Below are 72089 nucleotides of genomic sequence, written 5' to 3'. Positions count from 1 at the left end.
AGTTATAGCTATTAATTATATTTTAATCATATCACTTCTTAATCTTCTTAAATGACCTAAAAATTCAATCAAAATTCTACCATCTACTCTTAATTATACTAATCAATTACTCTAAAAATTTATACATTGATAAATCTTTTTATTTAATTAATATTTTTATTAAATTATTTTTTATATTATATTATTATTATATTTTATTTATATTATGTTATATTATATTTTATTTAAATAAAATTTATCCATCAATAATATTCTTTTTTGAATAAATTTTTATTTAAATATAAGATTTCATCTACATATTTTTATTCACTTTAAATTATTCATCTAAACAAACATAATTCAATCCTAAGCCTAATTCATCCAATTCAAACTTAACTTCATTCAAATTGACTTATATTTATTTAAGAATATTTCAATTATAAAAATCAATATCTTTACAAAAATATTTCTTACAATGGATCTTTATTTGAAATGGATAGATCTTTAGTCAATTTATTTTTATATTAACAAATCCTCTTCAATGCAATTTTTTTCTAACTAAATTAAATATTAAAGCCATGTAGATAATTTGTCACTCATTGAAGATTAAAATTACATTTGGATTGTTGATTGATGAGGATTCTAATAGTAAGAGTTTAATCTTCAATTTCAATAATTCTCTTAACTACACTCTTGGCTTTCAAGAGGGCCTTCTTTTATCATAAATGAACCGCAAGACATATTCTAATTATAAGTATCTCCTATGGAAACTATAGCTACTCCAGCAATTCAAAAATTGATCCAATGGCTAGCCCTTAAGTCAAGGTTGTCTATTCTAACTTCTCTTAGGCTTTAAGCAAAAGGTCAATTATGCTCAAAGTGAGTATTAGCTTACTAATATTGCTTCAAATCCTAATATTTCTAATCCTTGTCAGCATTCTCAATTGTAGATTGTTGTTAATTGTATGATGAGTCATGTATCTCATATAGCAGATAGTTTAAGTGGTATAGGGCTATACCAAGTAAACAAAAAAATTAAATAATTTATAAAATTTTAGAGGAAAATTAAAAATAGATTTAAGAAAAAAATACTTCAAATTATCAAAAATTGATACTTAAAGAGGATCAATTGTTAACTTGGATTAAAATCAAATCCCAAGGTACAAAACCATACACCTATGGAAATTTCAAGATTATTTTATCAATTAGAGAGTGGAATTTTATAGTAGATTTAAAGAGAGATTTTAGAAATTTTATTTTATATTATTTGGATTAATATTGGGATTTTAAGGAATTTTCAAAGTTAATAATATACTTAGTGAATTTGAATATTATAAAATAAAAATCAGTTTATGAATTTTAGGATTTTGTGAATTTTTCAGTGTGTTTATAGGTAAAAATTGAGAAAGTTTTTTTTGTGCTTATTGTGAGTATATGAGAAATTTGAGGTCAATTGAGAGATTAGATTGAAGTATATCAGGGTTTTTGTAGGTTGTGGACTTAGAAATTAGGATTTAAAGGACTAGTAAAGATTTCTAAGATATTTGTTAATTTTCCAATTGGATTGGAATATAATTTTGTTCAAAGGTAGTTAGCTTCATTTCTAACAATTGTAAAAAATTTGGAATGAATTGAATGGTGAAATTAAAAGATTGTGGCTCATAAATATCAACATCAAGATTTTTGGAATTAGTGTCTATTTGGTATGTACAATCTTCTTCAAATTTGTTATACTTCTTGTTAAATAAGTTGTTGCAAGGTATAAAAATTTTGAGCCAAAATCAATGGTTCCAACATTAATTATTAAATTTTTAATCTGCTATAGGATTTATCAAGAATTTGATTAAGATTTAGGATTTGATTAAAAATTAATTAAAATTGATTTAGGATCTAGGATTTGATTATGATTAAATATTTTTTTAGGATTTGGTTACAATTTAGAATTTTATCCATGTTTGATTAAGATTTATTTAGGATTTGATTAGGATTTTACAAGAATTTGATTAGGATTGATTTAGAATTTAGGATTTTATTAATATTTTACTAGAATTTGACTAATATTTAATTAGAATTTTATTAGGATTTAATTATAATTATCTAATATTTAATTAAGATTTTATTAGGATTTTATTAGAATTGATCTAGAATTTAGGATTTTATTATGATTCATTAAGGTTTCAATTAAGATTATAATTAGGATTTGAATTAGGATTTGATTTAAAATTTGATTAAGATTGATTTAGGATTTGATTAGGATTTATTAGCATTTTCAAACAAACTTTATTTAACACAATATTGTCAAATACCTAAATCTTATGTAACCACAATCTTGCAATAAATCCATTAGGCTTGCTTTGATTCAATTGGATCTATCTTCAAAACACTATATCTTGATGTAATTGCCACAAAACCAGCAACCACTCTCTTGAATCATCAACAATCAATTCTAAAATAAGGACTTCAGCTCTAATTGACCATTATAATTGCAAAATTTTAGTCGAGCACTTGAACACAACTAAACCAATTCATAGAAGTAAAACCAAAAAAAAAGAATGGCACATGTAATTTCTACCAACACTATTGCACCAATCAAAAAGAAATAACAATAGCTAAGTCACAATGCAAGCGAATATAAGAGTAACCTTAAGCCGCTTTAATTGCAACCACCGCCAATCAATTTTATCAACAAGCTCATCAATAAGAAAAAAAGATTAAAGAGGAAATAAACATGAATGCTGATAGCATGTCAATACAACAATACTACAGAATTGTTGTTCATGTAGTAACCTCCAAATAAATGATGAGCACCATCTATTTTTTCATATCCAAAAGGAAGGAAACCAAAGTAACTACTGATTTATGACAACCCTTGGTCCAATTGCAACATAAAATAAGTTCTTCAATTTTAGAAAATATGTAATAGTAAAAAATATAGTACAACTAAAAGCTATTATTATAGCTTTTTTACAAAATATGCTTCTATTTACTTTGTTGGACCATTAAGAAAGCAAAATAAAATAGATTGGAAAATAAAATAATATAGGCATGTGTAGAGGGGAGTTAGAGTAGATTTTAGCAAAAATTACCTCAAGGAGCTAAGAATTGATACCAAAGAGGATCAATTGTCAACCTGGATTGAAATCAAATTTTAAGGCACAAAACCATGTACCTACAATGACGCTAGGATTTTTTGGAAGATAGAAGAATGAAGTTTGAGAGAAAATTTGATAAGGTTTTTATAAGCATTGGTTTTATATGATTTGGACTTGTAATGACTTTGTACGAGCTTTATAAAATCAACATTGTTTTGGATGACTTAGATTTTTGTGAAATAAAATAGGGTTGATATTTTGGATAATTTAAGGAGATTTGTAGTAGATCTATATGTGAAATTTTGTAGATTGGTGGATATAGTTGTGCTTGATGTGCATTATAAATTTAAAGTCAATCAAATTGTTAGATCAAAGTGTGTGAAAGTTTTTGTAAGTTAAGATCTTAGAAATTGGAGTTTGAGTGTTAGTGAATATTTTTGAGATCTTTACCAATGTGTTGATTGGATTGAAGTGAAAGTTTTTTGTATAGAGTCTAGACTTGATTTTCAACAGTTTGAGTGTATTTTTGAAAGAAATCAATAGTTCAAATAAAAGATATTGGTGCTGAAAGTTTAATATTTAGATTAGAATAGAAGGCTAGTTAAGATTCATGTGGATTATAGGATTTTTCTTCTATTTGGTAGATAAAATTATCTTCGAATTTATTGTACTAATTTTAAACTAAGAAGTTAAAAGATGTATAAATTTTTAAGCAAGATCAATGATTTAATCAATAAATATTGAGATTCTAATCTGCCTTAGGATTTATCTATGGTTTGATTTTGGATTTAGAATTTGTCTAGGATTTAATTTAAGACTTATGATTTGTTTAGGATTTGATTTAGGATTTGAGATTTATCTAGAATTTAATTTAGGACTTAGAATTTGTCTAAGATTTGATTTGGAGTTAAAATATGTCTTAGAATTTAGTTAAAGACCATTAAGATTTCAACTAGGATTAAAATAGGATTTTATTTATGATTTTTTTAATATTTCTTTAGGATTTCTTTAAATTTTTTTTATAATTTCTTTAAGATTTCTTTTGGATTTGATTAAAACTTGATTAACATTATTAAGATTTAATTGGAGTTTATTTAAGATTCTATTAGAATTGATAGGATCTTGTTGTTGCAAATTTCTTTCTTTCTTCCACAACAAGGTGTCTAGTATATTCTCAAGCAAGACTTCACATTATTTGACATTGGCATCATTATATATTTAAATTCTATCATACTCACATATAATATTAAAAAGAAGAAAAAATATCTTTACACTACAAATAAAACTACATTATATATGCTATCCACACTTTTTAATAATTGCACAGCCAATAAAGAAGATAAATCAACAACCACCAAATCACTTCCGCCAAAACCTCAATTCAATTACAAATGCAACTAAGTAAAATAAAATAAAATAAAATAATAGAAAGTTTTACTATACAACAATCTATTGCAATAAATTGCTCCAAAATTGCTCTAGCCATACAACCACAATATCAAGAATAGGACTATATTTTAGTACTTCAATAAGTAAAAAAACATCAACATCTGGTGCACACTTTGTTGGACCCTCAAAAAAAAATTTAAAACTTTTTGAATCTCACCTTTATTTTAAAAATTTTGAATAAGTAAAGTATTTTTTCTTTCTTTCTTTTTTTTTTTTTATTTTTTTAATTGGCCAAATCAAGTTTAAATTTAGTTCCTAATCCAATTATTTTTTTAATAAAAAAACTACTATAAAAAAATCATAACTCCATATTAGCTAATTAAAGAATATATATTTATTTTTTAAAAAAAATCTCAAAGAAATTCTAATTAGAAGTCTTTTTTTACATTGACATCATATTTAACTCAAAACTACTACACTAATTTACTAAATTAATTACTTTAAGCACCATAAGTAAATTTTTTGTACCAAAATTCATAAGTGAATCAATTCTATTTTCATATTATATATTATCTTATTTGAGAATGTACTAAGCACATTGCCATAGAAGGTGAAGTTGTATTTTATAAATATCCAAAAAACCCTAATAGATTTCATCCATATAAGAAGAATGCAATTTAAATTTCAATTCAAAATTACTTAAAGCCAATACAAAGTGATCAAAAATATTCTTTTTAGTAACTTCAACTATATAAAAATTCCAATTGCCTTATTACTTTCATAATTAGGTAATTTTTCAACAATTAATTTTAACTCAAAATTGGTAGAAAGCTTAATCTTTAAGTCTTCTTAGACCAAGCCAAATTTCATCTTGTTCCAACTAGTAGATCTTTAGATATCATAGAAATCCTACACAACTTCAAATTGCCAACTTCTGATACTCTCTTGTATCAAAACCTAGATATCTTTCAACTATACTATTAGATTAATATAAAATTTTATGTACATTTAGCACATGCAATCGACCAAGTATTGCCAAATTTTGAACCATAGATGTCACACCAATTGCACTATGTCATTTCAAATCTTATGAAAATAAGCTTTATGCTTTTCAAATGGACTTAAAACTAGCTATTTAATTTTAGTTGGCAATTTCCAAAATATTTTGCCCTAAGTAGATGTTTTAGTGGCTAGAGTTCTGATTTTGATCCTATTCTACAAATAATTTACTCTTAGGTATCAATCCAACCTATCTTAGAAATTTTTTAGCTCAATCTTATCGTCAACTTAATATTAGTATTAACCATATTAATTATTTATTTATTTTATCCTATTTTTATCAATTTATGGCTTTTTTAAGCCATTAAAAAAATTTCTACAATCTAATAGATAAAATTACTAAACAATCTTTAATCTATTAGCTATTAAGATAAGAAAATAAATTAAGAGACTTTTATAAAAACCATGTTTAAATATCTTAAATTATTATGGAACCAAGATAATTAAATATTAATTAAAAATTTATTTTTAATTATATTTTCATCATATAGTTGTATTACAATACAATACCATGATTCATAAGTGATATAGGTTTGTGTTGATTTTTGGACCTCTCTCTTTTCTTTTTTTTGCTTAAATTTTCTTCTTTAAGATATAATTAACCATTGTTTGGGAGTTTTTTTAGAATGAATATAATTCTTTGAAGTATAATTTGATATAAATATGTATGAACTTAGTAACTCTCTAAAGAATCATCACATGCTCAAATCTAATGAAGTATGGAGCTATGATCCCAAGTTGAGTGAAGAAGGGATGATAACCTCGAAAATATTATCAAGAATATGAAATAGTAGAGTTCATTCAAATGAAAGGTATTATTTGACTCTATCTAATTGTAGCTATAAATCTTGTGTTTTTCTAAAGCAATCACTCTTATATCAACAATGTGATACCAATGGCTTGTATTTTGAGGATGTTTTTGAAAACATAATTAAAAAGAATTTAGCTTGTATCGATAGCATATAAGATTATTAGTACAGTCATTTAAAGTACAGCAAGGATCATTTATAGATACAAAAGATTTATGGTGTCTTTTGAGTTGATTGGCAAGCTACGTATCACAATATTCTTACTTTTGAGAATTGAAATTGCACAAGAGAAAAGCCTCAACTTCCCAATTGATGCAGTTGCTACAAATAAGAGGTTGTTTTTTAAATAACAATGTTATTTTCTTGCCTATATTTTGCATGAATCTTATTCATTTTTTTGCAACTAAGTTTAGTTGGATATTTTGGTATAAGTATTGCTTTTGATTTGTTGTGAGATATTTTCTAAAAAATCAAACATCTTTTGATATAAAAAAAATAATAATTTAAAATTTTGAAGTATTAATTTTTTTTAGATTGAATTAAATATAGACATTATTTTTATAATTGAATTAAATATAGACATCAAAGTAGATAAATATGATAATATCTTGTGGAGAGCTTTCTAAAAGCTTCATAGATATTACTTTGCCTTTATACATGTCTATAGGTGATTGGGAGGTTGATTGGAAGCAATGATTTTGTATCTACTATCACTCTTTTGGACATAACGTGCACGTACATAAAGTAACAAAGGATCAGTAATTAGAATTGGAGAGAGCATTTTTTTAGCTACACTTTTGGCATATCGTTTGATGGATTCTAAGTTGGAATGAAGGAGATATTGGAAGTTGAAGTCAACACCTCAAATCTAAGGGTAGTAAGTGATCCGATTTACTAGTGGTTGTGTTTTGAGCTATATCTTAAGCAATTTGACAAGATTTTGGCTAAAAAAATTTTAGATTGTGTGTAATTATATTAATAAATGTTATGCACAAATTTTGTAGTATTTGGGTTTTGGGTTTTTGAGATATGAAGAAAATTGTTTTTGAGTGCTTGTAGATTAGGGTTTTGAGTACTTGCTAGGATTTTTAAGATGCTAGAAGATCGATAATAGATTTATGGTTTATTTTTTTTGTAGTAAAGCTTAAGGATAGAATCTATCTTACATAGAAATTTGAGAAAAATTAAATGGTTGAATCAAAATTCTACATTCTATATTCTTCTACTAAATTTTTTTGATGATGGTATTATCAATTGTAATATTATGTAGCAAGAGTATTATCACTTAATTTGAATATGAATAAGACCTCAAAAGCTCTATTACCACTATTTATATCAAAAACTTTTAATGACAACATCAAATGTACAAAATAAGCATGGCACAACAATACTTGGCTAAGAAAGTGATTTGTAGAAATATATAAACTTACACCAACAACATCCAAGAAGAACAATTTCATTGACAACCTCACTATACCAGCCTTACTACTAGCTTCAACACTATAATATAGGCCTAGAATTGGGATTCGAGTTGAGCATTTAAAATGTGCAATGAAGTACATCAAAATATTCTACAATTCAAAGCAAACTTTGCATATTAAAATTGCACAATTTTGGCTCTAAGTTGCACACCAATAGATTAGATTATATATCAAAGAATTCCAAAATTAATGATATCTTGACCACCACAATAAGTATGAGCTAAAATAAATCTCTACTAATTAAAAGTTTATTCTTGTTCATAATGATTCAATTATCTATGTAATTTTATGAATTGTATCTATTACTTAAATCTTGATTAAATCACTCTTTAATCTCTTTAAATTAATCTAATTAATCAATAAAATCCTTCACTATAAGTTTCAATTAAAACACAAAGTCATACAAAGAATTTCATGCGTAGATTTTATATATATATATATATATATATATATATATATTACAATTCATTAATTAATAAAGATTCATCCGGATATAAGTTATCATATGCAAATGGATTCTCATTCATATATGATTTTCCATCCAAGAATAAGTTCTCATTCAAATCTATTATTCATCTAAAATAATTAATCCAAAAAAAACCTAATCCATTAAAATCCTAAGTTAACTTCATCCAACTTGAATAGTCATCAATATAATAGTTCATTTATTTTAGAAGTCTCACCATTGTTGTATAGAAATACAACCATGAGATAAAAAAAGAAAGAAATTTTTTTATTATAGAAGAGCCTAATTAAAAGGTATAATGAAAAAATATGGATAAAAGATATGAAGGTAGTAGAATCTTAGTGTTAGAATTATCTTTTATAAAAATGGGTTCAATTTACTTTGTATGGACATTAATAAGGCATAATAAGGCATATTAGAAAAATAAAGAACATAAGCATATATAGAAGGGAGTTAAAATTTGATTTTAATAAAAGTTATGTCAAGAAAATAAGAATTAATATGTAGAAAGGATTGATTGCCAACTAGGGTTGAAATCAGACCTTGAGGCACAAAACCGAGCATCTATATTATTTATAGGATTATTTTACAAATCAAAGAATAAAATTCAATAAAATATTAGAAAAATAAAAAATAAAAGTTGGTTTCATATCATTTGGATTTATATTAAAGATTTGAAGGATTTTCAAAGTTAGTAATGTACATGGTGAGTTTAGATTTTGAGAAATATAAATACATTTATAAATTTGAGAGTTTTCTTAAGTTTTGCAGTATGTGTATGAGTAAAAATTTGGTATTTGTTTTTTTTTTTACTTGTTATAAATGTATGTAAGAAATTTAAAGTCAATCAAGTTGTTAGATTAAAGAATAAAATAATTTTTATGGATTATGATCTTAAAAAATTGAAATTTGGAATTAGTGAGGAAGTTTGGAATCTAAAAGTATCTATCAATTAAATTGAAGAAAAAATTGGTAAAAGAAATTTAAATTTGAATATTTAGATATAATCTAAAGTTTAGAGAAATTGAATAATTCATCAAAGAGAAATCTTTATTGAAAGATCAACATTCAAATTGGAGAAGGAAGGTGGCTAATAATTGAGAAGTTTTGGAAGCTTTTCTTGTAATTGATATATGCAATCTTCTTTAAATTTTTTGTCCTTCTTGCTAACTTAGTTATTGCAAAGTTTACAAATTTTGAATCAAAATTAATGGTTCAAGCATTAATTATTGAATTTTTAATCTACTATAGGATTTATTAAGAATTTATTTAAGATTTAGGATTAGATTAAAGATTAATTAAGATTGATTAAGATTGATTTAGGATTTAGGATTTGATTAGGATTTTATTTAGGATTTGGTTAAAATTTAAGATTTTGTTAGGATTTGGTCAAGATTTAAAATTTTGATAGGATTTGATTAGGATTGGTCTAGAATTTAGAATTTGGTTGGAATTTAGAATTTATTTAGGATTTGGTTTAGAATTTGATTAGGATTTAGATAGGATTTTATTAAGATTGCATTAGTATTTTGTATAAAGTTTGATTATGATTGATATAAAATTTTATTAAGATTTTTTGAAAATTACATTAAAATTTGATTAAGATCCAATTAAAATTTTTATTTTTTATATTTCTTTACGATTTTTACATTATGTATATTTTATCAAAATTAATTTATTATTTCTTTATATTTTTTTTATAAATTCTTGACACTTCTTTGGATTTAATTAAAGATTAATTACCATTTTTATAATTTGATTAGAATATTTTTAAGATTCTACTATACTTGATAGGATTATCTTATTGTTATTTCTATTTTTCCTTCTATAGCCAAGTTTTTAATGCATTTTCAAGTAGAGTTTATATAATATGAAACTACAATGTAGAAGATATCAAAAATAAGTTTGAAATGTATGCAAGAGTAATTATTCTAAAAGAAGTAGAATTATTCATCAATATAGTAGTAGCTTAAATCATTCAATCTTCAAAACTATTTACAAAAATGTAAGTAGACAAACAAGGGTGCTTTCAAGATTACTTGTAATGTAAAATTGAAAAATAGAGAAGAAACAAATGGATGATAATGATATCATTATTTTTATTAGAACAAGTGTATTATAGGAAACTATTGTAACTCCAAATACTAGCTAATTATATGAGATTCTTTACTAAAGCCAACAATTTTATCTACAATTGAGCTACCTATATAAAAAAATTTATTATCCTCTAGACTTTGTTATGTGTTTCATAAGAGATTTCTAAAGCTAATATATTGAGAGTATTGAGTGAAGGCAATAAAAACAATGATGATGATTAGAGCCTAACAATAGTCGAAGAAGAATAGAATCTTACAATAGTCAAAAAAGAATAGAGACCAACAGTAGTTAAAGAAAAATAAGCACAGCAATAATCAAATAAGAATGGGCACATAAACAAGAAAAGAACAGATAATGAGAATTAAATTAAGTTGATCTTAACCAAGTTGAAAATCATGCATTGCAAGAGTAAATTTTCTAACATGAAGGTAATAATATGTAGAGTGACAATTCAACTGTGCTACTTCTTTAGTAACTAGTGATTTATTAATTAAAAGTATAACTTTTCTTTGAGATATGAATGTAAATTATGAAAATAAAATAATTCATGTCACATTAATATATGCATGTTGAATAATAAGTTTTATGTACTAAAACAAAAGGTTATGGACTCTTTTCTTTTAATCTGTATACTAATAAATGTCTTGTTGATTGCATAGTTGTATATTGAAACAATACTTGATTGTCTTTTTGATTATGTAATTACATTATTGGAGAAGACTAGTTTACTTTTTCAACTTTTTAATCTCAATACATTTTCTTGAATTCCTTGAATTTCTTGAAGTTCTTGATTTTTTATTTTCTTTTGATTTCAATTTTAGTTTATTTTAAGATTTTTTTTCTTTAGATTTTTTTTTCATCATCTTTTTATTTGTTCTTTCATAATTTGATCACAATATCAATTAAAAAGACTTACTTAGCATTCAATGTTTTCATGGTTTTTAATTTCATTTCTAAAAATAGAAAATTTAAAATTTCTTTTGTGCTAAAGATCTCATATAATATAACAATGGTTTGGATAAAAATAAATCACATCATGAAGAATAGAAAGAAAAATATTACATTACTTACACTCTTTTTACTTCATCAATTAAGAAAAAATCTCTTATTCCTTTGACCACTTGATTAATTATATTGAATGTCTAAGATTATCTTTTTGAAGAGCATAAATATAAAAATAGTAAAATATTTATTTTCTTTAATATAAATTCTTTGGTTTAAAATTAACACAAGGTCAATCTATGTCTAGTTTCATTGCAAAGCTTGAATTTACAATGAGTGAACTTTGAGAGCTATGTGATATAACTTTTTCTGATGCTTTCATGATATCAAAGCTTATATTCAATTTATTTGTTGGATTTGACGTTTTTGTCACAACATGGAAGAGTACTTTCAAAGAAGATTATAATCTTACTAATCTCAAACTCAAGTTGTGGAAAAAAGAAAAAGAAGATTTTGTTTTACGTACAATAAGATGCTACTTCTAATTCTAGAGTTTTATATGCTAATTGTCAACATTATTCTACTGCTAGAAATTATAAAACATCACCAAATAGCTAGAGCTTCTATTTGCATGGTTATTCTACTTCTATGCATATAAATTCTTCTTATAAAAAAAATCTTTTTTTCCTCATGTTATGTAAAATTTTAATTGATTTTATTTTGATTTCATAGAATTCTTCCTAGGTGGCTATGAGTGTAAATTTTTACTCCTCAACCCAAGTTATAAGATGGCTTCAATTAAGAATTGCTTATAATTGGTGGTGTAAAGTGAAGTAGGCAATTAAGAAAAACAAAAGAAGAACAACCACAAAGCAATTGAAATAAATGACATGAAGCAATTACAACACCCAAAACTAAGTCATAGTCTGTTCTTTGTGTTTTTATCTAATAAAATATAAAAATAAAATATAAAAAATATATTTTTAGATAGATAATTTTATTATCTTTCCGATGACATAAGAAACATGTAAATCCAAATTACTATGAGTAAGTTATGAGGTTTTAAAGATATGAAGTAAATAATTGAAAAGTGAAGTGAAAATATTTTACCTCAAAAATAACTTGCTTATAGATCAAGGATTCGAGCCTCACCAAGGCTCACATGTAGTGTATAAAGGTATATAAGAGAGGCCACGAAGCCTTAGTCTTATCCTCCTAACTACCTTCAAGGTGCTACAACCCATATGGGACTTGTGCACTCCCCTTCCTACAAGGATTATACTAGCTTTTGGTCCTCCTATTTTCTACTAAAAGGACCAATATTTTTACAATTTTGATCTCACCATGGTGTTCAAAAACACCCAATTAGCCTAGGAACCTTGCGTGACCTTCAATTCTTACTCCATTTCTTCATAAAGGCTCCCAAAGTGGTAAAACTCATTTTTACCAAGATCTTAAAAATTGCTCTAAAAATTCCTAAATAAATCTAAATAAATTTTAAATAAATTCAAAAAAAATTATATAATATTTCTATAATTCTAGTATCCATTTAAGGCTACATTTTTATACCTTAGAAATTTTTGATAATAATATAAATCAATTTAAATCCACTATAAATCCTATTTTTTTATATCAATAACTAAAATGACATGAGGTTCTTTCTCATGCTTCTTCTAACTACTAACATTTATGTTTTTTATAATTATTACATATAGATAGAAGACCAATATAAATATTGGTCTTAACAAATAATCCTTACTATTTAATAATAAATAAAAATACTAAATCAATGAAGATAATTACCTCTAAGACTTACTAAGACTCTATTTCCACCACTAACATTCTAATTTTCTATTTTTCTAAGGATTTCTACACTACTTACTATATCTTGTGATTTAAAGCATTTTAAATGCATATTTTTATCCTAAAACAGCAAATGAGTCAATTTGATGATTCATTGTGGCTTACATCTTCTTTTGATTATAATCAAGTATCTTATTTTCAATTGAATAAGAACATCAAAATTTTAAAAACTAAACAAAGAATCAGATATAATTATTATAGTCTTTTTGGACACTAGTGGCGAAAATGCCTATGCATATTTCAAAAAAATTAATTGGTTTTATTCTTCACAAATTGGATTTTAGATTCAATCTATATTTGCTGAGTCATCAAATACTTTACATCCAAAGTTTTTTCAAAAAACATTCATATTCCAATATAGAACATTATACTATACACTTTAATACTAATAATCATGATGAGCATCATGATTTTATTAATTTTCATGAACATGATCAACCTTCATCAGAGTTTTTATTTTTTGAAATGACTTGTGCTTATAATATCTTAACATATAAAAACCATTTGAAAGGTTAGATTCCTAATAATAATGCTAATAACTACATGATAGGTATGATTTACTAGTTTGTTAATTACAAGCCGTTGCTATTAGATGCAATATGCTCCATCAAAACTCCAATAAGACATTGTTATTATATGGCAAGTATTTGAGATATTCAAATTCTTCTACAACTATCTAATAGCACTAAAGTTCATTTATTCATACAAATTTTATACATTCTTAGATTCAAGAAAAATCTATTCATCTTCATCAAAATTGCTCAAAAATATAAAATATTTATATTCTATAAAGAAAATATTTGCAAGCTTCTTCAAAAAAATAAATTCATCATGACCAAAAAGATACTTCACTATTCCTATCTTCTTGACTTCACCATCTTTCTTCCTTCTATAATAGCCTCTTATATAGCATCTTCTAAAAATTTGCCTTCTTCCAAAGAATTTTTAGACATTCAAACTTGACATCTTTAATTAAGCCACTTATATCATGCTATGATACAAAAAATAGCTATTAGTAGTGCTATAAATGGACTAAGACTAAAGATGACAAAACTTCTTACCTTATGTTCCAATTGTATATTTGATAAAGCACACCACACTTCATTTTCTAAGAATATCAATAAAATCAAAGCAACACATATTAGGATGTTGAATCTCTATAATATCTATGGACCAATGAGCATCTTCTTTCATGGTAGATCACTTTATTATATATATTTTTTAGGATGATTACATATGTTATAGATTTATTTTTTATATTTTCAAAAAAATCAATTTTCTAAAAAAAAATTAATTAGTATGCAAGGCTATTCTTTGAAATATTGATTATTAAGTATTCACTTTATGAAATGACAATACTGGTGAGTTTTGCAATAGAAGCTTTATTGACTTTTTTTATGCATATGAAATCAAGTATGAACTCACCATTTCTTATACTCCAAAATAAAAAGATGTCTCTAAGTGAAACAATAGAACAATTACAAAGGCAATTTGAAATATGATCTATTATATAAAAATTAACTTTTTATTTTGGGTAGAAGTAATGGATAATATAATATATACATTGAATTATACTTGTTTACGATTAAATCTACACATGACACTATTCAAGGATTATTCAAAAACAAAGTCATTACTAGCTCATATAAGGCCATTTGATTGTAAAGTATATACTCATGTTTCTCATTGCTCATACAAGAAATTAAATCCTAAGAACTACACTAGACTCTTCTTCAATTATTTTGATAATTTTAAAGAATATTGGATTTGAAACTTAGAAAGTCATTATAAGTGGAGACATAATCTTTGATGAATATAAATATACAAAAAATACATCATTTTTTTAAAATACATCTTTTAATGATGCTACTATTGAGGTATTATTTTTATTTTTTGATTGTTCATTTAATTGTTGTTATAAAAATCATCCTAACCATCTTGTAAATGCCAACATTACCAACTCAGTTTCTAATTCTTATATGGCTAAATCAATTTCATTGACACAAATCAATTCTCATCTAATATTATTAAAGATCAACCAAGCAATTTCGAAGATATAAGCAATAAGAATACATCACCTCATCCTCATGATATTATCCCACTTATTGTTGATTTTATTTCAAACCCAACTTGTTAAGAATGACCACCAGTATGACAAGACTTTGATTACCAAAAACAATGACTAATATCACTAGTATCATCTTTACGTGCTCACTCAATTAAAGAACCTTGATCTGATTTTTTTTCTCTTTATCCTCTTTCTACACAACAAGAATAACGACCTCCTTCTCAATTTGGTTACTCAACTTGAAACTAACATTACACCTTTGCTAACTTTATCAAGACTTTTTTGCATACACAAATCAATTTTGAAGATTCTATAACTAGTTTAGAAATTCTACAATCTTTTCAAGAAATTCTTTCTTCATTATATTTGGAACATTGACTGAAAGCCATGTAAAATGACTTCAAGTCCTTACTTGTAAACAAAATGTAAGGTCTCATTGATTTACCATTTGGATGAAAAGTAAGGAATTGCAAGTAGATCTTTACTCTTAAAACCAAAATTGATGGCATTATTGATTGTTTTAAGGCTCAATTAATCACTACAAGTTGTTCACATCAATATAGAATCAATTATACATAAACTTACTCTCTAACCATAAAATTTGACTCAATCTATCTTATTGTTGCTATAGCTATTCAAAAAGATATGTAAATCAAGTAGTTTGATATTAAAACTACGTTTCTACATTGCCAACTTTTTGAAGAAATATTTATAAAATAAGCTCTTGAATTTAAAGATCATCAGTTTTCAAAAAAAGTCTATTATGTCAAGCCAATAGGATATGGCATAATAAAATTAATAAGTTTTTGATTATTACAAACTCAAGCAAAATTCTACCAACTCTTGTGTATACCATTCTAAAAAAAAAAAAAAAAAAAAAAAAAAAACTCATCATTCTTATTTTCATTGATGATGACTTATATTGCTATCATGATAGAGGACATATTGATTACATTCTATATACTATGAATTATTTCTTCAAAACTTGAATTAACAATCCAAATATCTATGTTAGCTTATAGATTGAAAAGAATTGTAAATCAAGACTTAGTTTTTTTCATCAATGAGCTTATCTATAAAGAATCCTCCATGAATACAACTTTGAATATTCTTCTTCTATCTCAATTCTATAGGATTCTAACTCAATATTTCATATTGTTCATTCTTTAAATATACATAATGACAATATTTTTTCATTTGTCAATGTAAGTAGCAGCCTCCAATTTGCATCCAGCAGAACTCATCTTGATATCTCTTATTCACTCAATAATGTTGTTCTTTTCAAGTCCAAGTTTATACATGCTCATTGCAACACTATTCAAAGAATTTTTTAATAACTACGTACTACTCTAGATTTCAAGTTAGTTTATAATGGTGCTATCTCTCCAACCCTACTTATTACTTATGCAAATGTTGATTATCCAACAAGTGTTGATGACAAAAAAATCTCACAATGGATATGTTTTTTTTGAATGGATGCCCAATCAGTTAGAGGTCAAAAAAGCAAGCCTGCCTTGTTGATAGTATAACATATTTTGAGTATATTAATTATTATATGACTACAAAAGAAATCATATAGTGTCAAAGACTCCATGTTGATCTAGAATTATTTCAAGATACAACTACAATTTTATACTCTTATTCTTAAAGTGCTATCATGTTTGCTTTTAATCATGAATTCTATTCATGAACTAAGCATATGAATATCAAGTATCATATGATTAGAGAATAAATTTAGAATGGACTTCTACAAATCAACTACATCTCTACTGACTACAACATTGCCGATATATTTATAGAATCATTGACTCCAAAAAATTCAAGAAAATGTCCATTCTTCTCACCCTATATCTAGGCTGATATTCTACTTCTCTATCAAAGTGGGAGAATTATTTCTTGTAATCTTGATTAAAGAAGTTATCAATGACTTTGAAACCTAAAAGAAGAGAAAGCTTGAACCAATGCAAAGAGATTGTTTTACTCAAAGCAAGGATGTCATACTTTACCAATACAATTCATACATGAAGACAACTTACAACACTTCAAATATTCCACTAGTGTCAATGAGAGCTCAACCACAATACAAGTAGAACCTTAACAGAAATTGTGCCATTGCCACTTGACATAAGCTTTCTACCATCAAAAAAAAACCAACTCTTTTTTCCATTACAACATCAGATGAGAAGAAGCATCAACCTATTGCCATAGTAATCATTACAGCACAAGGAATGTCAACCACAATCAATGAAATAAAAGAGAAGAAAATACCACTAATCTACTTGTCACTCTATTACAACTACCAAGAAGAACCAACATCACACTTCACAACAATTAAAAAAAGAACGACACCATTGTAATCTAATATAAGCAACATTGCTAACAATACCAACTTTGAAGAATGCCAACAATCCTTTGACGATGAGCAATTGTTGGAAGGCAACATCAATGCTCGTTCTTTAATAACAAGAATAATTATTACCATCTTTGTATTTTTTTTTTAAAGTTTTATTTTTTTATTTTTTATTTTTTTTACATGCACCATTTTTAATGCATTGAGCATTTAATGTCACAAAAACATAATTCTTTTGATTTCTCATCTCAGTTAAAGATAATATAAAGTTGAGAATGTAAAAAAATAATTCTAAAAATTTCAATAATATTTATATGTACAATATTTTTTCAAGTATTCAATGATTTATGAAGAATTATTTTAATATTATGAATCTTTGCTTGAATACTTGAGTAACCAAATTAGGAAAATATAAAGATGTTTGGCTTTTTCATTCTTCCAAATATTTTTGCCATTGAGGATTGCATATAAAGATAACAAAAAGATTTGACCACCCATATACTTGAATTATGTTCATAGCATATTGGTAGCAATGGTACATATATCTACTACTTCCTACAAAAGAAAAAAGCAAAATATTACATCTTTTTACATAATTTAAAATTACATCATTTTCCAAGTAATTAGCTAATCTTTGGTAAAAATTAGCAAAAAAATTATCTTGATTTAATTGGAGCCAACAAAGGCATCTTTGATCAATTTTAGTATATTAATTAACAATATATTGTTAAAAAAGTCTTCCATACTAGTAGGTATATCCATATTTTGGCTCACAAAAATATAAGCAATATGATGCATAATCCATTGCACTCACTTTTCATTTTTTTTATTTTTTTTTTTATTTTTTAAGATAGAAGCTCTCTATCTAATTCTTACCTTTCTTTATTGTTGTCAAGATTGGCTTCTATGATTTCAATTCCTTTATAGGATATAGTTGGATTCCTCCTATATATATTTTTTTTGTAGAAACATAATAGGATACATTAGAGAATTGTACACACCATCAATTGCACAAAGAATCATATTTCTACCTTTAAATGCAATTTCTCCATTAACAATAATTGTGGCAATTTTATTTGCAATTGAAACACTGTAACTTTGAATATCATTTCTATGATTTCTTACTACTAACAACAGAAGAATTGTTATCTTGGGCTTCCACATGTGCTTACATGAATTGCTGCACAAAAGGATTTATACTATGGACTCCTTCTTGGGTATCATACAAAATATCCTTATCTAAATAGGAAAAAAAAAAAAAAAAAAAAAAAAAAAATGTTATCAAAGACAATTGAGTTTCAAAAGCCGTGTCATAAAAATAAATCTGACCATATTGCTCACAAAGATGCAAAAGCAAAAACTGAATTATATGGTCAAATGTGTTAATGTATGACTCATTGTTGCCAGCTATACAATTGAGCACAGATATATAATGTAAGATCAACATTTTAGATGGTATTTAATGTTTAAGATGACTTAGAATAAATTCATGTCGTGTATTACAATATCGTTTTGAAGCTCATGGTTGGTTTGATTCAATATTCAATCGACACACATTGAAGCAGTTACAGGGCTAGATGTGGAAACATTCAGAAAAGAACTATGTTACAGTAAGCCCTGAATATTAAAAGACTACATCACACACTCGCGAATTTAAGAAATTCTAAATCGACAAATTCCTGAAGCCCCTGCAGAAGAAACAACTTCGTAACGACCAAGGAAAAATGAAATGAAGGGAAAGAACTTGGTGGAAGAAAGTCAAAGCTGAATCCTTTTCTACCTCGGGGTTGATACCTCTAGAGCCCTATCCACCTACCCTGAAACTAATGCCGTTTCGGTCTGCAATGTCTACACTAAATCGATAGTTTGTCCCCTACATCTGTCAGGCTTGTGATGTATTCCAGACTAAGATTAAACGATTTGAGTGCTGAAATGCTAGTTAACTTTGACCACAAGTTTGCACTGTTCCTTGCCAAGGGAAAATCTTCATTCCCTTTTGTTTAACATAAGTTTGATTCTCCACCAGAAAAGCTGAACCACTAACTTCAGGTGGCATCCTCGTGACGAAGCTCTTCCTCTTTCTCCTCATGTGTAACTTCCTCATCCTCAGCTGTTTCTTCCCAATCCTCATCATTCCATGCATCAATCCCAAAGTCGTCAAAATCATCTTCGTCTTCATCTTCAGATTCAACATCCAAGTCACTCAGACCTCGTCTATCTGATGAAAGCTCATCTTCTATTCCTTCCTTGTAAGCTGTCAGGTCTGGTCGTTCCTCGCCAGCAGGCCAGCCACGATAAAATATAAGCTTACTTGGCTCTGTTGAGACTAAAACAGCCCCAGTATGCTCCTGAAAACAAAGAAACGAGCGATTAAAAATCAGAATTTAACTGCTTTTAAGTTAACATGATGAGCTCCGCTAATACACTAATTAGGTGCTGCTGTCCTGAAACTCAAGTAAAAAAATTAATAAATCCCAGAGTACTATACTAGGATCTAGTAGTATCTTACTAGGTCCACTGTACCGGGGTTTGTTCATCAAGGCCATTCAAGAATGTCGAAACTTTACTCTAATTCTGCTGCCTTATGTCACATCATACTCGTAGCTGATCCCCTACGATAAGTCAGCAGAAGAAGAATACTAGGTGCCTGTGAATTGTTGGGTGCTTCTCCCATAGTCTAAAAAGAATTGTGACATAATAATTTGGTATAAGAGTTGCATTACAACAGGCGGACCATGGACAGGCAGAATACCTCAATTTGTTCTACAACTGAAGCCACAGACGAGCCCTTGGGTCTACCCTTCACGCCAACTTTCACGAAAGGATGCTTTTGAAGATAAGCACAAATTGACTTGGCTAAGTCTTCATACAAAGTGGTCTTTCCTGTGAAATTCGCCATCATTCAGATCAATCTAACGTTAATTTTAATTAAAAGGTACTTCTCAGTCACTGTACACCCTAAAATAAAAACCACGGCGATGACCGAAAAAACATGACGTCAAGGACGACTCATAAAAAATTAGGTGTAGCTGGAGCAGTGGACAAATATGTAGAACTTACCAATATTGAAGTTGGCAGTTCTACCCAACATCAAAGGTATTTGTTGTCGCAAATGTTGTCTTTGTTTGCGTGTAAGAGGTTCAGCCTTGAAGAAATTCTTAACCTGTATCGACTTCCCTACATTGTCCAAATTAAAATCAGTAGCATCAAAATCTTCGAGATTGCCTTGTGTTCCAGCTTCATTTTCCAACTCATCTTGTTCCTCCATTTTGTTCTGTTCAAAATCCCGACAATCACCGTACATCCAAATGTGAGGATAGTCATGATTTCAGACACATAAGATAAGATTGTAGAGGTTACTTTGGCTGAGGCATGTTATGTAATCAACATTAAATCCAAGCTTATAAGCAAACCAAATACCAGTGGACTAACAATCTTTGCAGCATTAGAATTCAAAACATACATGAAGATAAAGGGTTGGTTCCTAGATTTGAAATCCACTACCCCTAATCCAAAATTTACATAAGCATGTGTGTAACACTAGGTCGTGAGACTAACCAGGCCTGCTTGCATCGTCTCAATCTCCGTCATCAGTATCTGGATATGCTTCTCCAATGACTAAAAGTACACATACGGTAATTTTCAATTAATACAGATAAGACATTCACGACCATTGTGTGCACGAAATTTGGCCAATTCTCCATGTACAGGCACAACTAACACTCCAAATTCTCTAATCAGACACGAGCCCAAATGCTGGCTTTATGCGGGCGTCAGCATAACTCTATATGAATCATTTCTTCTACTTGAAAAAACCAAATGATTGTAGTTATGAAAGGCACACGAGATACAGCAGAGTCCACTCTAATGTTGATTCTGCATCTACACAATTAGCAATTCAAAAAATAGCTGGGCTGAAGTGAAAAGAGTGGAGGAAGTACCTGCATTCGTTGCACCTCGAGAGAACGTTTTAGGGCTTGTCTCTTTGTAAGAAGATGCCTAGGTCTTAGTTCAGATGGGCGCTGGTAGTTTTTGCCACGATACACTATGATGGCTTGTCCTTTGGAAGTATTGACGATATCCACTAAAATTCCTCCACTCTCTCTCTCCAGCATCTTAGCTGTTTGTTGGGCCTCAGCTATTGGTGCCTTCACAAGGATTTTCACAAGTTCCCTGTGTTTCCAGTGAAGATGCATATTCTCAACAGTACCACCAAATACTCCTCTTCTACCTGTGAAAAATCAAAGTACTTTGCACATTTTACTTTCACTTTAGAGAGGAAAAGAGGTAGCCACAGAGCTGCACCGAATTAAGCAAGAATTGTTGAGTTTGAAGAATATCCTTAAAAAGCCAGATTGGGAAGAATAAGAAGCTAGATCTACAAGCTAGATAGAGGATAAAAACTCACCCAACAGAAGATAACCCTTATGTTTTAACCCTTGCTGTCTGTACATGTATCTCTCCGCTTCTGAAAGAAACTCCTTGTCTAGGGGTGCATCCGTAGGATTCGTTTTTGCATCTATCTTCGCTAGCTCTGCCATTGCCCTTTCCTTCTTCTGAAGTGCCTGAGAAATGGAAATATTCCTATATAAGAATAGCATATAAAAGTAGTAAACAAATACTAGGAAATATTTTTCTTTGGAAGCAATTAGCTGAACTCTCGTGCTAGGATATCCTTGATTGGGTAGGATTACTGCGTGTCAGAAGTACCAGGCTTCGGAACGTAATCACAATAATTACAATAATTATCTTGAAAAGGTCAGAACCTTTCCGAGATAATTGCAGCAAAATAAAGACCAGAAACATAAATATGGACTTCCATGGACCATGTACTAAAGTGCTAGAGCAAATCCAGCGAGCACTATGACAAAATTAGTCTTGATGTGAACACAGTTTTATTGTTCATGACATGTAGGACACTGCAATCATCATAAATGTATACTACATGCCATAAATGCTACACTGAGATGTACTTACAAGCTTCATTTTCTGCCGAATCCTGTCCATAGCCTGACCTCTTTTTGCTTTTCGTGCTGCAATTCTTTCTTTTCGAGCTTCATCACTCTTTTGCCAGCCTTCCCATGCAGCTCTTGTTTCCATAGCCTCTTCCAAAGTCCCTACTTTGCTGTCAACATCCAAGACAAACAACATAATAAGAACTAGCATTGATTAGCCATTTAACCGGTTCCAGGACAAGAAACTAAATAATGAGAAGTGAGACCCTAGTACCTGGTATCAACGATTTGCACTACTCTTTTGCGACCACTCAAACGAATCCTTTCTTCCTCCTCCTGCACTGCTTTAGCCATACGGTCCCTCTCTTCTAGCGCTACCCGAACCGCTGAGGGCAAAAAGTCTTTGCCACGAGAAAGTACTATGTACTCTTTATCCCTGGCTAATAAGGTTCCTCCAGTTAGCCTCTGCAAACCACAGGGAAAGCAACGTTAAAACTCCGATTCTTTTCTGCATATGACGACGGTGATACGCGAAGATGGAAATTTGCTTGTAATCCTTGCCTTTAATTCTTCAGCCATTTTCTCGTTGCTGGTATTTTGAACCCCTTTCTTCACACCTATCTTCACAATTTCACTCTTCTCCCACAGCTTCATAATAGCTGCAGCCAGTCCATCGAGTCCTCTGTTCCTCCCTAAATAAAATACACAATGAATCACAAGAGTATAAATGCAGTATTCATTTGGGTAAATCTCAAGAGTTAAAATACATGGGACCACTCAATATCAGTAGCACTATGACAGCGTAATCGACCAGCTGATAAATTGACGTCTGACTAAACAGACATTACTCATACCACAGTAGAATCAGTAGAAAACACATGAAAACTTCGCATAAGATAATTGTTTCACGTGCATAAGAAAGAAGCATTCGAGGTACTCACCAAGGACAAAATGAGGAGGAACAGGACGTGCCAGACGTCGCAGCTGTGTCATTTCGAAATCGTTCAATTTAGGTTTTACGCCATGGGGCAGAAGCCGGAAAGGACGCTTAAATTTAAACTCTGAGTCGAGTAAAAGATCCCCATCCACTGGCACAGGATCCTTCCCCTTCCAATCTGCGTATCGCGGCCCTAGACCATCCAGTAACTCCTCCATCATCATCAGATCAGCGTTCTGCCCTTGCTTCATGAGAAATTCCTTTTCTGTATTCACATCAAACATCGACATCAATATTCTTATTTTGACTGAAGACTCACAGCAGTAGAAAAAGAAAATTTTCATTTCTACGATGAAGAAATTTCTCACCAAAAGCACTTTCCGCGCGCAAACAACTTTAACATAGAGTAAATTCTATGCCCAAGGCTCGGAAGCATTACATTTGTAAACGAAAGGTTAGCAATCAACCTAAAGGAGATCAAATTTTTATGTCATTTCAGCTTTTGTATCATATTAATGTTGTGTGCACTTCGCATCGACTGCACTGAAGTACCCAGTGAAGCTCTACCTCCAGATTGATCTCCGGTGACGTCGAAGCACTCTTCAATTGATGACTCCATCTCCACTTCACTACCAGCTTCCATAAGTAGCTCCTGTTCCTCATCCTCGTCTAGATCCAGAGACAATAATTCCTTTTCTTCCCTTTCCAGCACAAAAGGATGGACATAATCCTTCCCACGATAGACTACTGCGGCACTGCCCGCACGCCATATGACTAGCCCACCAGTTAATCTCTGTAGCCAGAACCAGTCAAATGGAAACATTTAGCTTAAGCATAAATGTTTCAAAGAGACACTAACTGGAAAATACTTCATATCAAAACACTTCGTCAAGCTTTCATTTCAATGTTTCCATTCGCACAGGCGCTTGGACATCTGAACTTACAATTTTGGTCGCCAGTAATTACCAATATAAACCCAGCTCTTACTGACCAACGAAAGTGTGATTAAGTGCTTTCGTCTAAACGTCTAGTTTCCCTTACGAGCTTAGTCCAGTTAATATGTTGAAGGGAACAGGAAACATTCTCATTACTGCTATCTCATATTTTGTTTCCTCGCCTATGGCTAAATTCAATAAATGATAACTCCAAAAGCCGGGATCGTGCATATCTCAAAATATGCGATGCGATCATTCTAACCAAGACGAACCAGATGCCAAGTTCTAAGTAGTAATTTGTCCGGAAAATCAAAATTAAGACATACTCGTTCTTGTTTCTTTTATTTCCATTATCCAGCAGTATGGCAAAACGAAATAATATGAACTAACCTCAAGATCTTCGTGCGCTTTCTTCATATTCATTGACAAGGGTGCATCACATTTCACTTTAGCAAGCTCAGAAGTACGCCACCTATCATGGATTGCCTCCACAATGCCAGGGGTAACCCCTAATCGACCAATCTTCAGCCGTCCCTGCAATTGCAGCCCGAGTGTACGTAGCCTTCTCAGTTCAGGCTCTGGTAGTGTGAGCTCTGCCACGGAGGGTGATCTAACTCTCTTCTTTTTCTCAATCTGTTCATGATCTTCTTGTTCTTCATTCTCACCCATGGCCCAAGGAAACCTTGATCCAAGATCGTCGGAAGGCTGCTCAAGATTAGAATTGCTCCATCTTCGGTCCAGACCAGGGTGCACAGCTTGACCGGGTCTGAAGTCAAAAGAAAACTTGTTATCTCCTTGACCAAATTAATTTGGATCAATGCTGCACAACCTCATGATATTTCGAGCAAAAACACCCACAAAAAGACAAAGCAGCTTTGCACAATCTCGTCTATCAACCTACATTCAACTCATGCGTATGTAAGAATCCAAATATGTCTTCTGTGATGACAATTGATCCTTCTAGTATTCCCAAAGGAGCTACATTGTTAAACAAAACCCCAAAAGATAAACTTAGTCACGCTTAGATATCTTGGTGGTCAGGTGTCATCAAAAAAAAGAGACAACCTCAAGAATAAAATACATAAAGATAGAAATGTCAAGACCTTCAACAATGTGAAAGACTTACTGACCTAGGCAGAAATGATGAAGTCTCCGTAGCAGGAGGATTTTTGTCGAAGTCCATCGTAGTTGCAGACTCTCCGTTCCCAATTGCACGCAGCTTTTCGACGATTCGAGCCATAGAAGCTCTTTGTCCTCCGCCCTGGTAATTTTCTCGATCCCCCCTTGCATCCTTATTTTTTGGAATCGGTGATCTCCTACCTCGAGGATTTGCTTTAGCTCCCCTCGCTGGACCCTGATCCCAAGGCGCCCTGTGCATGTTACCCTCCGTATCATGTTGAGAATACTTAGACGTGTTCGGCTTGGGAGATTCGCTCCTGTTCGTACTAAAATGACTAGCTTTCCCCTCCATCTCACTGCCCCGTCTGCTGGACGAAGTAAGCCTCTGGTTCCTAGAGTTGGAATGTCGTCTCTGCGAATCCCTGCTCTCAAGCGCATTGTTGTTGAGCCTTGATGACGGCCCATCATCAGATTCCCTATACTGCACACTGTTTCTCGACCTGCCTTCCTGAAAGTAATTCCTCCGCACATTCGAAGACTCTCCTTTCTCTTCTCCAGTAGTTAGCTCTACTTCGTCGGCCTCTTTTGACGATGCAGCACAAATCTGTCGTTGTCGCCAGTTGGGAAGTTGAGAATGCAGAGAAGGATATCTGTCGCGATGACGACAGTGAAGTAGCGACATTTTGGAGGTTCTACGAACTAAGGTCGCGGACGAGAGGTTATGTGAACTTCGAGCATCCAATACGTGAGTAGTCTGTGGCAATCGCGCAGGAGTCACGCCCGCCATCACAGAAATCTCCATAGGAAAACCTCAAGCAAATTCCCCCGCCACTCTCTCAAGGCTATTCGTCAAGGACCTCTGCGCCAATTGGTATTCCACAACACCTGACAGGAAGAATTTGGCATTGCATACAAACGTCAACCAATCATCAACAACGACCTCGAAAACTGATCAAATTTTCACTCCATTGCGATCAATTGAAACAAATTCCCCTCGTTTGGTTCAATTCCGGCCAACCTCGTGATCAAACCACAAACATGAAGACTATAAAAATGCTAAGATCCAAGGAATTCAATTCAGCCTTCACAACCGGCATCTACACGCATCACTCCACAACATTTCCCGCATTTACACTTTGCTAAAATTTCTCAAAACTCGTCCAAACGTATCATCGACTACCACAACATTCCTTTAGCTTTCGGAATCCCGCATCGTCTCTGCAGAGAAATTAGAGCCTGCACTTTAAACCCTAAGTCTTATCTTCACGCAATTAGGAGCCATGCTGCAAGACTGCTGTTCCAATACGCACGAGAAACCCCTGTTAAACCCGCGACCGGAACGACACCGTACCTGAAGAATGCTTCCAACTACGAATTCGGCTGAACGGAAGGAGGAGCAGCCATGAGCTCGTCCGTAGCAGCAGCTCCGGCGCGCGTGCTGCCTGAGGACTAAGCTGCTCCAGCTGCGGGGAATTATCGTTGTGCTTGTGCTTCTAATGCTTGTGCTTCTGAAGCTCTGCGAGATGCTGCGAGCAAGGGACAGGTCCTGAGGGGGTTTTGCGTCCGAAACCGGGTCAGTCGGGGACACCGGCGACCAGTATTCTGTGGATAACCCGCGATTCGCAGCTTTAGGGTATTTTTTAAGATGACCGTGTTGGAAAGCCTATCAATCTCGGTCAGTATGGATGTAAATTCATTGCCCACTTTAAATAGTAGAACTTCATTACATCCTTCAATTGTTAGTTTAGAAACAAGGTTCATGGAATCTGAAAAGAAAATTCTACACTGCAACAATGTTGTGACATAATTTTTATATAATTTTTTTTGTGGTATTTTTTGAATTATACAAAAAAAGTGAGGAGTAAAAATAATTCTTTGTTCAATGTATTTTTTAAAATATAATCAATTATACCATAAATTTGGTCTTTATTATTATTCTAGATCAATGAAAATACTCCAAAATACAAGAACATTTGTTAAGAAACGTTTTTTTAGCAATTTTATAAAATATTTTTTTAAAGTTCTATTTATAAATGGGATTCTTTTAGATAATTGGTAATTCTATGAGCATCTTTTCAATAAATAGATACCAATAGATTATGTGCTTGTCAGGTGTTGTGGAACATTTATTTTTTAGACATTTCTTTTTTATATACCAAAACTGAAGAGAATACAACCTCACATAATTTAAGAATAGTGATTATATTACTGACTCTATAGGGTAACAAAATAAGACATACATATCTACCAACTCTATAATCAAAGCTTGGATGTGCAATGATAATGTTGTGTTATGTAAAATCTAGTTTAAAAATGCACCATGCATTTAGCTGTAGAAGAGTTTTATCTAATTTTTTAATTTCTTCAAAAATAATCCAAAAAAAGCATGAGGTGTTTAAAAACACTAGTCTTCACAATCTTGATTTACCTAAAATCCTAAATTTAATTAATTTTGATTTCTATCAATTCTAAATTACAAATCTATGCAATTACAAACATCCTAAACAAAATTCTAAGTAAGTCCTAAGAAACCTTAAGTACACCCTATTAGATCCTAATCAAACTCTAAAATATTCTTGAGAAAATCCTAAGAAATCTCTAACAAATCATACCAAACCTCAATAAATTCAAGGTAAATCCTAATAAATACTTAATTAAATTCTAAAAAAATCATAAAAAAATCTAATTAGATCCTAAATAAATTCTAAATAAATTCCAAGAAAATTCTAATCAAATCTTAAATAAATCCAAAAATAATCCTAAAATAAATCTTGATGAAACTTTTATAAAATTATAAGAAATTCCAACTAATCTTATCAAGCTCTAAAAAACTTCTAAACAAATTCTAATAAAATCCTAAGCAAAATCTATTAATTTTAATAATAAATTTTTTAAATTGACTTTTTGGTCAATTGTTAATTTTGCTTCAATTAAAATTATTTTATTTATTCTTTTTGGTTAAAAATATTCTCAAAAATTTTAAAATGAATTGCACTTACAAGTTGAAAGAAAAGAAAAATAGGTCTCTTGAATGTTGTGCAACCTTCTTTCTCAACTTTGATGTCAAACTCCTAGTTGCAATATGTTTATCTTCTATGATCAATTTGCTCTCAAATTTGTATAGGTTGTGTTCTCCATGTCAAATACTAGCTCACAAATCTATATTCAACGTAATTAGCAAATCTTTGATATCCTTATTGACCCTCAAATTACCAACTATCAAATATCTAACACATTTGAATTTCAATAATTTCAACTTAAACCAAGAAATTCAGCTCAAATTTAAGTTACACAATTATCACAAGTATATGCAAAAAACTACAAAAATTCACTAATAGATCTATCAAAAAGTTCACAATATTGGCCAAAATATAGACCTTAATTTATAGCTATTAAAACAAAATTTTGGCTTTGTTAGAAATCACATAGTTATTGTAAATTTATTTTGCATGAATTTAATATCTATTAATATTTCTTAAATTCTCTTATCTAATTTCATTTTTTTTATGAACTAAAAAACCTTATATTTGCCATAGGCACTTGTCTTTTTAGCCTTAGGGACTAATTTTAAATGTGGTTCACAAAAGATCCTCCCTAAGTATTGATTCAAGTTTTTCTTTAATTTTAACTTAAAGATTTCTATAATAGTTTTATGTCTAATCTACCTTGTCTTGTCTTAATTATGACCCTACAAAATAAGTAGAAGACTTTTTAGCAAAAGGGCAAAATATCTTGCTTTTATCTTTTACTCATGCTTGCTGAATGCTCTTCCTTATTAACTACAGATCCCAATAAATGTCTGTTCTGCAATAGTGGCTGCAATGAAGTATACCTTTCAATAGTGATCAATTCTAGTTTCTGTGTTATAGACTGTCGACACAATGTTCACAACTGGTCACTAAATCTGGTTCATTTCCTCTCATGCAAGGATCGGAACACTGGTTTCTGGGACGTTGTGTCTATACAGCAAACAGAGGTGATTGTTTGTGGCTTTTGCATTTTGGTCAGTACACTTTTAGATCCTCGGGGTTTAGCTCATTATTATCTCCTGGTTGATCTCCTGTTGCAGTTTCAATTGTTTCACAACAAATTTGTTTTCCAGATGACTAAATATATTAATTTACAGATTCACCAGTGCAAGGTATTTACCATCATCTCAAGGATGCATTAACTTGAACGCCCACAGATTTTCAGATGCAGTAAAAGTCATTACGCCTTCAGCATCAGTAAACACGCAATAATGTCAACAGGACTGATACAGAGTTATGAACACAGCCGATTGGCCTCATGTACATAAAAACAATTTAACAAGAATAATTATAATTATCACCTCTGTTACGACTTACATTTGTAAGCTGAATATCCTAACTAGGCCGATCCCACAACCACCAAAACAAAACGCATAGCTGAAACCACAAATTCCGAGTCAACAGGACACCCTTATAATTGTGACCATCCCAGTACTGTAATAGTGGTACCACATTCTTCAGAAGGTGAACGAAATTCTTTAATTTAAGAGGAAATACACAGAAGACCTTGCATCTAGACGGATATAATTATATGCTACTTCCAACTCCAAGTAATTTTCCACATGCTGGCTGACATCAAGTACACAAAACACAAGTTACTATGTGCAGAGAACGAAAACATTTGATCCAAGAGCTGACAATAATTAATAGTGCAATCAGCTTGTCTTGCCCTGAGCGAGTGTCGCACTCCCCACTCGGCGCACTGTACTAATATCACCGCCAGGCCACACAATGCGGGTAAGCACAGCATCCAAACACACCACCACGCTTGCTCTGCATACCAGAGAGTCTGAAGGTCAACAAAGTCCAATACCGATGAAAGAGTTCTATGTTCTTAATTACCCGAGCACAACCAGCATATTACTAAAAAGGAGAAAAGAATTTGCAGAGGACCACGATAATATTCGATAAACAAAATTGAACAGAGCATACAGGCAATACAATCTTCGCAACCAGTCAGATCAAATCACTAAGTTCAACGATCCACGCAAATAAGAATTAGATACTAAGATGCAGTTCGTGTAGCATGGAAAGACAGGACAGGAAAGGAATTGTTAATAGTCTTGATGACTGACCTGCTCAAACTGGAAGATTGTCAGATTACATGAGCTGCATATGAGCGGAGAGGTAAGCTGCCCAGTCGCAGATCTTTAACTTCCGTTTTCGTTGTCATCGTGTCGAGACAGCTATCCCTCTCCAACCATCTGTTGGGTTCCTCCACGACGTTCAAATCCTACAACACAAAAACTTTTCAGACTCTGACTAATGCACATTAGATACCAACGATTTCCATTTGGTAAATGGTATAAAACAATCAACAAGCAAGTTAAATAATACTCCATTCTACAAGCAACGACTGAAAATAAATTCCACGACGTTGAATATGAGCATTTAAATCATGTCTTGCGCGGAATTTCTAAGATCTAAAACAAATAGCATGAAGCGATCGTGACTTTTCCTTAAGTAAAGATTTAATACTATGTCCCCCATTGCCTCAAAATAGTTAATGTTGATGTCGAACTGAAAATTGTAGTTCGACAAAAATCTTTGACAATGAATTGTAGCCAACAAAAATTCCTGCTCCACACTTTCCGCAGAGGAGTATCTACCCAACCTACTGCCACCTGCCGAAATTAGTGTAGAAGATCGACCTCAAGAACAAGATACAATAATACCTGCAAACATTTAATAGCTATCGAGATAATCTAACTCTACTGTGGAAAAACAAAGATCACATACCCGATGAGAACATGAAAACTACAACATGAAAATTTAAACAAAATACTAGTCTTTTAAGTTCTTGGATACACAATGCAATGGACATGATTCCTAACCTTCTAATTTCTGAAGATACTCAAGTGATAGGCAAGTGGTCAAACTGGGTCTGCAACTTAGCCCGAATAAAAATTTTCATCACAATGGAGACAAAATTAGACTCATATTGTAAACCGGTGGACAAACACACAAGCCAATGGTTCGGCTCCTTCTGCTCGAATCTTGCACTAGCTCAGAATTCTGAGGTGAAAAGAGCCCCTAACACAGATCCTAAAACTCTGGCACCCTTGCAATGCAAAGACTTTTGTTGGGTAAAGTTAGTTGGCGAAGCGAATACCGCACTGCACATAATCTATGATCAATAAACGCAACTGTACGCTTATGTACAGTGAGGTGTGCAAATGCGACAAAAACTGGATGTGGAGAATATGCTAATATATAGATGATAAAATGCGAAAAGATACAAGGCTCATACCACATAGCGCGTAATCCATATTATGTTCAATAATACAATATTGTATTGAAATTCGAGATTATTTCCTCTCACAGGGGCGAACAAGCTTACTCCATTGAAAGCGTAGTCTGTTAACACAGATACCAAAACATTCTGACATGTAAGTAAAGACTCCCAACATGACTGCTATTCACCAACTAAACAAAATTAGGGCATAGCACAGTCCTCTTAGAAGCTGGAATCATATTCACTTTTAAGAATTAGATATGGATAACACCTAGGAGCCGACTATATCCGTACAGTTGCAATATATTAAAGCACACAGTAGTCTAATTGGTGAAACTAAATTGAAAGTCATTACATGAATCTAAAGGTAGTTCTTGCAATTCACATGCTTGAACATACAATGGGTTTAGCTCAGATTAGTAACACTTACAACAGCAGCCCAAGGCAAGTTGAGCAAACACTAGACTACTAAGTGAGACCTTTGAAGGTACCAAAAAACGACCAGTAGGCGCATATACTCCTCCACCTATCCACACTATGAAGGGAATTGAAAGTAGATAAAAGGCATAATAAACCAGATCCTTGAAAATTGAGTACCTGCACATCAGCAAGGAACCACCAATGTCACCGCAAGAGAAAGGCTGAGGCAATACACAATGGCTGCACAGAAATATTAACAAGGGACCCTTTTTTCCAAATTTTCTACATCTCAAGAATAAAGACACTCGGCGGCAACGTCAGACACCAACTTAGGCCAAACACGGCACATTTTTAGGTATTTCTATGAACAAATAAACTTACTTTTCAAATTTCACAGTCGTTTTAGCATCAAGACCTTTCGCATTCCAAATCATCTCTTGATCACCAGTTTTGGGCTTCTCAGCCCAAACCACACTTCCATCCAGTTCCCCTTCTTCCGCTTCTTCGAAAGTCTCACCTCCATTTCTTCTGCCTCTTCTAATTCTTCCACTTAAAAAGTTTTCATCGAAATTCTTCCTCAACAAATGAGGCATGGTCCTTGCTACACTACCTCAATACGCAAGTACATACCTAAACAAGTACTGCCACCACAAAAGTTCCAGTTAGCAGGTAGGGTGTTTGCATAGTAAGGATGCATGAGTGGCCTTCAAACTCGATTGATGTATCCATCGAACCGTCATTTCAGGATAAAAAATATTTACTCTCCTTCAAGAATGCGCTTAAAAATTTTGAAAAAAGAAATGGTACTTGACCTAAAAAGCTAGAAGAAAGGCTAGTTGGAACACAAACTTTAGTACATGATTAGCATTCTCAATTTGCACTCAGGAACAATGTCTTTATCTGCTTACTTTGACAATCATAGAGTTATTCTCTACAACCAAATTTTCCAACGCAATGCAAAATTGCAAATATTGACGATAGCACTTGAAGGGTAACACGCAAGAGGTGATAGTGATGCGATGAAGAGGAGATTATCCACACGAATTCAAGGCGCAGAAAATTAACCGAATGAGATGGTGAAGACCTTGCAGGGGTAAAGCAAACTGGCTAAGATGTGCACCAATAAACAAAATGACTGGAAGGGTTTTGAACAATATACTTACAGCGGGGAGGAACGTTCACACAAGTGAGAAGCTGAGACGTGAATTTGAGAATGGCACGTAAACGGATCACGACAATACTAAGCTGCCCAAAAAAGCCGCCCGCGAAAAACACCAGCGTCATCACCTCCATCAGGCTACGCTTAACTCTTCAGACTCTCTCAACAACGACCTCGCAATCGACACCCAACGTCTAAACCACGTCTGCGATGCACCCTAAAAGTCCACAACCAACCCTTCCTGCAATTCTGCGACACCGCCTGAAACTCTACCCGTCGCCGGTGGTCAAATCGCTTACTTCCACTCGATCAAGCTTCCATCTACTGAAAAACACACCCCAATTCGCCGTGCAGCACCGTTGCCGCATCCGTCGACGATAAAGCTTCGCGTCGACCCCACTAAAACAGCATCAAGAACACTTACTGTTGTTGTTGCTGTTGTGTGTGTGTGTGTGAGAGAGAGAGAGAGAGAGAGAGAGAGAGATGAGATTGTAACTGATGCGTGTGGATCTGAGAGTGAAAAAGGCGATAATGAGGGTAGGGTAGGGTCAGGAAGCGAGAGGATGATGCAGATGCTGATGATGGAGAAGTAGTGTAAGCAACGCTACTCTACTCCATGGCAGCAGGGCAGTGCAGTAGTGCGAAGCAGAGCAGAGAGCACTTGGCCAGAATTGAATTATTGCATTGAATTGGAACTGAATAGAAATGTGTTGCGAGGGAGTGAGACTGAGAATGGACAAACTTGCGCATGGCACGCGCTGCCCCCAACAAAGCAAGCCCCGATGATGATGCTGCTGGCTACTGCGGCATTCCTCTTCTCCATGCCCAGTGCCTCCCTCCTCCTCCGCCATGCCTATCGTGCTCCTTTTGCCTTTCTCCTTTTTGCTTTTTCTTTCACTTTTCTCCAAACTCGACTCCTTCGCTCAGTTGTTGGTCTTTGCTCATACCGTTTAGACGTGTCAAAGTATTAACTATAATATATAATAGTTCATATAATATCTCATATAACAGTAGGGTGTTTCTAATGCCACCACAATTCTCTATCACATGTTACAACAATTTTGGGCTATTCCATCACAATTTATTATTATTATTATTATTTTGATGAAAATTGAAGGTACTTTTTATGTGATTTGAAAAACAAAAACAAAATATTTAAAATATCAACAGAAAAAAGTTATAGGAATAAAAAAAGTTGACGAAATATTTTGAGTGGGTGGGAAGTTGTGGTAGTCATAGCAAAAATTGTGGTGGTATGTATTGGAACGTAGATTGTAGTGGCAATAGAAAAAATTATTGTGGCATTAGTCATACTACAATAATAAATACAATGATTATTAAAGTAGAAAAAAAAATAAAAAAATAAAAAAATTTGGGATTTACAATTAATTATGAAAATGATCATGTCAAAGCTAGCTTTGCATGAGAGCATTGGAGTCATTACACACTACGCCCATAATCAATTGAAATACCCACAAACTTCTCTATTGATTGTCAACATGTGTGAATAAGAAAATGATCTCTACAAATGTAAAATTGAGAGATTGATGAGAGAGAATGACCTTCTTTGGATTGGTGAGGAATATATGACTTGGTACAAAATGGTGTGAACAAAAGTAAATCCATTAAAGATATACCTAAGTCAATTTAATACTCCAAATACATCAAACTATGTAATAATAATAATTTTGAAAAACTTAGATTTTTTATTTTTAATTTTTTTTCTATTGTGATACTTGTGGAAGGATTGCAATTTTTCAAGAAATATATCTAGATTGTTTAGGAAAAAAAGAAAAGAAAAAGAACAGAAACAATTATTGTGCTTAATTTTAAATGATTTAATTTTGAGCATTTATGATAAAGTTTTGTGAATATTCTTAATATACACTTGTTGACAATCAGTATTCTTAAAATATTAAAATTTGACCTTTAAATACAAGTCAATGTTCATGATTGTTTGTAACAGTAAGTAAACATGAGTTGGTAAAGCTGTTGAAGATTTTTTTTACATTTTTGTATTTTATTGTTGAAGCATGTTGATTAAAATGTAAACTAAGTTATTGTATTGAATTTACTACATTAGAATTGGTCTTGCACTTCATTCCTTTATTTAATTGATTATAATTCTTTTGGTTTCAACCAAATCTTAACAAGGTCATAAAAAATGCACGGTTTGGGCAAAATGGAACAACATCAATTAATTTAATGTAGGTATTTCACAGCCTCTGAAATTTCATTGGATAATTTTGAAATATAAATAAGATTCCATATATATATTTAAAGAAAACTAAATTTTAGAATAGGCTTCATTAATTTGATTACTTTGAATTCTTAATGAATTAAGTGTAAACTAAGAATGTTAAATATTGTAAATAAAAGTAGAATCTAACAAAACATACAATTCAAAGGATTTACAAATATATATATATATATATATATATATAACAAAGAAAAAAAATTTGTAAACTAGGTTTTCAAGTTTCTAATACCCCATGTGAAAAGTTTCAAAAATATTCTATAATAATTCTAAGTAAATCTTATTATTGGTGACATGGCTCTTCAAAAATTTAAGTTGTAAAGAATAATTCTAAAACTACACAGAAATCAACGTTAATGCCCAAAATAGTTATATGTTACTGATACCTGCAGAACAATTGAACGATCTTCGATAAATTAGAGCGTTCATACTATGAGAGCACAGATGTATCATTCAAGGCCGACCATTGCAATCCACTGCTTCCAAAATTACACTGATGTAATACAACGAACACAGCTAAAAATTGAAGCAGTTAGAGTCCTTGAATTTTACTCAGTTTCAAAATATTGCAAAAATATCCGTCCAAGGACAAAAATAAAAAAATGGCAAAAATGCCGAGTGCAAACTTCATCATTTTGGATCTGCCCAGAATGCACAATGACCTGATAAATCAACCTCAATATTCGCACACTGTTTTTAACTATCAGAATACAAAGTTTACAGCTGGCAGTTCCAAACATGTCAAAATACTATCTTCAGGTCGACATCTAAGATACACAACCTAGTATGACTTCGAAGACTTCACGGTATCTTTTAAGAGTAGAAAGCAGTATACTGGTAAGAAGATATCCTGTAATCTAATTCACAACAATCTGATGCTGAAACTAGTACGAGTATCTACTAGCTCTGAAAATGAGGTTATGAAGGGCAAGAGCAATGGACCACCGAAACATTAATTATTTTACAATGTTGGGAGCCTTTTCTTGGTACTCAAGCAGAGTTGATAAATGAATGAAATGTCCATCGAAGCAGATTAAGCCTGAAAAATAAAACTCGAAAGGCACTACTCTCCGAAAGATCTAAGCTACAAAAACGACAAAAATCAAGAGAAATGTGATCAAAACCATGAAAATTTTGAGAATAAGCCACCGATTTGACGAGATACTGTCAAGATACTTTAGAAGCTGATTTTGTGCCCCTTCAACATTTGAAAGAGACTCATCCATATTTTCATCAATCCTGCACAAATTACCAGCGACAAAAGTGAGCAGCACATCCTTCAGCTCTAATTCAAGTTCGAGTGTAACTTGACACGATTGTGATCGAACAAGCACTAACGTCATCATACAATATTTCAGACCCGTCGACCACAAGCCATTGAGGTCTACATTTTCCAAACATGCACAGTTTCGAAATGGAAAAGGTAGAGAATCAGTTACTATACAGGCATAAAGACAGGCGTAAATGAGAACAAATCCATGCGAGAGGAATTCCCATTTCAATGATGTATACCTGATGGCAACCTCCCCTTGCTGAGCAACCATGGTGGCTAACTGGGTAAAAATAGTACTCAGCTCCACAATGGTAGATTCTACGTTTTGAAGAGCCTCTGCACGATTTTGCATGTAACTGTCCTGAACAGGAGCCAACTGCTGTTGCTGCAGACGCGCTTGTGACTGCGAGCTCTCTGGTCCGTCGGCTGTATGTCGCCGCCTGTAAATGCGACATAACCGATCAAAACAAAGATAAGCAGGTGTGAACAAAGAAGATTGTTCTTCTTAAAACAGCTTCTAAGAAATTTTGAAAAAGGTAGGGAAAGCGAGGAACAAGAATAAGAAAGAGAAGGCAGTAGAACAGAAAGACGATTAGGTTTGGATATTGAACATTAAGAAAAACTTGCTTCACATTTATCCACAAGACTAAAAAGTGAACTAAACACTACTAGATGAGAGGGACTTGGTTACCTTGAGCTAAAAAGCTCATTGCTTCTCCCAGCTCCATTGCCCCAAGGTGGAAGAGAAACACTTGTGCTAGAAGCGGTATTCTGGGCAGCAGACGCTAGTGGCCCCTGCCGAGCGTACGGATTCACCTGCTTATTCGCCGTAGCAGTGAAGAGTTGTCTTCGGTTATCGTGAACCTTCAAATTCTGCAGGTTTTGAGGATGAAGTAGATTAGTCTTTCACTTTAACCAAAATACCATTTGTGACTTCGATAATCACATGAGTTACTATGAGCGCGTTACCACAACCAACGACGACTGTCTACAAGGAAAGAAGTGAAAAAAAGAAAAAAAAAGAAAAAAAAAGAAAAAAAAAGGGTGTGCAGGACAAGTTTCTGAAAGTGAAAAAGAGGTCTGACACGAATGCGGGACCTACAACTGCTAACCATCCAAAACCAGAAAAGCCTAATCCTCCTAGGTATCGTGAGAATTGCTAACCTCCGTCCGTAATGTGAGAACATCCTTGAACTCCTTCGTAGTGTTCATAAGACGACTCTTAAGAGTATCTACAACTGTGGTGGAATGTTCACTGCTATGCTTGGTTTGGTTCACTCCATCGTTTCTTGAATCACAAAGTTGTTGCAAGTCAGATATGGCTGCATTTAATGCCGTAATGTCTTGTTTGACGACTGATGTAAGCTCCTGAATCTCAACTGCTGGATCGTCGAACATCGATGTTCGCTTTGCCACTATACCAGACACAACCATGCCCAAATGTCAATCAATTAACAAAAACACGACTAAACCGGTGCCAATCGTTCACTTAGTCGAAGATTTATCCTCAAAATTTATAAAAATCCTGAATCAAGTACTCCAATAAAATGGTTCAATTAAGGCCAGTTCACTGAGTTGTTAAGTCATCCAGTAAGCCCCGCTCAATCAAGGTCAATCATTCTCACATCTCCTGCATACTTCAATAAACCTAGAGGAACTAAAATTCATTCGACTTCCTGGTCAACAGTCCTACAGCTAGCTGTTCATCCACCGATCCAAACAGAAGAAACAAAAAATAAAAAAAATAAAAAAACCAAAATTACCTCCAGAATTTCGTTTCAGAACCTAAAACACAACCCACTCCTTCAAATTCACACAGAAAGATCTCGATCTAGACTTGATTCAGTATCCAAACAATACTACCCCTGCATGCCGCATTGAAAATACAAAACATGCATTGATATCTTGCTCTTCTTCATCCGTCGCATCTTTGCCCCAGATAAGACACATTCCATGCACACCGTTACGATAGGCGCCTACCATTACAGTCCCATCCTACCCCCCAACAACAATCTTCTGCACAAATTAACCTACAAGGCAACTCACATTTGGCTAGTTTGGAGAGCTTCTGAGAGGTCTGATGAATACTAAGCCCGATCTGCGACGCACGCTTGTTAAACTCCGACTGCAGGGAGCCAGTCGTAGGAGGCAACAGCCGCGCGGTTTCACCCGCATGCCCGTTCGTTACAGCCCCGTTCGCTTCATTCGCATAAGGCAAAGTCGACCCCTGCGTTTTCCTCAACCTATCGACGATGGCGTGGAACTCCGAGGTCCGATCCCGGCCAGACGTGGAAGGCAACGGCCCCATGGCAATAGGCATCCTCCCCTCGCCCTCACCTCAAAAAACTCCTCCTCCTTCTCCTCCTCCCCGACTCTCCGCAGCGCAATCCGCTTCCGCGAGCACTTTCAAGCATTCCTGTCCCGCAATCAAGCTACCTTCTCATCTCTTCCTCCCTGCCAACAGATCTAACCCCTGCACCGTCAAACACACACAAATCCCTTCCTCGTCTCTCCTCCCACCGCTCCTTCAACACGTTATTTTTCTCACTCCACCCTCATCGACGGCCCAAAAACCGCGAGAGAAAGACCAGGCGCTGTAAGGGAAGAGAAAATTTCTGAGCCAGACAGAGCGCTAGGGTTTGAGAAGCTTGCGAGGAGGAGCGGCATGAGCGCCAGAGCATCCTCGGCGATGGAGTGGCAATAATGATCGAGAGCTCCGCACCAAGCTCCACGAAAAAGGAGAGCCTCGTTGAGACACTTCTATTACTGCCCTTCCTTCCTTGCTTTCTCGCCGCGACGAGTGACGCCTCCGTGTGAACGTAGCCCTCCATTCGGGATTGATAAAAGTGGGGTACGTGTGAACGCGTTCCAATTGTCGGGGTGTATCTACCGTAGATCTACCAGCACTAATTGTGTCCAGGTGGTTGGAATGGACGGTGAGGATGAGTTGATGCGAGACATGGGCTTTGAAAGGGGGTTGAGACATGGGCTTTGAAAGGGGGTTGAGACTTGGCAAACTGTATCATTGCAGAGCCACCAATAGTTTCATTTTAAAAAACAAACAAATAAATAAATAAACATAAATAAAATTAATGTTAAATTTTTTATGTAAATTGGTGGTGCATATAATATGAAAACTAATTGGTTGAAATGTTTGCACGGATTACAAGATGTTGGTTATTAAAAAAGCGTGTCAATATGTTTTAATATTGTCTTATTTTCTACACACATGCATAACTTTAATTTGTGAGCACAAACAATATTAAGATTTTAAATATGGAAAAATTTGTATTTTTTTATTTTATAATTTTGGAGGAATTTTTTATAAAATTTGTATGAATCCTATTTGCAATTGTCTCACTTTGAAAATATCTCATACAAAATTGAGTAGAAAGTAAAAGTATGATTGTAGCCTACGAGAGGTATTAAGTATGTATTTTGATTTCAGATAAGGATAGCAATAACAGGTCTATAATACATACAAAAACATGAGAATCTAACTACTTCATGTTGTTCTGTAAGGACTGTCATTGGTTATTTTACAAAATATAAATTCAACGGATTATCATGATATTGTAAAATAACCAATGATTTTTTAACAATATCATGATAATCCGTTTGCTTTGTGAGTCAATATATTCTTCATATTAACGTGTAAAGAATACGCTGCCATGATTTTTTTTGGCAATTCTTTAAAACACAACATTGTATCACAAAGTACCAAAATATTTGATTGCAACGTTACCATTAATTATATACCAAGTATTTTAAATATCTTACAGGACTTTTTGTTTATCACATCAAAGTTAATTAAAAATAACACTTAACCTTTTTTAATTTTTAAAATTTCCATCTCTACTTTTAAAAAAATAATATTAAATAAAATACAATTTCATCACAAAAAATGCACACATTATTTTCTAAATTTGTACATTTTAAGCTTAGAAAATAAAAATAAAATGATAAAAATGAGTTTATATTTGAAAATTAAAAAGGAAATGAAGTCCCACAAACCTTTTCTGTTCAAATAATTATTCTGTGAAATCCAACAGCTAAGTATACTTTCTATAACTTTACAATAGTTCTAAAAAACCATATTTGAAGAAGCCCACATGATTACCAAAGGATGTTAAAGGAAGAAAATACACGAAGAGGATTTTGATTTAGTAAATACTTTTGGTCTAATCTTCTTGTCTCTTGTAATGGATTTTGTTGCAGATCAGAACTTAATTCATTGTTTTATTTATTTATTTATTTTTTACACTCTACAACTTTCCTAGCATTAAAGGCACAGAGATAGTAAATCGGCAGCTATAGAAATAGTTGTTTACAGTCCAAAGATTCCACAGTTTATTTGAAAATTTAACTCTCTCCTCCAAAAGAAAACAAAAATGTAAGTTTTTCTACTACCCACACACTACTCTTGTCATGCTCACCTTGTTTGTGATGTTTCTAGGATGATTTTTGAATATTTTTATCGAACAAATTCTCCATATTTAACACTCCTTGTAAAGAGAGAGTGAGAAAAATCATGTCTTTGCGTGGCAATTCAAAAGCTTCCAATCGGGTAACGAGCATCGGACTCGGCGGCAGCTGGTGACTTTGCACCAATCTGACATGATCTTCATCATTTTATAGCAAATCTATCTGATCAGTAGCACAATTTGAATCTACCGCCGTCTTTAGTTGAATGCAAGTCCTATGGATACAAGAAAAGCAGTGTTGATCTTGAGAGCCTGAGCTCACACTGATACCTGTCGGTTGCGAGAATTTGTGGTTGTTATCTTCCCGTTCCCTGAGGATGACTCCAGACAGCTATAAATGACAAAATGATGTCGTTTCGATTTCTACAAAAAGAGATGCTAAATATATCTTCAGACAGACTCTCTTCTCATTTATGTTCATTACCATTGGTACTGAACAGTAACTGTGTTCGAGGATCTTCATTGTCACAAATAGCATGATTCCAAAGCTGTGTTGCTAAATAGATGAAAACCACAGTAGGATAATGGAAGAAGAGTGAATGAGTTCTCACTGTTGATTCTCATCGTTGTATTGTTCGATCATTAGGGACCATGTCTTGGGCTGATAGCTTGGATCGATTTGTTGATGAGGAAGCCATCGTACATCTCTAAGCTGCACCAGAACTGATGGATTCCACTTCCACAGATGTTTGTTCGAGCTCGACAACAGGGATGAGTGCCAGACGATAGCACTTCCTCGACTTACGAAGTCTACACGCCTGCTGCAGTGCACGTTGTCTACCTACCTGTGCAGTGTCAAGATATGATTCACACAAATCTTGTGTTTCTTCGTCTTAAGATTATTCTGATTATGCCACCAGAATGGTCCCCGCGGAACATGAAGTCTCCATGTGGCAAGAGCCGTGTCGATGGACTGTATTTATTTTTTATCTTTTATTAGAACAGTGCCACTTTCCAGCCACTCTGCAAGTTCCAAAGAGTAGAGGCCTCTAGTCCCACCTTCAGCATCATCAAGTGACTTTATATCCCAAGTTTGAAGGAGAGGTTCGGATGCTGATACATACTTGGTGTCTTTTCCCATCGAGCGCAGCCAACTGATTTGACTTGGGGTATGGTTTCCGGCCGTTGCGCGCTGCAAAGGAGTGCAGCCATTACCATCGAGTTTGCTCACCCAAGCGTGCAACCCAATCTGCTGAATGTCTACCTCCATTTTAAATTTAGAGGGAGCTCTAGACCCGCAGAGGAATAACTGACTACATATCGACTTTAGAATTGGGAAAAGAAAATTAAATTGCTTTCAGGATCCGTCCGATCCACAAATCCTTTCAGGTTAGGGCTTCTTGGCGTCTCTCGACTAAAACAGTCAATCTTTTCTTTCATCAAAGTTCTAGTTATTATGATGTGGATTCCCACAAGTCCTAAGTTCATGAAACGAAATATCCTGGGAATAAATTGCAAACTCATCACCCCAAATATTCCAAAATTCCAGAAGTTTTTCAAACATATTCCAAGAAAGGAAGATTGACAATCAATATTTAAAGAATGAGTCATTTAATATCTAATTTACAAAGTCAGATCTGGTTTTGATGGATCCAATTGTATACATCACTAACTACAAATTTTGTTGCACATTATTACTAATCATTCTATTAATACATCTATATGACATATTTATTGAAGAGGTTACCCTAACAGCTGAAATGGTCAACTGATACTGCAATTCTACAACATTATTTGCTCACCATGCACATGAGCGGCCAGTTCTACTGGACGAACTACTAAGAAGGAATAATGGGTACAAACCTCGCGATCGCTCGTGAGTTCGACCACAATATCTTCATTATCTTGCATACTACCAGAAATATGCAAGGGTGCCAGGCCAGCAGGCACAATCATGTTAGGCCAAAAGAGGTTTATTCACTGCAACTTGAACAGCATCAAGTTATTCAACTTCTCGATATCCGCAACATTCGTCACCACTTTGCTTGCAATGGAAGAGGGAACATACGCAAGTATAATCTCCACCATTCCCCTTTTGTCTTCCTGCGAACTGGATAGAAGAGGGAACATACGCAAGTATAAGCTTCACCATTTCCCTATTTTTCCTGCAAACGACTCAGTGTAGTAAGCCAAGATCGTATCGTAGAGTCTGACATAATCTAGGTATACAGGTATCTATGATTTGCCCTTCTCAAATATTGTCCAAGAGCTTGCGAACCACACCACATCAACTGCGTTCAAACGAGATACCACAAGGCACATCAACCGAGTCGCAGAAACCTAAACAAACATTGACAGCATCAGAATACATGCAGTGTCCAGGATACCAAAGAGGATCTCCCTGAATATGTATAGGTCATCTCTGGGATAAGGTCTGGAGTGATAGTATGGTAAGCAGAGAAAGAGATGATAAAATTTGAAAAAAGTTGGCTGGGGCATTGTTCAGCCAGCAAAAAGAAACATACAAAATACAATATTTCCTCTACTAAGTTATCCCCTACTAAGTTATAACCTCTGCAAAGCTATGGGAAAACAGTGGAACCGACATAGTTCTACAGTGCTAACTTATCCCCTGCTAAGTTATAACCTCCCATAAGTTCTACCCTAGGATGCGAACCGACTCATAACTTAGTAGAGGTAATACTGTATGTCACACTTGACCTCCGAAGGAATGAATACAAGAATTTGAATCACTAAATTTCATTTCATATCCATTCTTCAGAAATCTCGAAATATAATGTTAACATAGGGTTCAAGGAGAAAGAAATGTAAATAGGCTTACTTTAAACGTTAGGCTCAGTGGAATCATCCCTTAGCCTTGAAATACCAGATCAAAATTACCTGCCCAGCTCAGGCAGGAAAGATGCTGTCCTCATCAACGACTTGACGCACCACCTAACTACAACCCAGAACCTCAACACACTGTATGCTCTCTGAAAGAACAACATGGGACGTGCAAGAAGCTGCCAAGTCAACTTCTTTTTCAACCGTGCAGTTCTCAGAAAACACCAATCTAGCGGCAATAATGAGAGTCCTTGCAATGGATAGTGTCGTATCGTTTTCGACCTGATAGAGAGGTTTTCATATGCCCAAGGCGGAAAAAAAATAATTCTGGATATGTATTACATAATATCAGAAATCGTGTACCACTTCACGATCTGCGAAACATATAGTAAAACAAATCATTACAACCTACGTGTCCCAGCAGATTCTCACAAAATTCTGAAGTTCCATCACCACGTTAAAAGAGAGAAAATCCCACATCTAGGAAGCGAATTATAATACTTATCAAACAATAATAGTCACTTGCATGCAAGAGTACAGAAGTATGTAGAGATGTGCAGAGAGAGAGAGACGACTGCATAAGCAGGCACATGTTCTAATCCAACAAGAAAAAATTTAATTCGAGATAAAAAGATTCAAGCCAGGGTGAAAATATCGAACCTCTAGAAAACAACGACCCACAGCATATGGACGCTCTACACAAGATGTGAATTTCGCATCCAAATGTAGTAAACTTTCATATATTCTGAATTAGGTGCTGAAATCAACAGCCTTAGTCGAGTTGTCAGCAAGCGTGCACAAAACGAGCATTAAAATTGTGTTCATTTCCAAAAGTAGATGACAGGATCTCGGATCATACCATGTTCTATGATCCTCGTTTTAACTACCTCATGAACTTCTATACGCTACCTTGCAGAGGTGCATCGAACTATTGACAGCATCACGAAAGTAAGAACTGTAAAGAACCAACACATAATAAAACACCCTGAAATTGTGGAATCAGTTTCACGATCACTCTAAATGAAATTCACAATGAGAAGAAGTTGAAGATGCACTTCTGCTCAGCTAGAAGTTGGCCTGGTTACAACTATTATAAGAACAAGACAATTAGGTCGATTGTAGCTCTCTATAACATAATTAAGATATACCGATTTTGAAACAATATGTGGAACAAGGGGCAGATTAGTACCTAATCCTGAACATGATTTAACTACTGAAAACCACTTTTAAGCAAAAACCTACTAATCTCTTGGCATATTAAAACCTACTTGGTGTGTGAAGACCGCTACTCGCCTCTTCTAGACATGAAGGATAGATGTGGCAAGTATGTAATCAATATGATACCACAAGCTCAACGAATTTGCTGAAACTGAAGATCTAGAGGTAGTTCCTCGGGATTTCTTTTCAACAATTTCATTGCAATACGTGGAGTACCTCAGATACCAGGACAAGAAAAAGTACATCGTCAGAACTAAAATGGTTCAAATTACGTCGTTGCTCACATAACAAAAACCCATGACAATCGTTTATATACAACTTCCATACAACAACTCATCGGTCTAAAGAAAACTTGAGTTAAAGAATGCACACACGTGTCAATGACGTTTGAGAGTGAAGGGGAAGGCTGACCCATACAAATAAGAACTCGATGGCAATTGCTCATTCGATCCAGAGTGTTAACTGCCACCAGATTGTCGAGTAGATTTATCAAAATTCATCTCCTAGCGAGAACTAGATGATAAGTCATCAATATTTGCTGAATATTCCTGATGCCTTACGATGGAATTGTGGAAGACATCCTTTCATTTTTAGGTTCGTGTTTTTTTAACTTTACTCTTAACTTATTCCATCCGGTTAAATCAATCCTTATTTTAAGGATAACTCAAGGATTACTCGTTATTTAGTAATAGTTGAGGTGGCCGAATTTGCATAAACATGATGAAAGACTACCAGTACAGTAAGAGCCACAAAATGGAAACAAACTGCTCGACAAAAGGGCAACAAATACATCCAATTTCTGCTAAAGATTCGAACAATACTTTCACTGTTAGATTGGCAATACGAAAAATATGTTTTCGACAACAAACCTCTCTTGATGCCTCAGGAAAGAACAGAGTGATGAGAGGTCGCACAGTATTTTTCACTTGGACAGGTCCAAATAAGATGATCATCAGACATGAGACTTACCTGGAAAGAACTGGTATTGAAAGACTGAAGATCTTGTGTCACTAAGTGAGTTAACGCCAGCTTGGTGCATATGCCTCTCCATTGAGTTCTTTCACGAACCCTGGCTCGATCCTAATATCAAACCAATTTCCTCCACCCACCTCCAAAACGTGGATGTGCTCGTCAGACTTTCATACGTAGCCACGTAACAAGAGAGTGCAAATCGACGACGTTTCTTATACAAGGCAAAGCCTACGGCTGATCGATGGAAAACACTGTTTTCGACTTTCAACTGAAACTAACGAGAAATGGCTTTTACGAAACGTAGGCAATATAGCTAATGAAAGCGATTTGAGACTAAAGTGGGTGAACCTTAACTTGCTCAAGCAACGGCAATGACTCGTAGACCAGGATAAAGTCGTTTCTATCCAGAATACGAACCATACTAAACCTCAAGGCAAAGAGATACGGCTCCCAATTAAGTGATAGAAAATTGAACCAAGCCGCTCCACTTAAAGAAAGGAAATGCATCAGCTTAAATTTCAACTTGCAAACGTCTGCCAGAACAGATACACTAACACAAACCATTTATACCCCTCCATTAATCAACATGCTACCTCAGGAACGAAATCCTGTGCCTTATCACCACATAAGTCGTAAGGCTATTCTTGCGTCATCATGAAGTCCACCGCCGTTGCTGATAAATCCAATGGACAAGAGATAATAAAGGTCAGTCGATGGCAGAATAAAAGCCCGGTCTAATGGCAATCAAAGATTGCTTGTAGCTCTACATTGTGTAAGTGTTGAGCATGTTGGCGACTCAGGTATTATCGACGAAAGCACTAATTTATAAACCATCCCCAATTTCCACTTTCTAAACGATGGATCCAAATTCCAGCTGCATGAAACCCTCCGATGAAGGTGACGAAATCAGTAAGAAATGCGGGAACCAAGAGAAAATCCCACGTGCGTATAGCTCTGTCTTGCATCATGACATCCAGTGTATCCTTCGCATGCGACAACCAGATCCTGAAAGAGCATGGAAGACAAGAGTTTGATATGATCCACGATGTAGCGTCATGCTCTATCAATACCCAGTCCACCTATAACTCAATCCTTTAAAGTTTATGGCCCTTAATGTTGTGCTTCGAACCCGAATAAGCATCACTCTGTCCATCGATGTCAACGGTAACACAGCGTAAGAGTTTCTCAAATAAAAATTAGAATAACAGCTGTCCTTAAACAGGAACTTTGTTTCCTTTCCAGAGCCCCGTTCCAACTGGGTGTACAATGGGTGATTGCTTGACCACTAGATCCGTACTAAGACTCGCCCTGCCTTAGCCTTTGTATCCCTTTTTGGACATGAGGAGCAACTCTCACATTTTGCTTTCGCAAAAAATACAAACCAATCCTTATAAGGCCGGATTGACGGCCTCACCCCTGTCTCTAGTGAGCTTCTCTTACTTTGCTTCGAGAGCTAGCTTAGTGGCACCCCTCTTTCCAGTAACTCCACTATTTAACTCTTCCACTTAACATCATTTATAATTGGGATTTTAGTTTCACATTGTTAGCTTCCTTTTTTGTGTGTTTGCTTTTCAAGTTTCCTCCCTCACTTTTGAAGGAACTATGTCTTCATCGTTTTGGAGTCTTTCTCTTGATACTTCTCTTTTCTTTGTCCACACTTTCCATTCTTGCTTCATAAGCATCAATGAGTGGTTTAATGTGCCTTAGATAGTTTGCAGAAACCCATTGGTATTCTGTTACTGGGAATCCTTCAAAAGTACATTGATACACTAAGCCCTGGCTTAGTCTTTTCTTCCCTACTATTCCATTTACTTGTCCTAGTGTCTTATCCCATACACCATATGAAGGCTTCGGCCTCAATATTTATTCAGGGTGAAATCCTTTCTCATCTCAAATAAATTTCTTCAACACTGAGACATGGAATACAGGGTGAAACCTGCCTTTCTTCGGAATATCAATGAGGTATACAACTTTATGTATTACCTTTAAAACTTCGTAAGGTCCAGCCCATCTTTGCACCCACTTATGTGACAATGAATTGGGAATGGACAACTTCGTGGTGTCTAACCAAACCAACTCTCCAACTTCATACACAACTTCGAGGTGATGCTTATCAGCCACTCTTTTGTATTTCTTCTTAGCTTGCTCTAGAAAATGGATGGCCATTTTCTAAATGTACTTTCTTTTAGAGACCCACATTGTTGCTTCCTCAGAAAAGAATGTGGATGGAGAATCCTCATCTTTTTTTTTCTAACATTCAGTAGGTCTTAAGGCGTCAAATCCATGAGCTACCTTGAATGGACTCATTCCAATACTTGTGGAATGAATGATGTTATAACAAAACTTAGCTTGTGGTAACATGTATACCCAATCACTATGGTCAGCTGCTATATGATTTCTCAAATACATATTAAGGATTGCATTGATCTTTTCGGTTTGACCATCTCCTTGGGGGTGAAATGCAATAGTCAAGATGAGTTCGGTCCCTGATCTTTTCATCAAGTGTTGCCAAAAGGCCATTAAAAATTGCACATTTCTATCACTTACTATATTCTCTGGATACCCTTTTTGGCAAATCTAGTGATCATAGAAGAGTTGTATTGTTCTTTCAACACCATCACCCCACTTAATTGGAATGAACTTTGCATGTTTACTAAACCTATCCACTACTACAAAGATGGAATCATAACCTTACATGACGCGCAAAGATGTCATGAAATCCATTGACAAACGTCTATATGGTACCTTTGGTATGGGCAAGGGATTTAGCAAATTCATTATCTTTTGAGTACTTGCCTTATTCATTTGGCATTTGGCACAAGAAGCCACATACTTTTCTTCATCTACTTTGAGATGAGGCCAATAGTATTTCTTGGACAATTCTTTCATTGTCACTAGTACTTTGCGATGTCCCGCTTTTGACGTGTTGTGGAACTGTCATGGACATACATTGGAAGATTCTTCGAATATTCTTTTAGAATATTCTCTAAAGATTCTCTAAAGATTCCTTTAAAAGGTTCTAGAAGATTCTTAGAATATTCCCTAAAGATTCTCTTAGAAGGTTCTAGAATATTCTAATAGATTCTAGGAAGTTGCTCGAGAAGTTTCCTAATTAGTAGAAGTTGTTGGAGAAGCGTCCTAGTTAGCAGAAGTAGCTCGAGAAGCTTCCTATTCAGTAGTATATATAGGAGTCGAGGCTGAAGGGTTCTTCAGTCTCGACAACACATCTCTTGGAGTTCTAGCTCACCTTTCTGGTGTTGTTCTTGTACTCATCTGTTTAATCAAGTTCTGCCACTTCTTCTTGAACTTCTTATTAGAATTCAAGTCTGTATTTTGTGTCCAAGACAGTTTGTCGAGACTGCATTATCACTGGTATCAGAGCTAGTTCCTTCTTGTTAGAGAGTGGATTACCCCTCTTCTTGAAGGTGTGCTAGTGTTTTAGAGGTTGCGGATTACCCTCCTCTAAACTGATATCTCTTCTTTCTCAATATTGCAGCCTTATTCTTCTTCAAGAGAGTGGATTACCCCTCATCTTGGAGTCTTAAGGCGTTTTAGAGGTTGCGGAGTACTCTCCTCTGAACCAATACTGTCCTCTTGTCAAAACTCTTTTTTCTTCTTTTTGAAGGTTAGCCGAAGGTTAAGATGTTAAAATGGCTGAAAGTTTGGAATCCAAACTAGACACCATCATAAATGCTCTTGCCTCGTTGTCACATAGGACAACAGAGATCGAAGGAGTCATGGTAGGACTCCATAACAATGGAGCATCTGGGATAGCGCCATCTAAAGCATATCAGCCTCAAACTTCTGCGCCAGAAGAAGCAGTTCTACCTCCATTTCAACAAGATCGAGTAGTCCTACAACAAAAGGAGCTGTCACGGCCATAATCATGTAAGCTAATAATTACATATAGAAATAGGTAGAAGTAAGTAAAAGTAGATAAAAGTAAGCTAATTCTATAATATTTAATATAGAAGCTTCCTAGAAACTTCCTAGACGTTGCTTTGACTTCATAGGTGTCTTTAATTGACTTTTTGGATTAGAAACGTGGTCAACAAGTTGGCCATGTGCCACACATGTTGTTAGCTTGAAGATCAAGCTAACTATGTGGCCCACACGTAGAAAAACTTGCCTTGTAAGTCAAGGCATGTGTCCTACAAAGTCAACACATATTGGAGGTCCTATAGAACGTCGCCACGTAGCCCCTAGTTAGATAATATATATAGAGACAAGAGTGAAGGCTTCTTCACTCTTGTCAACTCCTTTCTTGCTTCTAGTCCAGGTTCAAGAGTCTTTAGTTTCTTGTCTTGTGGCAATAGCCATTCCAGTTTCCTTTTAATATACCTACTTGTTTATATTTTGACTTATTATATCGAGATAGCCTTTTGGTGTATATTTTCCCTCATCGAGTCTTTGTCCTTGACAGGAGCCTCGAGTTAGTCTTCCGGATAAGTTTGATGGAACTCGTTCCAAGTTTCGAGGTTTTGTCAACCAAATCAGGTTGATAACAATTTTACAGCCCGAACGTTATCTGACGGAGGAAGCGTGTGTTGGGCTTGTTGGAACCTTGCTTACAGCACAAGCTCTGTCTTGGTTTACTCCCTAGTTCGAGAAGCGATCGCCAATCTTGAGCAACTTTGAAACGTTCTTGGAGGTGTTTGCAGAAGCATTTGGCGAGCATGATAAAGTTCGATGGGCTACAACAAAGATCTGATCGCTACGACAAGGAACACGCTCTGCATCAGTCTATGCCTCCGATTTCAGACAATTGGCAAGTGACATTAATTGGAGTGAAGAGGCGTTGGTGAGCCAGTTTTATTGGGGCTTGAAGGATGATGTGAAGGACTTGCTGTTATCTCTTCCTGATCCTCAAACGCTCAACGAAGCTATTAGCCAAGCTGTAAAGTGTGACAACCGCCTATTCCAGCGTCGCCAAGACCAACGTCCAAGACACCAAATGACTCGTTACGACGTGACTATGTCTGCAAATAGCTTAAACTCACATTCGGAGGCAACAGACATGCAAATCGACACGGCGCGTGTCCGATCTCTTACTCCAACAGAGAAGAAACGGCGTATGGAAGAAGGGTTATGTTTATACTGTGGAGAAGAAGGTCACAAGGTTGGAAATTGCCCAAAGAAGCAAAATTGGCACCCTGTCAAGACTAGAAGTGCGATGATTCCGGAAAACGACGACGCCCAGCCACAGTAGGAACCGTGCGGCTAGACAATCTAATATCACGACAACAATGAGGTTCTTCCTTCTCTGTCCAACCTGCCCGTTGTTTTATAATTCGTTTGTTTTTAGGCCCTCAAAAACAAAAAACTTTAGCTTTATTGGATTCGGGGGCATCTACTTGTTTTTTAGATGAAGAGTTTGCTAAACGCCACAAGATCCGTTTAGTACAGAAGTCCAAACCTGTTCACGTAGAGGTGATAGATGGACGAGCCTTATTGTCAGGCAACGTTACCCACGAATCAGAACCTATAGAAGGACCATAGTAGTCACGTTATTTTTAATATTATTAGAACCCCGTCAAGCCCTGTTATCCTTGGTCTTTCTTGGTTAGAAGATCATAATCCGTCCATTGATTGGAGGCTACGAAGGATAACATTTCCTGAAAAAAATAATAATAAACCTGTTGGTAGAACCTACATGAAGAAATCCATGTTTATTGGAGCGAGAGCGTTCCTAAGATCGTCCAAGGAAGGCGCACCATTTGTCATTTATGCAGCTCCAACTAGCGGCGAGAATATCTCAACATCGAATATACCAGAGCAATATAGGGATTTTGAAGACGTGTTTCAGAAGAAGAATGCCGATATACTGCCGGAACATCGACCATATGATTGCGCCATAGACTTAGAGGAAGGAGCGCAACTACCTTTTGGTCCAATATACAACCTTGTGCGAATCAAAGAAGGAGATGAATGGAAGACAGCCTTTCGTACAAGGTATGGCCATTTTGAGTACAATGACATGTCTTTTGGTCTTACCAATGCTCCAGCGGTCTTTCAGCATATGATGAACGACATCTTTCGGGAATACCTCGATGACTTTGTTGTCATCTATCTGGATGATATTTTGATATTTTCGAAGAATGAAGAAGAACATGAGAAGCACGTTTGTTTGGTTCTTGAAAAACTACGCGAACGAGGACTCTACGCCAAGTTGGAGAAGTGTCAATTTCACCAGAATGAGATGGAATTTTTGGGCTTCATTGCGACTACAGAGGGCTTGAAGATGGATCCAAAAAAGGTAGAAGCAATTATATCTTGGGAAGTTCCGAAGACGGTTAGAGATGTTCAGTGTTTTCTTGGATTTGCTAACTTCTATCGGATCTTCATCAAGAATTATTCTCAAGTTGCTGCACCACTCACGCGTCTAACAAGCAAAGACAAGCTCGAATGGGGATCATAAGCAGCAAAAGCATTTCAAGATCTCAAGACGGCATTCACTACGGCTCCAATCTTGGTACACCTTGACTTTGCAAAGGCTTTCTATTTAGACACCGATGCTTCAGATTTTGCTTTGGGAGCTGTGCTTTCACAGATGGGCATAGACAAGAAGCTTCACCCAGTTGCGTTCTATTCACGGAAGTTCTCTGCTGCTGAGATCAACTACGAGATCCACGACAAAGAGCTGCTTGCTATAGTGGATGCCTTCCAAGAGTTGCGTCACTTCCTCGAAGGAGCTGCACATCTAGTGACTGTTTATACTGACCACAAGAATTTGGAGTACTTCATGACAGCTCGAATTTTGAATCGTCGTCAAACTCGATGGAATATGTCTCTATCACGATTTGACTTTATTATCACCTACCGCCCTGGAAAACAGCAAGGATTATCTGACGCATTATCGAGGAGATCGTATCTTGCGCCAAAGGCTGGAGAAGCAGCGTTTGATCAACAATGTACAACATTGTTGAAACCAGAAAAATTCAGGATTTTTGCTACAGTTGCAACTATCGATGACGGCTTCCTCAGCGAGGTACGTACTGCGACCATTGAGGATTCTATAGCTCTTGACATCAAACAACGTGTCGATAATGACAAGTTTAAGGTGGAGGGAGATCTTCTGTATTTTGAGGAGCGGTTGTATATCCCGAAAGGACCAACTCGACTCCGAGTACTTCAATCTCGCCACGACTTTTCAGTTGCGGGACATTTTGGATTCAACAAGACTTTGGAGCTCATTTCACAAGATTTTTGGTGGCCCCAAATGTGGAAGGATGTGAAGGAATTTGTCCTTTCTTGTGATGTTTGTTCAAGATCCAAGATCCCTCGACATCGTCCGTATGGACTTCTCCAGCCATTGCCTATTCCGCATCGACCATGGTCTTCAGTTTCTATGGACTTCATTATGGACCTACCGCCATCAAATTCATTTGACAGCATCTTTGTTGTGGTGGATCGATTTACAAAGATGGCGCATTTCGTGCCTTGCAAGAAAACATCGTCAAGTGAAGACACCGCAAGACTCTTTCTTGATAACATATATCGTTATCATGGCCTACCAGATGATATCGTGTCAGATCGAGGTACTCAGTTTGTATCCAAGTTTTGGAGGTCCCTCTTTAAGATATTGAAGGTGGATATTAAGCTCTCTTCGGCTTTTCATCCTGAAACTGACGGTCAAACGGAGCGGGTGAATTAAGTTTTGGAGCAATATTTACGATGCAGCATCAACTATCAACAAGATGATTGGACTGCATATCTACCGCTTGCTGAGTTCGCATACAACAACACTCTTCATGCGTCAACTCAACAAACACCATTCTTCTCCAACTACGGATACCACCCCAAGCTCGATTTATTGAGTTCTTCAGCAAATAACAACCCAGCAGCTGAAGGATTTGTGAAGCAACTATCGGAGCTTCAAGCGACGTTGAAGCTTCAATTGCAATCTGCCCAAGAGAGTTACAAGGCATCTACAGATAAATATCGAAATGAGGCGCCTACTTTTAAAGTTGGAAGTAAAGTATGGCTTCTTCGACGGAATATCAAGACCAAGCGGCCATGTGACAAATTGGACTATCGGAGATTAGGGCCATTTGTTATCGGGAAGCAGATCAATCCGGTGGCATATCGTCTGGAGTTACCAGCTACTATGAAGGTACATCCATCTTTCACGTGTCTTTGTTGGAACCTTATCGAGAGTCAGCTTTTCCCCAAAGAATACAAAGTCCGCCACCAAATATCGAAATTGAAAACCATGAGGAATACGAGGTGGAAAAGGTACTAGATTCACGGCGTAATAGGAGAAAATTGGAGTATTTAGTGCATTGGAGTGGATATGACATCAATGAACGAACGTGGGAGCGTGCCAAAAATCTTGCCAATGCACCAAAAAAGGTATAAGAATTTCATCAACGATATCCTCATAAACCTAAGCTGATTCAACGATAGCTTCTTGCTGAAGCTTGCTCATCAAGTAGCATAAAAAGGGGGGAGGGCACCTCCAAAACCCATAGTTCGATAGTGTAGAACTATGTTAGCAACTATAGTTTGCTCTCATCATTTTAGCCTTTGGACATGGATAGTCAAGATACTACACTTGTTACGTCATCTCAAGCGACTAGCTCACGAAGACGACCGCGAGATGAAGAACTGCCTGCACCACGACGACGTCGGAGGATACCGAGCAACAGATCGCTAATAATTGTATTTGAGGTCGAGCCTGCCTACGACGGTCAACCAGAAGGTGTGTTTGGAGGACAGTTTTACAATGAAGACACAGAAGTCCACGCTTGGTCAGAGGTTGAAGGTGTTGGTCACTACCGTTGGCTCCAAGGGCCGATGAATCATTTGCCTCGCGAACAACAATTGGAATTCATAGCGGATGTGATGCGACAGATTTTCATTTTCTTGCGTTGGTATTGACTGATAACAACATTGCTTCTCGGAGACCTCGAAGTTAGAAGAGGAGGTGATGTCATGGACATACATTGGAAGATTCTTCGAATATTCTTTTAGAATATTCTCTAAAGATTCTCTAAAGATTCCTTTAGAAGGTTCTAAAAGATGCTTAGAATATTTCCTAAAGATTCTCTTAGAAGGTTCTAGAATATTCTTAGAAGGTTCTAGAATATTCTGATAGATTCTAGGAAGTTGCTCGAGAAGTTTCCTAATTAGTAGAAGTTGTTGGAGAAGCATCCTAGTTAGCAGATGTAGCTCGAGAAGCTTCCTATTCAGTAGTATATATAGGAGTCGAGGCTGAAGGGTTCTTCAGTCTCGACAATACATCTCTTGGAGTTCTAGGTCACCTTTCTGGTGTTGTTCTTGTACTCATCTGTTTAATCTAGTTTTGCCACTTCTTCTTGAACTTCTTATTAGAATTCAAGTCTGTATTTTGTGTCCGTGATAGGAACTCACACATAATTTTCTTTCTCAAATGTCCTTCTGGCAAATAGAGTCTACTTTGCTTATAGTAGATTAATCCATTGACTCTCTTAACGATCTTAAATCTAGGGAACTTCAAAGATAAGCCTTTCTTTGGAATCGGTTTGTAGTCAAACATCTTATTCAATTCCTTAACTTCTTCATCTTCTTTGTAACCTTCCTTAACTTCCACTTTCAACGGTGTATTGTTTTGGTTCATCACCATGGTCAATATAGTCATTAGTTCCTCTCTTCTACTTAATGCATTTGGCACTGAGTTTTCACGTCTAGGCTTATGGATGACGGTTACATTCATGGAAGTGATTACATCATATCACCTCAATTCTTTAGGAGTGGCTTATGCCTTGGTCTTAAGATACTTTAATGAGATGTTATTAGTGAAAACCTTTGTTTCCAAACTTTCCAAATAATGTCTCCAAGTCTTGAGGCAATGGACAACTACAAAGAGTTCTTTTTTGTGGGTAGGCCATCTCAACTGGCTTCCCGTGAGTTTTCTGCTTTCAAATGCAATGGACCTTCTCTCTTGCATTAACACTCCTCCTATGGCAAATCCACTTGTATCCGTATGCACCTCAAATTTCTTATCGAATTTTGGGTACTTGAATACTCCAGAAGTACTTAAGGCCTTTTTGAGTGTATCAAATGCTTCCTGGCATTTGTTATTCCATTGAAATCTCTTGTTGTCTTTGGTCAATAAATCAAAGAGGGGTCCAACAATCTTAGAGAAGTTCCTTATAAACTTTCTATAGTAGTTTGCTAGTCCTAAGAAGGCTCTTACTCCCTTTTGAGTTAGAGGCACTTCCCACTCTTTGATTGCCTTCAACTTTCTAGGATCAGCTTTAATCCCTTCATTGTTGCAAACATGACCCAGGAATTCAATTTCTCAGAGTGCAAACTAACTTTTCTCTACATTAGCATAAAGCTGGTTGTCTCTTAGCTTACCAAGCACAATTTCTATATGCTTTGTATGTTCCTCCTCAGTCTTGGAGTATATCAAAATATCATCAATATAGATGATTACATATTCATTTGTTTTTTTATGGAATATTGAGTTTATCATTGTGGTAAATGTGGCAGGTGCATTACACAACCCAAAAGGCATTACCACAAACTCATATGATCCATACCTTGTCCTACAAGCTGTTTTCTCAACATCTTCACTAGCCACTCTTATTTGATAGTAATCTGACTTAAGGTCTATCCTTGTAAAGAATTTGGCTCTTGTCAATCTATCCATTAAGTCGTCTACCCTTGGCAGAGGATAGTTATTTTTCACAGTGATCTTGTTGAGGGCTCTATAGTCTACACACATTCAAAACTTCATGTCCTTTTTGCTTACAAATAGAACTGGAGCTCCAAATGGTGACTTGCTTGGTCTAATGTACCCTTTTGCCAATAACTCCGTGAGTTGTCTCTTCAACTCTTCCAACTCTCTTTGGTTGAGTTTATAAGGGGCTTTACTAAGCAGTGTTGAGCCTGGTACCAAGTCTATCTTATGATCTACCACCCTTCTTAGTGGGAGTTCCTTTGGCAAGTCATTAGTCAACACGTCCTTAAACTTTTCAAGTACACTCAGAATATTTTGAGGTAGGCACTTTAAATTTTGTGTTAAACCTTCTTTATTCATTGCATATGCTTGAAGCAATAAATAGGACATATCACTAGTTAGTTGTCCCTGACTAACCAAGTCGATACTTAGGCCTTCTAAACTAGGTTCTCTTATATGAAGTAGGATAGTTGGCTTTCCATTTGTTCCAACCATCAGAACTTCCAGTTTAGGTCTTCTCCTAATCTCAACTCCATAAAAGTCAAGAAACGTATTGTCTAACACAAAATCAACACCATTGAGGTCACACACTGTGAAATCCTCCACTATTTCGATGTCACCTACTTCAAAACTTAAGCCTGCAACTACTTGTGTTGCCAGACTGCTTCTTTGTGTAAATGCTACCTTCACCACTTCTTTGGTTGGCTCCATCTTCAACCTTATGCATGCAGCGCATTTCAAACTTACGAACGAGTTTGTGGCTCTTGAATCAAGCAACAGTGAAATATTAGTATCCTTCCACTTACCTTTTAAATAGAATAATCCTTTCTGATGACTTAATACATTTAACTTTGCCTCGAATCCTCCTTCAAGCACCCTAGCTCAAAGATGAAAACTCTCTTTAATCTTTACCCCTTGCTTTAACGACGATTGCACATGTGATTCCTCAAACATGGCCTTAGGCTTTATAGGCAAAACATGGTTTATAGGTATAACCTCTCTTATAATATTTAATACCTTCTTGCCCTTTGAAGAATTAGACTTGGGTTCATTAGTACAATCTCTGGCTATATGACTACTTTGTTGACATCTATAACAAGTGTCATTATCATGGCGAGATTTCTTATCTCTACCACCTTGGTCTTTTTTGACCTTGTGGTCTTCTATTTCAAATTTCCTTTTGAAGGTTTTATTTTTGTTTGGCTTGCCTTTGCTTTGGTTGGAGCTTTTCTCCTTCTATGCACTATGGCTCACTCCACTTGAGGAGCTTTCTACCATTAGCTAATCAACTAAGGCCAATGCTTCATCTAATGTTTTAGGAATGCTTTCTCTTTCAAAGTATTTTTGTCTTATGGCTTCTTCTAGCCTTGCATAGAAGATCACTAGCTTTGAATACTCATTCATTTTCTTACAAGACACGATCTTAGCTTCAAATTCATGAGCATAATTTTTAATGGACTTTTTTCCCATGCCCTGATTTAAGTGGACTATGGCAATGCCATCTAGGAAGTGTTAATATCTTGGCACAAATCTTGCCAACAACATTTCTTTAACTTCTTCCCATGACCTTTCCATACCATCCAATGTCTTGTTCTTTTCTGACAAGTACCACTCTAACACAATACTTTCCAGCAAAGTAGGTAGAGTTTTCACTCTCCTAGCGCCCTTAATATCGGTTGCATCAAACCAAACTTCAACTTCCTCAAGGAATTTCCTCATAGGCCGCCTTACCTCTACATCGTTCCACTTCTTTGGAGCTGGGATTTTTGATAAGGTTTCTTTGTCAACTCACTTTGATCCCATCCAAAGTTCCCATTCTTTTGCCATTTCCTCTCTCACAAGCTACATGAGATCTAAAAGTGACAATTACTTTAAGTTCACCCTCTTTTGAGGTTTGGGCTGTGTTGACAAGGTTTCCTCCTGAGGACTCGTCTTTATCTCTCTTAAAGGAGTCTTCTCCTCTCGGGTTTCTTCTGTCACTTTCTTCCGACTATATGGAATCAACACTCCCTTCGGAACGAAAGTGACTTATCTTCTACGGTTCAAGAACAGGCGGTGCTTCTTGGACTCCAACCCCTTGGATTTCGACCTGTTGCTAACACGATCTCGCAGCAGCTCTCTTTTCCCAAGCCATAGCTAAAGTCCGTGCTTAGGTCTTATCACTACAACTTGATCTTGGTCTAGCTGCGCTCTGATACCAATGTAATGCTCCAATTCTTCACTAAGAATCAGCAACACTCACTACCTGCACCCAACCAGCCCTTTGGTTAGTTATCGGCCAACCCTTACTTTGTCCGAGTCAGACTGCGACTCCAGTCCAGACTCATGGCCGGAATCTCGAGGTGCCGGGGTTTAGTCACTCGAGACCAGATTCCCCTCTTTTCAGTGAGAAGTGACTCCGCCCGTTACCTTCTCAAGGCCAAGCAGTCTTACGGCCTTTGCCTCAGGCTGGCGTCCCCCTCCATAGTCCGGGCCAAGAGACTATCCCATGCCACTATCGCAACATGATGGGGCTGAGGGAGTTCCCGAAGGCTTAGTCCTCCGCGACCTCCTTGAGAAGTCATTGTCCCCAAGTGCCGCCCTTGCATTACCTGGGGGACTTCTCCCTTTTGGAACTAGCTTCTTACTTCCATCCCTCATGGTGGAATCCTCACGCGAGTCACCTCTTCTTTGCACACTTTAGGGAGGTGACAGAGATCATTAAAGCCAACATTCCATCTTCCACTACAAATTCTTCCAGAAGCTAAAAAGAAGAACTTCAAAAGATCTCTGACCATCAAATTAAAGTGGAAAATAATATGAATTTCATCAATCCTATCAATTCCTCAAATGGACAATCAACAACACAGTCACGAGCTCCCCACCAGAGCTAACATCACGGAATACTAAAGCTCCTCGGATGCTAAAATAAGCACGCTACAACGAAATTCACTCACTGGAGCCATAAACCAACGCCAAATCCGCAAGAAGCAAGCTCAAACCTCGTATCCCGTTCAAACTTCAAACCTCACAAAGCTCCAATCCAGAACTCCCGCTAGTAGCACCACGCAAGGATGCTCTATCCTTCCTAGTCAAAGAGGTGTCTCGAAAGCCGTGAAATGGCTGTTCCGGTGGAGAATAACGAGGGCATGAAATCTAACGAGTCAGCAAAGCTCTGCGATGCAACAAGGTGTGCCGAAACGCCATGAATCTGTGCGGGCCAGAGGCTCCATGGGGACAGCCTTTGCGAGCTGTGGGCAACGAGCAGCTGAGCATACTCCGTGCGAAAGAGACGACTCTTGGATGGATGAATGAATAATGGATGGACGAATTCCCCATGCATGGATAAAATAAAGCATATTTTTCTTTTAGTTAGTTAGTTGTTTGTTATTGCTTTTCTTTTCTTTTATTTTCTTTTTCTTCCTCTTGTGTAAGTGGCACGAGTTAGAAAAGTGTAGTTGGGAATAATGTACTCTACATGTTGACATGAAAGCCACGTGGCAAGCTAGGTTGGACACTCCCTGTCATCACCAAGTCGACGGACGGTGTTCGTCCACGCACCGACGAACAGACGGACGGACAAACGGACGTTGGGATATCGGCACTGAATCGCCATCCACCCATGGCCCAACGATCCCATCCGATCCATCTCTTGTGGCAGCCTCCCTTCCCCCTCCCCCTTCCCCCCCTTCTTCGAAGAATGAATCCATGGCGTTGCTTTCTCTCCGCTTCCTCACAATCAAATCCCCCTTTCATGCTGCTTCCACACTTTCTCCGGTGTAGTCTCTGCTCACCTCCTTCTCCTCCTTCTCTTCTTTCTCTGTTTCTCTCGCTTGCTTGCGTTTCTTCTTCTTCTTCTTATGAAAGGCTGCTGCTCTTGCTTCTGAATTATCTTTCTACCGAATGCTCCGACGCCTCTCGCGAGCGGGTTCAGTGGCATTGAGAGGAGTTTCGCGCCATGGCGTCGTCGCTGCTGCACGTCACCGCCTCCAATTGCTCCACTCCCTCGGTTCATACTCTCTTCCTCCCCCCTATCTATCTGATTCTTGTTGACGGAAATTCTGTGCCGCATTGGAGGAGGTTGTTGGAGTTTGGCGTTGTCTGGTTTGTTTGCTGTGAATTGAATACGCTCCGCGGAGTTTTTTTTTTAGGACTGGGTATTGATTGGTCGAATTTTTGTATTTGAGAAATTTGAGCAGCAGATGCCGTGGTTTGTCTGTATACGTGTAGATGATTGATTTAGTTTTGCAATTTCTTCCTTTTTATTTTGTCTTTTTAATGTTTTGAGCTTTCGAATTGAAAGTGCGTAATGTGGAAGGGTGGATTTCAATCGAGAGGATTTAGAATTGGAATGAATGTGAGCGGGTTCGGTGCCCGGGTAGTGTGCGTGAATCTGGAAAAATCATATTAAGGTGGAAGTGTGGTAGGGAGTGGTTGTAGGAGTAGCTGATAAGCTGCAGCAAACCTAGGGTTCATGTATTTCACTCCCTTACTCTACACCAGCTGTATTCGTTAATCACGGGAAGCTCTTGAATTATTGCAACAGCTGGTTCAATTCCTCGATTCCTTCGCAACCTGCTAGCTTCATCGTTGGTACAATTTTAGAGACTATTGATGACGAATTGGTCACAGAGATTCACACCTAGTTATGTTTGAGCGGGCTTACTAATTTTACCTGACGAATTTATCTTCGTGCAGCGACGTGATGGCTTAAGCAGTGTGCTCTTTACTACACAGTTTAGTTTCTCGCCTAGCAATGTGTAGACCTCATGACCTAAAACCAGGAGCAGGATTTTGTGTTTTTCAGTTCGTTATCATAATATGTTCGTGTATGTCCGAAGGTCATTTTCTTTAGTCAAACACTCCGGTTGAGGTTTATTTTTGTGTGGTGCAGTGTTCGTCACGGGTGCGGAGTCTGTTAGGTAGCTCGACAGGTGAAGTTGCTGGTAGGGAGCTGGTAACTGTTTACTATGGATCCCATCAGCCTCGAAATTTATCCACTACAAGGTATGAAATTGGCTCGAACTAATAGCGAATTTGAGGTTCAATGACGTGGTCTTTGATCTGGATTTTGCATGCATCCAAGATGTTGATCGTTGCACAATTTCAGGCATAGTATAGGAGATCCACACGCAGAATTAATCGTTGAAACTTCAAATGAGGAAACGTCGAAAGGTAAAACTAGAGAGAAGTTCTGTAGGGGTGGAGGGGCCGGTGGACGCCAGCGTCTCAAAGCTCGTGGGAGTTCTCGCGTAGCTAAGGAAGCCTCCAATACTGTAAGTCATGAACCATCATTGTAGTCCTATTGTGGAGCCTAGTGCAGGATTGGCATTGGTGATGCTGAAGCCTTGATTTTTTCTTGTTTGGCATCCATAAAAATTGCCCCTCATTTACCAACAAATAACGATTAGTAGACATTCTTTATTAATAAAAGAATGCTCTTTGACAGATAAACGTTATGGATAATAGGTTCTAGTGGTTGCATAGGGTACTAGGGTTCCCGTCACATCTTTCCCTTACGTCTACCTAGAGTCAGGGGAGAGCACATTTCGTCACTTGTTTGAGTATTCGAAACGGTGGTTCACAGACTGAGGTGCTGTTTACTCTCCCCCCTTGTGATCGCTGGAATGGGAGTTGTGGATGCAGTCATATACGCCGAAGTTGGAATGGCTGAAGCAGGAGGGTGTAGATCTTACCAATGAGGTAGGATTATTCTCCTCCTCGCTGGTGCGAATTCATGCATCATTTCCATGTTCGTATCTGTTTAAAAGGCTCTGATTCTATATCACAGTGGGCTTTATGCTTTTGAATTTATTTCCTGAACTAGCTTTGTGTCGTCAAATGTGAGGGTTGACTGTGCTTGTCGTGTTGATGCGGATAGTGTATAATTGAAGAAGATGAGTTATGCTCAAGATCTGCATCAGGCTTATTAAAATTACAACAAACAATATGGCGCATCAACCGGTCCATCAGTCGGTGTTCGTCTCTATCAGAAGCTTTGGAAGTTGTAAACGAGATGAAAGCAGCTGGTGTTAATGCTGCCAATGAAGGTACTATTCATGTTAGTATGTGTACAATCTTTAATTCAGAGGCGTTCATCGAAATGCATCATTTAAAGTCTTGTCTGGTTTCAGATCTTATGTCGAGTTCCACTAATGTAACGTATTTCAAATGATTGGGTTTCTTGGGAACACAGATAACCTGAAAGCAATAATGCATGCGGCTTATATTTTCTTATATGAATGCTTTTTTGGGGGATGTCAATGTGGACTTCAGGAACTTATTTGGCGCTGATTACAGTTTGTAGACGACAACAAGAAGGAGATCGCGCTTTGAGCATTTACGAGGTTGGTTCGCATGTCACTTCATTTTTGCAACTTATTCATCGGTTGGTGGATGATTTACATGATGGCTGTTTTCATCTGCACTGATAGTTTAGGATCTGAAATCACCTGCTGCCCGAAGTTTTTTAAATCTACTCTGGCACTTGTATCATCGAGACGATTCCGAAGTCTAGAACTGATCAAGATTACAGCGATTCTCTTTAAGATGTACGTACTAGTTGGTAAATGATATTCGGTATGACGGTTAAAGTGATCTGTTGTGGCAACAGGCAATGAAGGATGCGGGGGTGATACCAAGTGTACTTACTTATAATACTCTTATTTCGTGCTGTCAACAAGCAAAACGTTTAGAAGATGCTTATCGAATCAAGGTCTAGAAAACTTTCAAATTTCTGATGATTTTCTGAATTTTGATGATGCTGAGCACTAGATTTTGGTCAACTTACATTAGAATCAGCTAAGCAACTTTAGTATTATTTGAAGATTTGTAGCTTAACTATACAGTAGCTTTTCTTAGGATATTGCAGTGAGCTTGGTTGGTGGTATTGGGCAATCTTTCAGTTTGCTGGCTCTATTTCATTCACGTCACCTCGGGCTTAAAAAGGATGTGTTTTTTCTTTTTCTTCAGACTTAGAAATTTTTTATCTTAACTTCTGTTTTAATGTTTGGTTGCAGGCGGAAATGGAAGCATCAGGTGTAAAACCAGATGTTGTGACATACACTGCTCTCATGGCCTTAGTTGTTAAAACAGGGCCTTATCGGGGTCGGTCCTCACCTGCACAACGGTACGCTCTCTTTGCTTTGAAATATCTTATGCTGGCGATTGTCTCTGATGAGCTGGTTCTGTACGAAAGCTTCGGAATATGATCAACAAAGTTTGAAGGCTTTTGATTCTGCTGGTTTTTGGGCAGGCTGGAGAAAGCCTTACAACTATATCAAGAGATGCAAGATCGAAACATTCGCCCAGATTCCATTACATATAATACACTCATGTTTGCTGGTGCGCAGGCGAAGGTGCCAGAAAAAGTGTTGGTAAGCTCCCTTGTAAGGCCTTGCTCAAGTCGATGTTCAGCAAACAGAATCGCAAAAAGCGAGTGGAGAAATTAATTTAGTGATAATGATTAAGATTACCTACACACACACTTTTCGGAGTATCATTATCTTCTTGTTGCGCATTTACTGATTGGCTTAGTAAAGAAGCAATATTTTTGAGACCTTAATCGCTTGGTACCGCAGGAAATCTATCGTACGATGGTTGCTGCTGGAGTTCCACCTGACCAATTCACTTTTAGCTTTATTCTAGAATCAGCAGCAGCTGGGGGCCGGCTGAAGGTGGCACTCGAGGTCTTTGAAGAAATGCGTGCAGCTGGGGTGGCCCCAAAGACCAATACGTTCAATTTCCTTATTGAAGCATGTGCATCAGCTCCTTACCCTGATGTAAGTATTTCTTACTCTAGAAAGGCAAGAAGTGGAAACTATAGCTTGAGGATAAACTTAAACATTAAGCGAGTTTAACGTCTCAACGCTTCAGGAAGGGCATCGGTTCACAAATTCATCAAAAGGTTTTTACTGGAGGGATGATTTAGTGATTGTGTTCAGCGGGAGTTGTCGATAATGATCTGTACATGTCATTCACATAGTCAATTCTACAACAAGTATTACAAATTGTTTTATAAGTTAATCTAGAGGATTTTTAGTCAGATAAATACAATTTTAGGGCTATCAATATTTTCTTGAAATTTTTGTTTGTGGTTGAGACCATAAATTCTCTGCGTGGTGGTGGTGTTTTTTTTGTTTGTTTTTGTTTTTGTTTTTGTTTTTTCGATGTTATATCATTTCAGGGGTCACATTTTAAACTAGAAGAGTACCTTAGTATATTTTATTTTTATTGAACATCTAACATTCATGCAAAGCAGTTTCGGGATCTGTTCTGTATCTAAATGACCTAATCGAGAGAAAGATTCGTTCATCAGTTTAGTGTTTGAATGCGCGGTCATTTAGTACTTAAGTTATTGTTCTGCATAAAGTGTGATGCAATGTCTCTCTCCTTTTGTGCAGGCAGAGAAAGCATGGGCGTTGTTCGAAGAGATGAAGACAATAGAGGGTGTAGTTCCAAATGCTCAAACTTATAATCATCTTATTACAGCCTCATGCAAAGTGAGTAACTTGGCACAACTTCAGAGTCACTCTTTGCCGTGCTGTTCCCAATTACATCTGATAGACTGATGGTCCGTCCTACATGTTACTGTTACGTGAACACAATGATGTGATGGGTTCATTTCTTTGTCTCTCTTCGCAATTGAATCCCTCATTATGGTTGTATCTGTAGCGACCATCTATTCTTGTGGAAATATTCTGCCAACATCTAGTATGCTAAAGTGCATTCTATCTCATCGATGCACTATTTGTGGCAATAATGAGAAATCTATATAGTTGTTGAGTTATTTCTGTGTGGCGTGCAGGGAGGAGACAACGCAAGAGCTTTGAAAGCTTACGAACTTATGTGGAATTCGGGCTATCAAAGGGCTGTGACAACTGCCACATTCAACAAGCTCATCCAATCTGCCAGCCAAACAGAGGGTCTCGAAAGTGCTCTAAAGGTTGGAAATTTGCCTAACCAGTGATATTTTCTGGATCGCCTTGTGAAAATGTATAAAAATCAAATCGAACAATCAATGGGCAACGCATATCTATACATTATTACTGTGCATGCTGGATTACAGTATTCTCTCTGAAATGACCAATTAACAGCGGAATCTATCTTCTATTTACTGGTTGGTGTTGCACAGATGTACAGAAAAATGCTGGATGCAGGCTACAAGCCTGATGCCATCACCTACAGCACTCTGGTGGTGGCTTGCAATAGGGCGGATGATCTTGAACAAGCTCTCTCCATCAGTCAAGAGATGGAGGGATTAGGTGTCAAACCCAATCAGGTTTGGACGCATTTCGCAATGACCATGAGTTCAGCTATACATTCTGAGTCGACCTTTTCATACCCAGTGTCATCAACCTCCCACTTCGTGTTGGCAGATACCTTAGCATTTAATGGCACCACGAACTTGCTAAACTTGTGCGAGTGAGAACCTCATTCTGCGTGTTAATTTCTCACAAAGAAGGTGTAAAGTCCAAAAAGCATCAAGAATGGGTCATCGTCCTTGAAGGGATTCAATTCTAGGCACAAACTGCAAGACAATGAAGTGGTGACATTTTTCCTGTTTGGGAATGTGTCTACTAGGTGGTGCAACATTCTCTTATTGCAGCTTATGGACAAGCAGGTCAATGGGAAGATGCTGTAGCAACTTTTAGAGTTCTACAAGAAGGGGAGGTGATTCACCTATCATTTTAATGCTGAAGTGCCAATTTTCCTATAATATGAATACAGCTTATATTATACGTTATGTCTATGGATTGTTTGGCTAGGAGGTTCAATACGGATTCAGATTGAAATTTGATTGCATTGCAGGAGCAACTGACCTCAGTGTCATACAGCATCATCTTTGATGCATGCTTTGGAAAAGGAGGAGCTGAAGCAGTTTTGAAGAGGACAAAGCCTGGAAAGCTAGAAATTCATCCTGGTGAGCCAGACTATCAGTTTCAGATTGCCGCGCTCATGTGGTGTAGGAGATAATTGAAGATGCGCTTTTGCAGCTATTGAACACATCCTTAACAGATGTGCACATTATTGATTCTTTTCTGACTTTGTAATATTGCTCTTGACTGCTTGTGTGATAGGTGTCGAAGCTGCAATTGGCTTATATAATGAGGCATCAGAATTCGGGTTTTTCACAAATTTTACACAAGCTGACCTTGCCAGGTCCGCTTCACCATTTTCATGCTTTACTGGTGAATTTGTTGTTCGAATAAATGGAGCTGTATGTTTGGTTTGACTAAGTGTTTTCTGAGCTTTCTTTCTTGTTTGGCATGGATGGCTCCAGGTGTGATGTGCGGACAATGAGTATATCAGGGACCGTGGTAGCAATTCTGGCCTGGCTTTTGATCATTGGGCAGGAGCCTCCGGCCTTGGATCTGACTATCATTACAGGTGTGAAGAAGAATACGGTACGTCATCTTTTCAGACTCTCACCTGTGCTGTGCAGTTTCTGGTCAACTATCAAACTTCATTTCTCTCTGAGTACTCGTTTTAGTTTTTATTCTGATGGTGAGGAAGATTCAAGTCGCATGGCTACTTGGAATCACATCTTATTCTATTCTTTTGAAAACTTTAACTCTTTGCCCTCCATTCATTGGGGTTTCATGTCTGTGACCAAAAGGTGCAGATTTGGTCGTCGTTTCTACTTAAACCTTTTTTTAGCTATTCCTTATCAGCTAAATCCTTGGCTGGCCTTTGAGTTGGTCATTGCCATCCATAGTATGAGATCCATGTTTCTGATATCAATTCCACTGGATCACTACTGTCCAGACTGGAGCAAAGCCGCGGAAGGTTAGGTACACAAAGAATCACAGTATTGCTCTGAGCACACTTGAAGCTGTAGGATTGCCATGCAATGCATTGAACACTGCTACAATGCAGGTATTGACTGTAAGTGCAGCTGATATTAAACGATGGCTTGATGATGCACTAGGGGAACATATTGATACTCCTGTGGTGGAGGAGGTAATTGCAGGCAACGGATTATAATGACCATTCATGTGCAGATTTCTTCATCGGAATTCTTAATCTTATTATAGCAAATGAGTTTCGGAATCTTGTTTTCTTTTTTCTTTTTTAAAATTGTAGCAATGTATTTGTAAAACGAAACCTAAAAAATGGGTTGATTGAGCCCCTTCTTTTAGCTAATGAATGCGGACGTTTTTAGAGATAGATATGGCTGTTTTTGGAGTTCTTAGAAAGTGGATTCGAAGCAAAACCTCACCTCTAAACGTCTAGCTGTTGGCTTTCTATTCAAAGGAAGATTTTACATATTTTTATTCTTAAAATCCTCAGATTTATCTGTTCTCTTGTTTGAATAAGGAATTATATTTCAGGTTATTGACCTACACGTGTAAGTGGCAATTTCTTCGACTCAAAATGAAGCAGTGTTTTATTGTTGGCTTCATCTTTCAAAACTCTACCTATTTTGTTTTGAGCACTTAATAGTGAATTCCCAAAGGAGGATGTGGATTTCTAACACATTTGAGGGAGTTAGCAGGTCTGCAAGAAACCAACTTACCTTGTAGTTACAAGGTTGTATGAATATGATGCTCATTTATTTTGGATCAATTGATGTAGAGACGTATGTATTGAATCTATAGCATAGTTAGGTGGGCAGACTTATATTGTTTCAATTTGTCCTAGTAATATTTTAAATTATAGTAAAAAAATCTTAGGTATTTAGACAAAAAAATTATAAACTTGTTTTCTTAATTACTTTGTATTAAAAAATATCCTTATTGAAGTTCTTATTATTGGAAAAAACAAACATTTCTTTGACAAGTTTACAGTAAAGTAATTTTAAGTCATTTTTTATATAACAATTAGCTTTAATATTAGTTGATTTTTTCAAAAGATAGGTGTTAATATTTTATAGTTCATCAAAACATTGTTAATTAATCTTTTTTGTTATGATTTGTATTATTCATTGAAGTAATTTTATATTTTAAAAAACAAATGTGCAATGATTATGTAATTTTACATGTAAGTAAAAAATAATCATGAAACTTAAATAATAAAATAATATAAAATGTAAAATAAATAAATAATTTTAATAAATTATATTGTAGAATATACTTATATAGCTTATAATTTGGTTATAATTTAAATTTTTTACAAATTGCTTATACATTCATGTCTGCTATACTTGTTGGTATATGAGTTAAAACTCATCTTTTTATTTCATATATATATATATATATATATATATATATATATATATATATACCCCTATATACATATCTACATACATTAAAAAAAAAAAAAAAAAAAAAAAAAAAAAATGTCTATCTACAAAAATTCTTGATTGATTGAGGTTGTTAGCATCATTTAAAATTAATTATAATGCAATCCTAAAATTATGAACCGCAAGAAGGACATTGAGGCTTATTCACATTGCAACCTCATCTCTTATATAAAACAGCTCAAGGGAGACATATAGAGAGGATAAACAAGAGACAATACAATGTTGTATTCAGCGAAGTATGCTTGATAATGCATTGAGCACCTGGCTATGGAAGGTAAAATAGAATTTGCAACAAAAAAATCCTAACAATTCTAATAGAATCCTAAACAAACTCTAATTAAATCTTAACAATTTTAATCCATTATTAATCAAATCCAAAAGAAGTCTTAAAGAAATTACCAAAGAAACATTAAGAAATTAAAATTAACCTTAAAGAAATATATATAAAATAAATAAAAATAAATAAATAAAAATAGAAACTTTAAATGAATCCTAAAAAAATCCTAACCAAACCTTAATCAATTCCTAGTTATACCTTAAAGAGAATCTAAACAAATTCTAAACAAATCCAAGAAAATTCAAATTAAATCCTAATCAATCCCTATATTTGTTTTAAAATTTCCATAAATATTAATCGAACTATTGATCTTAATTCAAATTTCACTTACATTTCAATCCACAAGCAATTAACAGGCATACAAAATTTGAGAATAATTGAACTTACCAATCAAAAAAAAAGTTTCTAAACTTGTTGGATGTTAGCCACCATCCTTCTCCAATATGGATGTTGATTTTTCATTAGCAATTTTTCGTTTTTGAACCATTCAATTGCTTCAAAAATTAGTTTGTGTGTGGATTTCTAAGTCCAGATTCTTTTCATTAAGTTTTGCTTCAATGGAATTAGAGGATTTTTCATGATCATAAAAACCCTCATTGATGCTAAATTTCCAAAATCTAAGTTCTTAATCCAATATAACTTTCATATCCTTCCTAAAGATGCCAATATAATTTATTTTCTTGATCTATTTTTTTTTGCCTTATTAATGGCCTTACAAAGTAAGTAGAAGCCTCTTTTATAAGAAGGTAGCATTAATACTAATTAATTTTTACTACCTCCTTGTCTATTATCTATATTATTAAGATAATTTTCTAAAATATTTTCATTTAAACTCTTCTATAATATAATTTTTCCTTTTCTCTTTTATCCAAGGACTAAGTTACAACATGACAACATCATTTTCATTTGATACATGCCTCATTATTTCCATTAAAAGTGAAATAAAAGTAGTTTCTATATACTGATTCACAAGGCCCCTAACTTTGTTAACTCTTAACTTTCTTCAAGTCAAGAGCTAATACCATAATAAAAGTACATACTTGCTAGAGTAGGTAGATCTAAGTGATATACCATCCCTAAGTTGATATATACAATAATGTCAATGCATAAAAGGAGAAGAATGGGAATCCACAAGAATCATGCAAAATGGAGAATATTTATATTATAGTATTGTTGTAAGAATAATATTAAGGCTTATTTATGAATATCTTCTCTAATAGAAGTAGTTGAATAGGAAGTAAAAAAAATAGGGGTAAAAAAATGGAGATATGTTTACTATATGTATTTATTTGGTAGACCTCTTATTCAACTACTTTATTTTTTTCTAGTTTGTTTGTTACTATACAATGAGGTCGCTCTTCATTTGCATTTGGATCTTGAAAAAATAATTTTGTGGATCTTCACATAAATTTACATAGAATCTATAGTTGTTGTGATTGTTCAAACATCTCATATATATATATATATAGATATATATATATATTGATGAGATTTGTTAAATTTGGATGAGGATCTTTCTCATGTTCTATTAAGACATTTTTGCTTTGAGTTGCTACATTTGACACAAGTTGTGTCTATCTTCTCAACTCTAAAAATTAAGGTGAGAATAACAATATTGATGTTACTCTTTATGAAAGCATTGTTGCTAGAGATGTAGCATTTGGCTATTAAATCTATCATTATTAAGTAATTTGGTGCTAGCATAGAGCAAATTGTCTTCTTCCATAAACAAAATTGTCAACTACAATGGTAGATTGGCTTCAAAATGGCTATTATATAGTATTTTTTTTTTATTGATGTTTGATTTATGTGGTCGCCTATCTATTGGATGTAGTTCTTTATTATAGTGATTCCAAGTAAGAATATTGGACATTAGTTTGTTATCTAGATAGCACTAATACTTGATGTTTAACTTTGGATATTTTATTTCTAAAAATGATTTGCAATACATGGTCTTAGAGTAATATTGGGATTAATAATTCCATCATAGCCATCGCTTTTCTTTGGCAATAAATAATATTTTTTTATTAAATTGTATCTTAATTTGATGGTGCAGCAATAATTGGACATTTTATGTACTTAAAATTTCTAAGACATTAGAAAATAAATCCTTAGATTATCTATATATTCTCTTTTGATATGTCATGTTGTCTTCATCTTTTTCCATGAAAACAATACAGATTCAACTAGTGCTTAATAAAACAACTCCCTTTATGGAATTTTCCTATTTAAACTAAGACCACTTTCATATGATAGCCTCGTGTTCAATACAATTTGTATTTATATTAGAAGAGTAATGAAAATTTATTATTAGAGTAATAAATGAATTTTTTTGATTATTTTTGTGATGTATGGATTACTAATAATATTAATAATTTATTTATAGAATTAATATATATATATATATATATATATATATATATATATCTATAAATTTTTTTTTATAATATTTAAGTTGATATATTGTATTTATATGGTTGTTGCAATAATA

The 72089-nt window shown here is 35.2% G+C and overlaps 4 protein-coding genes and 2 long non-coding RNA genes across 15 annotated transcripts; 1 reads left to right on the top strand and 5 right to left on the bottom strand.

Annotated features, from left to right (window-relative positions):
• Window positions 1-19151: 19151 nt before the first annotated feature.
• Window positions 19152-27060, bottom strand: LOC112290331 (CRM-domain containing factor CFM3, chloroplastic/mitochondrial). The gene is made up of 14 exons (XM_024536485.3): window positions 26893-27060; window positions 25553-26426; window positions 24813-25188; window positions 24055-24280; window positions 23492-23752; window positions 23112-23242; window positions 22825-23015; window positions 22573-22720; window positions 22004-22160; window positions 21537-21826; window positions 21154-21213; window positions 20656-20869; window positions 20348-20478; window positions 19152-19943 (listed from the first exon to the last, which is right to left on the bottom strand). The coding sequence occupies exons 2-14, from the start codon at window positions 26341-26343 to the stop codon at window positions 19641-19643; spliced, it is 3279 nt and encodes a 1092-aa protein (XP_024392253.1). The 5' UTR covers window positions 26344-26426; window positions 26893-27060; the 3' UTR covers window positions 19152-19640.
• A 2963-nt stretch (window positions 27061-30023) lies between these two features.
• On the bottom strand, window positions 30024-34194 carry LOC112290332 (uncharacterized). Of its 7 annotated transcripts, none has more exons than XR_016506118.1 (7): window positions 33389-34194; window positions 32607-32866; window positions 32236-32402; window positions 31821-31927; window positions 31405-31460; window positions 30646-31194; window positions 30024-30343 (listed from the first exon to the last, which is right to left on the bottom strand). XR_016506118.1 is itself a non-coding variant. In XM_024536486.3 (6 exons), exons 2-5 carry the CDS (start codon window positions 32816-32818, stop codon window positions 30666-30668), a joined length of 624 nt encoding a protein of 207 aa, XP_024392254.1. In that variant the 5' UTR covers window positions 32819-32866; window positions 33389-34189; the 3' UTR covers window positions 30024-30343; window positions 30646-30665. The 7 variants fall into 7 exon arrangements, 1 of the variants encoding a protein (XP_024392254.1); XR_016506117.1 differs by having other exon boundaries at window positions 30646-31184; XR_016506116.1 differs by having other exon boundaries at window positions 30646-30803.
• Window positions 34195-36236: 2042 nt separating this feature from the next.
• LOC112290869 (syntaxin-32) lies at window positions 36237-39653 on the bottom strand. The gene is made up of 5 exons (XM_024537668.3): window positions 38961-39653; window positions 38079-38329; window positions 37606-37787; window positions 37154-37354; window positions 36237-36880 (listed from the first exon to the last, which is right to left on the bottom strand). Exons 1-5 carry the CDS (start codon window positions 39232-39234, stop codon window positions 36721-36723), a joined length of 1068 nt encoding a protein of 355 aa, XP_024393436.1. The 5' UTR covers window positions 39235-39653; the 3' UTR covers window positions 36237-36720.
• A 3266-nt stretch (window positions 39654-42919) lies between these two features.
• On the bottom strand, window positions 42920-47551 carry LOC149987968 (uncharacterized). Its single transcript, XR_016506115.1, has 2 exons — window positions 44843-47551; window positions 42920-44556 (listed from the first exon to the last, which is right to left on the bottom strand). It is a non-coding gene; the product is annotated as an uncharacterized LOC149987968 (long non-coding RNA).
• A 10880-nt stretch (window positions 47552-58431) lies between these two features.
• Window positions 58432-60250, bottom strand: LOC149987967 (uncharacterized). Its single transcript, XR_016506114.1, has 2 exons — window positions 59448-60250; window positions 58432-59283 (listed from the first exon to the last, which is right to left on the bottom strand). It is a non-coding gene; the product is annotated as an uncharacterized LOC149987967 (long non-coding RNA).
• Window positions 60251-60670: 420 nt separating this feature from the next.
• On the top strand, window positions 60671-68360 carry LOC112290796 (uncharacterized). 4 transcript variants are annotated; one of them, XM_024537485.3, is made up of 18 exons: window positions 60671-61026; window positions 61912-62024; window positions 62128-62293; window positions 62664-62720; window positions 62899-63067; window positions 63294-63364; window positions 63631-63732; window positions 64037-64146; window positions 64273-64393; window positions 64598-64798; window positions 65420-65518; window positions 65824-65961; window positions 66151-66297; window positions 66600-66689; window positions 66828-66939; window positions 67097-67178; window positions 67300-67423; window positions 67785-68360. In XM_024537485.3, the coding sequence occupies exons 1-18, from the start codon at window positions 60976-60978 to the stop codon at window positions 68001-68003; spliced, it is 2172 nt and encodes a 723-aa protein (XP_024393253.1). In that variant the 5' UTR covers window positions 60671-60975; the 3' UTR covers window positions 68004-68360. The 4 variants fall into 4 exon arrangements, with proteins under 4 accessions (XP_024393253.1, XP_073394464.1, XP_090111509.1 ...); XM_073538363.2 differs by having other exon boundaries at window positions 60752-61026; window positions 62218-62293; XM_090255383.1 differs by having other exon boundaries at window positions 60766-61026; window positions 62605-62720.
• Window positions 68361-72089: the final 3729 nt, after the last annotated feature.

The sequence above is a fragment of the Physcomitrium patens genome, chromosome 13 (assembly GCF_059467195.1).
Source record: "Physcomitrium patens ecotype Gransden chromosome 13, ASM5946719v1, whole genome shotgun sequence".
NCBI lineage: Eukaryota > Viridiplantae > Streptophyta > Bryopsida > Funariales > Funariaceae > Physcomitrium > Physcomitrium patens.
The sequence above is the reverse complement of the archived record's forward strand: the minus strand, read 5'-3'. Positions and strand labels throughout refer to the sequence as shown.

Bases quoted from the DNA above. Each gene is read 5' to 3' on its own strand.
- LOC112290331 (XM_024536485.3), bottom strand. From the start codon at position 26,343: ATGGAGATTTCTGTGATGGCGGGCGTGACTCCTGCGCGATTGCCACAG. The intron at 24,281-24,812 runs GTTAGTTCATAT...TTCTGGCTACAG, and splicing joins AAGCGCACGAAGATCTTGAG to AGATTAACTGGTGGGCTAGT. The intron at 20,870-21,153 runs GTTAGTCTCACG...GATTTTGAACAG, and splicing joins AGACGATGCAAGCAGGCCTG to AACAAAATGGAGGAACAAGA.
- LOC112290332 (XM_024536486.3), bottom strand. From the start codon at position 32,818: ATGCCTCATTTGTTGAGGAAGAATTTCGATGAAAACTTTTTAAGTGGA. The intron at 31,928-32,235 runs GTAAGTGTTACT...CTGTGTTAACAG, and splicing joins ACTTGCCTTGGGCTGCTGTT to ACTACGCTTTCAATGGAGTA. The intron at 30,804-31,820 runs GTATGAGCCTTG...TTTGTGTTGTAG, and splicing joins TATGGATTACGCGCTATGTG to GATTTGAACGTCGTGGAGGA.
- LOC112290796 (XM_024537485.3), top strand. From the start codon at position 60,976: ATGGCGTCGTCGCTGCTGCACGTCACCGCCTCCAATTGCTCCACTCCC. The intron at 62,025-62,127 runs GTATGAAATTGG...GCACAATTTCAG, and splicing joins CGAAATTTATCCACTACAAG to GCATAGTATAGGAGATCCAC. The intron at 63,733-64,036 runs GTCTAGAAAACT...GTTTGGTTGCAG, and splicing joins AAGATGCTTATCGAATCAAG to GCGGAAATGGAAGCATCAGG.
- LOC112290869 (XM_024537668.3), bottom strand. From the start codon at position 39,234: ATGCCTATTGCCATGGGGCCGTTGCCTTCCACGTCTGGCCGGGATCGG. The intron at 38,330-38,960 runs GTGAGTTGCCTT...TGTCTGGTATAG, and splicing joins GCTCTCCAAACTAGCCAAAT to TGGCAAAGCGAACATCGATG. The intron at 37,788-38,078 runs GTTAGCAATTCT...CAAAACCTGCAG, and splicing joins TTCTCACATTACGGACGGAG to AATTTGAAGGTTCACGATAA.